Raw genomic sequence first — 59,689 nt, forward strand, 5'->3', positions numbered from 1 at the left:
ACTTTTTCGCCTAACAACTCAATCTAGCTTAATAATATATAAATCTATGTAGAATACCTTCCTATACAATCGGACAGGTTTCAGGGTCACGGCTGATACGTCCATCTGTTATTATGATTTACGTAAAACTAAAATTATAGCAAAAATACTTCTGCCGAATGTCATTTGAATGTTGACTAAAAAAATCAAAATGGAGATTTTATTTTCAATGTAACGGCGCGAAGTTGTGATTCTGATATTAGAATCCTTAGTTGTTTCGGTGTTTTTTTGGTTATTATTTATGTGTTTTGTTGTTGCTTGATTAAATATGAATTAGGTTCGGATTAATAACAACTTATAATTTACTTTTGTCTTTTCGGATTTCGGACGTTCTTTGTGCGAATTCGTGTTAGTGAATTTATTTACTAGGTACGCGAGATCCTGGTAAATTCGTGTACTTCAACTTCAAATATTCGTGTGTCCCGGCAACATTTTATGGCCGCTGTACACATATGGCCAACGGTTCCACCAGCCCTTTGTGAAACCCCTTGGCCAAGATAAGAGCCGCTGTTTACACATTGGCGAACCAATCACTTGGCATTGGCTCTTCATGAAAGATGGACGTGGAATGGAAAAGTCTAGGAAATTCTAGGTCATAGACGTTGTCAGAAAAAATTGATTAAAAAATAATAACCCCGTAGTAAAATTAAATTATTTGAAATATTAACAATTTTTTGAATATTCTGATAAGAACATTTATCTTTTTTAGGAAATACATTTAATATTTGCAAGGTTATTTTATTTCCTAAAATCTACACTATTATTGGCATAGATAAACTTATTATTTTCGTAAATATTTCACTACTGTCCTCTCTGACGGCTGACGACCAACTGAAGGCCTGTGTCAAGCTTTAAGAGCTCAAACAACGAGCTTTATAGGCAGATAGTATTTATTTTTAACCCTTAATTTGACGTGTCGGTTTGGTAGATTTTAGGGTTCCGTACACAATGGGTAAAAACGTAAGTCTATTACTAAGACTCAGATATCCGTCCGCCCGGTCACGTCACCACGCTGAATCTCATGTATCTCAGGATACTAAAAAGTACGGAGCTCTCAGTGGGCGAGTCCGACTCGCACTTGGCCTGTTTTTTTACTTCTGTTGACCTTAGGATCTAGTTTATTAAAAGCTCTTCTAAGACTTAAATGCTACAAACCTAATAGACTTAAACCTTCAAAGCTTAGGAGTCTTTAAAGCTTGAGGACTAACGACTCGAGGATTCTGTGCTCGTAAGCAGCAACACGAACTTATAAGGTTGAGGCTTATATGGTCGAGGCTTTAAGGTTCTAGGCTTTAAGACTCAGAAGTCGCGACTCGAGTTTTGTAGTTTACGCCTCAAAGCTTAAATTCACAACACTAGGTAGTGACCCTACCTACTATGCCGCGGTGTCGGGTTCGAATCCAGGTAAGTAAAGGTATTTTTTTTTGAAGAGCACAAATATTTGTTCCTGAGTCATGGATGTTTTCTATGTAAGGTACAGCGGGGCAACTCTCGACTGGGGGGCAAATGTAACTGGCCCATTTTTTCAATGTTTTACAATGTTTGCATTATTAAATAGTGTTCACCGGTTATATATATGGTAAGCGTGTTCAGTGGATACATGTAGAACTCAACATTATACAGTGTAGTGTAATAATGGAAAAAATGGATCAGTTACAATTGCCTTCAGTCGAGATTTGCCCCGCTGTACCTTATATAGTACGTATTTATATCTATATTTAGGTAAGTATATCGTCGCCTAGCACCCATAGTATATAAGCTTTGCTTAGTTTGGGGCTAGGTTGATCTGTGTAATTTATTTATAAATTTATCTAAAAGCATCACCCCGAGCTGAAGCTAGTTTTTGATCAAGTTTTGGACATTAACTAACTTAAAAGATTCACTCCAGATATTCGTAAAGGCACTGCTTACAAGGTCATTGATCATAGGCTTCACTAATCCGAACCCCGGTTTCCAAAACGTATTGATCACGCCATCAACTAGTTGTTCTGAAACAAATAGTATATCACAGAGTCATATACCACACAAGCAATTCAAAAATTTAGTACCTTTTCAGTACAGATGGTGTTTTTTTTACGCACTAGTGCGAGAAGTGGTTCATTATTTGTCAGGTCGAAACTTCGAAGGGCCATCTGTACCTACTGAAAAACGTCGTACGATACACGTGCGAAAAGGAAATTCGTAACTCGTGTCGATTTATCGCCACTGGTTTCGAACTTCCTTTTTTACGCACTTGTATCGTAATGTACTATTTCAGTGTGATGTAACGTAAATCATAACTATTCCAAACTACAACTAAACCAGATTTTTATAAATATTAAGACGATACAGGAGGGGTAAATTCTCCATACAAACGCTCTCGACTATTTCCTCCCTGGTTTTTGAATATAGAGCACTGATTTTTTCAACACAGATTATTATTATTTTCAGTACAGATAGTCGCTTTTTTACGCACTAGTTCGAAAAGTGGTTCATTATATGCCAGGTCGAAATTTCGGAGGCTCATCTGTACTGAAAAACGTCGTACGATACACGTGCGAAAAGGAAATTCGTAACTCGTGTCGATTTAAAACACTCCCTTCGGTCGTGTTTTCATTTATCGCCACTCGTTTCGTACTTCCTTTTTTACGCACTTGTATCGTAATGTACTATTTTATCTGTGTCGGACCGTTTTGATTTTATTGATATTCTTATTTTTAAAGACGCTAGAGCCCATGAAAATTTTCCAAAAACGGCCTTATTGATTGTGGCGCAAAAAAAGGTGTGGCATTCAAAATTGGTAACAATTAGCAAAAAAAACGAACGGTCCGATACACATAATTTCATTAGACTTATATTGACCGGGATATAGACCGTGATTACCTTTTTGCTTTTGTCGAGCTCCCGATATTTCGACGCAGTTGCATGCATCATGATCACGGAAAACATTTTCGTGATCATGATGAAAACATAATTTCATTGTTATTCAGATTCTCAAATTTCGTTACGATTGATTAAGTTTTGAAGGAGGAAACAGTAGAGAGTGGAAACTCGATTTAAAAATTTTTTTTCGCAATTATCTTTTAACTGAGTTGTTAGGAATGGACATTTTTTTTTCGACAAATCTAGTTAATAACACTAGTATATTTAACTAAAATTTCTAAATTGAAAAGGGGGCTCCTTTCCATTTTAGCATTTTCGCTCCTGTAGCGTCTTAAGTAATTAGTCGATCTTGTTTTGTAGTTGATATTTCCTAAAGAGAGAACATCATTATTATAAACTAAGGATATTAACACTTGTTACAATAGTTATACGGTTTAATTTAGGGTATACACTGCTTACAAATATTTGACACATTGAAAAAAGATGGATGCGTTTTGTTAGTTAAAGGAGTACAATATTAACCTACTCTGAAAACATTTTAAACTATAAACATTAATACAAAAATTAAGATCAAGTAATATTTTACCTAACATACATTTTCCATTCATTTTGATGGTATATAATTAATAATAACGTCGACTGTCGAGAGAAAAAAAGTATAGTATTTTTCCCCTCACTAGCTCGGAAACACGTGTTTTGTCCTTTAATACCAGCGGATAAAAACGCATTTTATCCACTAGTGGGTAAAGTAATTTGACCTTGAATAAAGTCAAATTAACTGCTTTAAAATTGATAAAAGTAGGTGAATCTAGTAATAATGATGATTTACCACCTGTGGAACTACTGGAAGCAGTGATAAACGCATTTTTTGCATTGTAGTTTCCTCGCTATAGTGAGGGGAAAAGTTTTGTGTTACACTCGGGTGCAAATGTATTTTACTTCCTATGTGTTAAAAAACTCGCAAGTTCAGGATTCTATTCTCGAACCACTCGCTTCGCTCGTGGTTCAACTATATAATCCTTTCACTTGCTCGTTTTTAATTCCACACTCAGCGTTAAAATACAATTTTGCCCCCTTGTATAACAAATAACTATTATGCAACTGGCGTTTAAGTGAGGTCAAAGACGAGTGGCGTGAGTAACAATTTGAGGCGAATCCGAAAATTGTTAATAAAGACGCCACGAGTACTTTTTGACTCAGTGCATATCCGTATATACCGTAACCAGAAAAATATATTATTTGCCTACCTTCAAAAAACTTTACCTACCAAATTTAATTAGGCATTAAATTACAACACTCGACACTCGTGTGATGGTATTATGAAACTCGCCTTCAGCTCGTTTCATAAACCCACACATGTGTTGTAATGCCCTTCATTACGCAGAGTCGCATAAACTACTAATATATATTTTTAACTTCTGGGTGCGTAGCCGAATGGCACAAACGCTCACGAAACGAAACGCTAGTAGATATCTATCCCTATCGCTCTTGCGTATTGGCGTGACAGAGCCGGACTACGTTTCGTTTTCGTTTGGCGTCGGAGAAATGCCATTCGGCTACGGGGCCTGATTAGCAGAAACGTCTGCAATCGATGCCACTAGGCTTAGAATAAATTTAAAAGTGGAAAATGTCTGCCCTGGGTGAGACGTAACGTACTTAACTGGTGAATTTCCAATATGACTTGGAACTCCGGTGGCCGTTTAAGAAGTTTAACACTCTTACGGTAGATGTCGCTACGGGTCCCATTGACCTTAGTAGTGGAAAATTTCGCTGGCTTGGTTGAAGTCTTGGTGGCTCAGTTGGCAGAGCGCTGGAGTAATGATCCAGAGGCCGTGAGTTCAAGTCTCACCCAGGGCAGACATTTTCCACTTTTAAATTTATACTAATATATAATCAACATTTAAAAGCCTGACAAGATTTTATTTGACCCTGAAAGAGTGTCGCTACAAACCGCTGTCATATGGCAATAATGCGCGCAAGCGCGGATCCAGCTTCGTGCCCAGGGGGGGGTCACGTGGTAAAGGCCCGGGGCCCCGGCGGGAGAGGGGGGTCATGACCCCCATGACCCCCCCCTGGATCCGCGGACGTCATATATAATGGGGACAGCGTGTACTGGTTTCATGTTAATATTTGTAGAAAAAAACAAACATGGTTTTGGAGAAACAAAATTTAATAAGCAAGGTTTTAATATTCGCTGCTTGTTTCCGCACAGCCAAAATACATGAATCTTGTGCCTTTATCGAAGTCGTCATTGTATATTTTCATTTATGTTTCTTTTCTTCTATACCTAAGCCTGAACCATCTCCTTCACGGGACAGGCATCTGCCTAGTGTGGAGATCAGTTTAATTGTATACTTGACTGTATTTTCTTGGAAATAAACAAATTTTATTTATTATTTATTTTACCGTGGGACCTTGTTTTGTACAATGGCAATGATGGAACGGCCTCTTATTTCTATAAATGTTTTTCACGGCAGAGCTACAGTATATACCTTAAATAAGAACAAATAAATATATAAGGTCCTAATTTATTAGTTGCAGATATTTTAACACATGATACTTTACATTAAAATAATGAACTTTAAATATAAATTAAGAAATCTTTTCATGTAACTTTTTTGATTTCATTTTCCTAACAAAAAAATTAATTATAATTTCGTCTAAAAAAATCATCATGGGCATTATCACATGTCACAATAACACTGTCTGTCATGTCAACAATTGTTTGTTGTAAATGTCGTAAAGGTTCGGCGGGAAAACTGTACATGTCATTGGGCCTGTCGAGTTAAAACTTGTCAAATAAAATTTACCCATATTTTTAAAAAGAAGCATGAACAAAAGAAAACATTTATTATCATAAAAAATTACAAAAATTGTTGGAAATGGCGACCCTCTCTATCAATACACAATTTTCAAACGACACAATCCAACGGAAAATAACATGACATTGACAATCAAGTATTTAATTTATCGACGTGAAGTGGCCAGTTACAGTTAAGTGGTACGTAAAAGAGGTACTAGAATCTGTTCAATGAGTTTTCATTTAATAATCACATAAACAGGGTGTTTTTACGTAGCAAATTTGTTTTTCCGTTTTCTCCACAAAAAACATCGTAAAAGCTATAATGTTTCACGGTTTAATATACTCCAGAGACCGAGTACTATCAGCTGTAAAAATATCTGCATCTAATAAATTAGGACCTGATATATATTAAGCTAAATCGAAACCAACTAATCAATACAGGAGAACCACACTATAAACTGTCAGTCCCGGGCATCTTACCACCGCTTTCGGAACATTGTTATCGAAATGTGAAATTCTTCATCCTTTTTTGTTGTAAGTAATTATAATTAACGTTAAGTATAATTATTTTCACTTTTTAAAATATTATTTTGGGCATATTTGCGATGAAACCGTTAGAAAATTTTAAATATTTACTTCTTGTTTACATCACTGACAATGTCAAATGTGAATCCTTGCCAGTAAAAGAAATTAGTTCAGCTGAAAATCCGCAGCGTGCCAGGGTTAAATAAAAACTTGTCAGGCTATACTTTCTTCATACCTACTTTGAGTTGAAGTTTTTTTAAAAGGCCTCTTATTTTATGACCTAAAAACGGTTCAGTAATATCCTTGTTACGTGCAAGTGTGTTGAAAATAAAATAGTTAGGATTGTATGTTTACCTAATCCGGTTCCAGAAAATAGGTTGGTGATATGCAGGTTCATGTCGCCTATGCGGTCGATCTCGACGCGGACGCGGACGGCCTCGCCGCGCCGCGCCACGCGCGTCGTCTGCGCGTAGGCTCTCAGCGTGAGGTTCCAATGTCCGCTGCGCGTGCGCGCCATCGCCAACCCACTCGCCCCGATCTATCAACCCGAAATGATAACAGCTAAGAAAGAGTGATTAGTATCATTTCGTTGACAAGTAAAAGTCACTAAATACCGTAAAACGGGGCTACTTTGCACCACCTTTAAATATGGTTTGATGACCGGTTTGGCCTAGTGCGTAGTGATCCTGCCTGCTACGCCATACGCCACGGTCCCGGGTTCGAACCCCAGTAAGGGCATTTATTTCTGTGATGAGTACAGATATTTGTTCCTGAGTCATGGATGTTTTCTATGTAGGTATATAAGTATTTGTATATCATATGTAGGTATATATCGTTGTCTGAGTACCTGCAACACAAGCCTTCTGAAACTTACCGTAGGACTCAGTCGATCTGTATAAGTGTGTCCTATAATACTTATTATTTATTATTGCCTCAAAAATCAGAATGTATGGTTAACTAGATGTTATACACATATCAAAAAAGTTACACTACAAGGAAAAACTTTTTTTGGCTTTCAGACGTCATACAAAAGATACTGTTATTTAACTACATACAAAATATTACGGAACAATCGAATCAGCGATAGATAGACATAGTTTTCTGTATTTTTAACCGACTTCAAAAAAGGAGGAGGTTCTCAATTCGACTGAATGTTTTTTTTTATTTGGTCTAACGTATAGTGAGCTAGTGCGTAATTAAAATGTTACAGCTTCTAAGGTTTAATGATTTATCGGATGCCGTTATTCGATTGAGCAGGGGGTAGAACTGATTTCTAAACTTCAAACTTCATTCTTTTTTATAAATTCAGTTCAGGAGCAATGCTACCCAGACACCGGGTAACAATCAAGCGCGGATCCAGTTTCGTGCCCAGGGGGGGGTCACGTGGTAAAGGCCCGGGGACCCAGGGGGGGGGTCACGGGGTCTATTTGTATGGCCAACTTAGGCTCCAGGAGGGGTCATGACCCCCATGACCCCCCCCTGGATCCGCGCATGGTAACAATGCTCCTAATTTATTTTTTGATATACTTAGGGCTGATACATACCACAATTTTAAACATTGTCAGTTGAAATTCGGGGAGGTCTTTTGTATAAACATAAGTATATAAATATATATATTGGGTTGGCACAAAAGTAATGAGACACTTGGTTTACGTTTTATATTTTTTATTATTATTACAATACAAAAAGCTTAGTCGATGATGTAATCACCATTAGCATCTATGACTTCTTGCCAACGATCCGGCAAAGTTTGGATGCCTTTTGCCCAGAACTCTGATGGCTGTGCCTCGAAAAAGTTGTTCAACTCCACCTGTACATCATGGAAATCATTGAATTGTTTACCCCGCAAATGTCGTTTCAGGGCTCTAAACAAATGAAAGTCTGATGGTGCGAGGTCTGGAGAATAAGGTGGGTGGGGTATCGTCTCCCAGCCCAAGTTCTGCAGCTGGTGGCGAACGGTAGATGCGACATGAGGTCGAGCGTTATCATGTAGTAAAATTACAGTGGCTCGTCTTCGTCGTTTTTTCTTGATAGCAGAAGATAGTTCGGTGTGCTGTGTTGAATATTTGTTAGCGTTTACAGTTTCATTGTGCAATTAGTTCATGAAACAGCATGCCTTGCGAGTCCCAGAAACAACAAAGCAAAACTTTTAAGCGGTTCATTTGACTCAGCTTGGGTTGAGTTGGTGGCGTTTCTTCTCGAGGCAGCCAAAAAGCACGACGTGTATCGTTCTCATAATAAATCCACGATTCATCTCCCGTAACCAGATCAGTCAAAAACTTTTTACGTCGGGGTCGCAGCAAAAATGATTGACAGATGGCGACACGGACTGCATGACTGGCGTGGGTAAGGATGTGCGGTACCCATCGAGCCAAAACTTTTCGATACCCAAGCTCATGCAGATGGTATTCCACAGCGTGGTGACTGCAGTTAAGTGCTTCCGCTAATTCACGAGTACTAGCATCAGGATTCGACTGTAGTTCGCGGCGTAAATCGTCATCATTGAATGCAGGTGGTCGCCCTGAGCGTGACTGACTTTCAAGGCTCCTGTCTCCTGATTTAAAACGGTCAAACTGTAAAGTAAGTGTTTAAGCATGATAATTAAATAAAACTGCAATGGTTATTGTGCTTAATAGAAAGTGTAATGGCAGTCTGGCGTACGACCACAGATAATATAAATGTAGACGTTGTACAGATATAGTCTATACTTTACATCTCCCTTTCTTTATAGAATAACTAAAAACTATTAAGTATGAAATCATAATAACTTCACTACCTATTGGACTTTAAATTATATAAACTTGTTCAAATATATAATGTCGATTTCTCTAATCAATATCTGGAGTGACATTGTTATTACACTGCTACCTTAGTAATTTTAAAGATTAAGTCTATTTATTGGTTTAATAACCCTGCCGCTTCTTGATGTTCGCGGAGCTGCTGGGGAAGTCACTGCTTCAATAGGTTTCAGGTTAGAATTGTCTGCCGATGGCGGGATTGATGGTGATGGTACTGTAGGCGATTTAGGGACCTCCGGTGACTGTTGCACTGTTGACAGCTCAAACTGTGGTGTGGTATTTATGTATTTGGTTTCTGGAATTACCACTGTTTCGCTAGTTATGTCTGCTTGTGTCTTGTGCAAGTGGCTGTAATTTCTCCTGAACTTTTGGCCTTTGGTTGTTTGTATGATAACTGATCTTTTCAGCTCTTTTGGGGTCTCTATTATTTTTGCTTCCTCCCAGCGTCGATGGCCAACCTTGTGTCTGACTTTATCATTAATGTTAAGTTTGCCAGGACTTTTTGTGTGTCTATTGCTGTATTTGACTTGTTTCTGTCTCAATAGCTGCAGTTCAGCAGAGACTCCTTGCACTATTTTAGGTTTTAATAGACTGTCAGTCACAGGGATTTGGGTTCTCACAACTCTGCTGAAAAGACGTTGACTTGGAGAGCCCAAAGTGTTATTTCTTGGTGTATTTCTCCAGTTCAGTAAAGCCAGTTGAATATCAGATTTGTCGATACTACATTTTCTTAGTATGTTCTTAGATGTTTGAACTGCTTTTTCTGCGAGGCCGTTGCCCTGATGATGATGTGGACTAGATGTAACATGGTTAAATCTCCACTCCTTTTGAAAGTTCTTAAATTCTCTAGACATATATTGTGTTCCATTGTCAGTTTGTAGCTCTTCAGGAACTCCGTGTACAGAAAACCATCTTTTCAGGTATTTAATTACTTCACAAGAAGACTGGTCTTTTAGGCGTTGAAAATCTAAATATCCAGAGTAACTGTCGCAGATTACCAGGTATACTTTGCCTTTAAATTCAAATAAATCTGATGCGACTATCTGCCATGGGAGTGTAGGAATCTTGTTAACAAGAACGGTATCTTTGATGTTTTCTCGTTGCGTTTGTTCACAGACAGAGCAGCCTCTGACTAGTTTTAAAATATCATCATATTGTCCTTTCCAGTAAAGAAATTGTCTAGCTCTTCTTAGACAACTTTGTATGCCTAGATGTCCTTGATGAATGATCTTAAGCATTTTGGGAATTTGTGATTTTGGCACTACTATTTTTTCACCTTTGAAAATAATTCCTCTGGAATAACTTAATTCTTCTTTAAAATTGAAATAATGTTGTAGTTCTTTAGGAAGTTCATGAACATTTTCAGGAAATCCTTTCATTATTGTTTTGAGGAGCACCTGGAGATGTGGATCGTCTTTTGTGTCTGTAATTAATTGTTCTTTGGCATCAAATGACATTGGTAGTATAGATGCAATTTTCAGATTTTCCTCAGGTTCATATTTTAGATTGGAAGCATCACAGTCTCTACTAAGGAAATCAGCCAAGGGTATTTCTGTACCTTTCTTAAAAATTACTTTTGGTGAGTATGGTGCTAGATTAAACAATATGCGTTGCAACCTTGCTGGAGCGGATTGTATGTTTTTCTTGAATATTGTCTCTAATGGTTTATGGTCCGATTCCACTATTAGTTCTTTTCCATAAACATATTCATGAAACTTTTTACAGGCAAATTGTATGGCAAGTGCTTCTTTTTCTATTTGTGGGTAGTTCTGTTCGGATTTTGACAAAGCCCTGGCTGCATAGGCTACTGGTTGTCCTTCTTGAAGAAGTGCCGCTCCAAGGTTTTTCGAACTTGCATCTACTGATAGTGTCACTGATTTATTTACATCATAGAGTCTAAGTACTGGAGGACTTTGAAGTACTTGTTTTATTTTCTTGAGAGCTTCATCATGATGTATTTCCCAGGTGAAACTTGCATCTTTGTGTAACAAGTCCCTTAGTGCATTTGTTAGTTCTGACATGTTAGGTATAAATTTATTTAAGTATGTGATCATCCCTAGTAGTCTCTGTAGCTCTGTTTTGTTTGTTGGTGTTTTCATTGCTTGTATGGCTTCTACTTTGTCCGGGTCTGCTTCTAGTCCGTTTGCTGAAACAATATGACCAAGGAATTTAATTCTCTCTGCTTCCAGAATGCACTTTTGTTTATTAAGTTTGAAGCCTGTTTTTTTCAGTATTTCAATGACGTCACTGACAGTTTTACGTAAATCTTCCCTGCTTTTTGCATGTATGAATATGTCATCAATGGATACCCTCACATTTTTGAATTTACTCAACAAGTTTGTTAATATTTCTTGAAATATTTCAGGTGCTGATGAAACCCCAAACGGAAGCCTCTTAAAGGAATATCTTCCCCATGGTGTAGCAAAAGTTAGAATTTTTTGAGTTCTTTCTGAAAGTTTGATTTGCCAGAATCCTTTTGTACAATCTAATAGTGCAAAGTACTTAGAACCTTTGATGTCAGCGGAGATCTCTTCTATAGTGGTGAGTGGAAAATGACGTCTCAGAATATTTTTGTTTACATCAGAAGGATCTATACATATTCTTATTTTGCCCTTCTGTTTAACAATTACCATAGGACTTACCGCAGGAGTTGGCTCAGTTTCTGGTTTTATGACGTCTAACTTCACCATTCTGTCCAGTTCTTGCTTTACCTCTTCTCTTATAGCATGTGGTATTCTTCTAGACGGTTTTATCTCCAACTTTGGGTTCTCTATCAGGTCTATGTCATACTCGTAGCCTTTATAACACCCTAAACCTTCAAATATGTCTTCGCGTGTTTTCAGGGACTTGATTCTAGCGACGAGTCCTAGTTGTTTGCAGGATTTACGTCCCAGAATTGGCTGGTGTCTTTCTTCGATGACTTTGAACAAGATTTTTACCCACTCGTCTCTCAGCTTGCACATCAATTCTACTTCTCCTAGGACGGTTATCTCATTTTCAGAATAGCATGTCAAGTTTCTTGTGCGGCTCTGTTTTAAAGTTGCTTTTGTTTGGTCCAATATATATTTTGGTAGGACATTACATTCCGCTCCGGTATCTAATTTCACTTTAAATTTTACACCATCAACTTCTAATTCTTCTTTCCAGCTTTTTTCTCCGTCAGCACTAATTGAACCAATATAAAACTCTTCTTCAGAATCTGAGCTTTCTTCTAATGCATGTACTTTATTTTTCTTTTTGGTATTTAGACTCTTCTTAGTTCTGCACATGTGAGCAAAATGACCATTTCTGTTACACTTTGTGCATGGTTTGTTGAAAGCAGGGCATTCTTTGCGGCCATGATTTGTACCACACCTTCTACAGTCGAATTTCTCGTTTTGCGCTTCTTTGGAGTTTTTACTTTTCACTGTGAAGACTTTTTCTGTTTTATTTTTGCCCTCAAATTCGTCCAATTGCTTAGAAGCTTGTTCACTTGTTTTGCATATATTGATAGCTTTTGTCAAGGTGAGTTCATCTTCTGTTAGCAATTTTTCTCTTATTTGAGTCGATTTAATTCCAAATACGATCTTGTCTTTTAACATTTCGTCAAGTAAAGAGCCGAAGTCACATTTAATTGCTTGTGTTTTTATTCGTGTCATGAAGTCATTAAATGGTTCATCTTCGTTTTGTTCTATTTTGTAGAATATATATCTCTCGAATGATATATTTGTTTTTGGCGCAAAGTATTCGGTGAACTTTTGTTTTATGATTTTGATGTTGACTTTGTCAGTTTCGTTGAGGTTAAACCCATCATATATTTCTATGGCGTCTGGGCCTATAACAGCCATGAATGTTGCTGCTTGGACCTCAGCTGGTTTTTTGTCCAATTGTATGGCTGTGGCAAACCATTCGAACTGTTGAGACCATTTTTTCCAGTTTGTAGATATCTCGGAGTTAATTTGGAGGTTAGCTGGCGGCTTGATTCCCGACACTGCGTCATTTGTAGGCGTAGTCATATTTTTATCAGTTTTATCACTACAGTCTTTTTGTTTACACTTTCACCACTTCTGACACCATGTAAAGTAAGTGTTTAAGCATGATAATTAAATAAAACTGCAATGGTTATTGTGCTTAATAGAAAGTGTAATGGCAGTCTGGCGTACGACCACAGATAATATAAATGTAGACGTTGTACAGATATAGTCTATACGACGTGTATCGTTCTCATAATAAATCCACGATTCATCTCCCGTAACCAGATCAGTCAAAAACTTTTTACGTCGGGGTCGCAGCAAAAATGATTGACAGATGGCGACACGGACTGCATGACTGGCGTGGGTAAGGATGTGCGGTACCCATCGAGCCAAAACTTTTCGATACCCAAGCTCATGCAGATGGTATTCCACAGCGTGGTGACTGCAGTTAAGTGCTTCCGCTAATTCACGAGTACTAGCATCAGGATTCGACTGTAGTTCGCGGCGTAAATCGTCATCATTGAATGCAGGTGGTCGCCCTGAGCGTGACTGACTTTCAAGGCTCCTGTCTCCTGATTTAAAACGGTCAAACCATCTGGACACCGTGGCATGGCTTTACTTCCAGCGCCCAATGCAGTGTTGTTGTCAGCCGCAGCCCGCGCACTGTGGCCTAACAAGTACTCGTATAAGTAAAGTGTTCGAACTTGTCGCTCGTCCATTTTATTTCAATCTAACTAAACCAATCACGAGGGCGGCTTTATATACCCTCACATTAGAAGTACCTAGAATGTTCTACAACATACTAGAATATTATCGAAAACAATTAACTTAAGAAAGGAAATGTATAGAGTTTTGTAGAGTGTGTCATTACTTTTGTGCCAACCCAATACTTCTGCATATTAAATTTTCTCAAAAATCAATGAGAAAAGTTTGGAGCAAATGTTGGTGCAAGGTAGCCCCGTTTTACGGTACTAAGTAAGTACTACCGTAAGTTCAGTTCAGAACCATTGAGAACCGAAGTAGTATTAAAACAATGTTAATTTTTGTTTAATTTTTTGTACCTGAGTGAATATCGCTTGTTACGCCAAAACCAAACTTGGGGGCTAAGTTTTTTACGTCATAGTATAGGTACATTAGGTATAGGTAGGTACCTATACTTGGCTAAGCTTACCATAAATTCATAACGTCCCTCTAAGTACTTTTCTGGGAAGTACTGCGAATAGATAATGGATGTGTTGGCCCAGTTAGTTCTGAAATAGACAAGTATATTTCTATAAGCATGGTTTACCTAATAAGCAAGGATGATTTATATAGGATTGATAATCTTCATACTAAGAATCGTACCTCAATTTATTAGCGCCACTTATTAAATGCTATCATAGGTAACTACACTGAAGATGTCTACAAATTACTTTTCAACACACCAACTGGTAACGGCTTACTTTGCTATTCGAAAACAGATAGCAAAATTGCATTTTATCCACAAGAATGCAAAGTAATTTCATACAAATTTTAACTTGATGTCTTAATACGATACGATAGGGGTCAATTCTCCATACAAACGCTCTCGACTATTTCCTCCCTAGTTTTTGAAGATAGAGCAATTATTTTTTCAACACAGATTGTTATTATTTTTATCTGTGTCGGACCGTTTTGATTTTTTTGATATTCTGCTTTTTGAAGACTCTAGAGCCAATCAAAAATTTCCAAAAACGGCCTTTTTCATTGTGGCGCAAAAAAAGATGTGATACTCAAGATTGGTAACAAATAACCAAAAAAGCTATAAACGGTCCGACATAGATTATTTCATTGTTATTCAGATTCTCAAATTTCGTTCCGATTGATTAAGTTTTGAAAGAGGAAGGAGTCGAGAGTGGAACCTTGATTTTAAAGATTTTTTTGAAATATCTTTTGACCGAGTTGTTCTTAATGGACAATTTTTTTTCGATAAATCTAGGTAATAACACTTGTATAAATATTTAACTAAAATCCCCAAGTTGAAAGGGGGGCTCCTTTCCATTTTAGCATTTTCGCTACCGTATCCTCTTAAGCTGGTTGGTAGAATTTACCTATAAATATTGATTTTGAATCATAAGTATTGAATAAATTGATGGATTTGATTTAGTTTGATGTTTAATAGTCAATATTTTGGTCGTATTGGTGTGGTGAAAAATTTTGTGTTTCACTCGGTGGCAAAGTTTGTTTAACCTTCGTGCCTTGAAACCCTCGCAACGCTCAAGATTCCACTTTTGAGAAATAAATAATTGAGTACTTATGTAATAAATAATTGTGTAGGGTTCTCTTATTTATCGGCGAATATCACTTCCCAACTCACGTTTCGCGGAATTTTATTCCGCCGCATGTTCGTTTCCCAAATTATCATATGTTTTTTTTATTTGCCAACCTTACATTTACCAACTTAACGTTTCAGCCTTTTTTTCATCATCATCATCATCATCATATCAGCCCTTTATCGCCCACTGCTGAGTATAGGCCTCTCTTCTAGTACGCCACTTCTCCCGGTCCTGGGCTAAACTCATCCAGTTGTGACCCGCAGTTTTTCGGATGTCGTCGACCCAACGAGCCAACGGATGCCAGGCACTTCTTACATTTGTTAGCGGCCACCATTCCGTTAACATTTTGGTCCAGGTGGATGGCAGGTGCCATCACTCTGCCTAGCAACATCTCCCGCCCAACTCCATTTTAGTTTAGTAATAACGAAACCTACGTCTTGCACCTTAGTGCGACGACGGTTTTCCGTATTCCTTACTCGATCTTGCATCTTAATACCGAGCATGGCGCGCTCTATGACTCTCTGTGCTACTCGTATCATATGCACAGCCTTCTTAGTGAGAGTCCATGTCTCGGCACCGTAGGTCAGCAATTCCCGTCAACTTTGTACAATGCCACGTCAGCAAATTTTAATTGATCCTATTTTGTTACCAACATTTAGTAATATAATTCGACTTTCGTAAGATATATACAGGATAATTGTTATAATTAAGAAAATATAGATACTAGAGAACCTTAATGACGAAATAAAACTTAATAAAATCTCAATTCATCAACAAAATCTTGGTAACAAAATAGGAATTAATAAAAACAAATTTAACTTTTCCCTTTATTTTTGTACAAAGTTGACGGGAATTGCTGAGGTCATGGTGGGCAGGACACATTGATTAAAGAGGCGAGTTTTCAAGCACTGTGGAATGTCAGCGAGCAGCCTTTTTTTAAAAACCAAACTTACTTCTTACTTGGCGTAATATGTATACAACTAGTTGTTTATTGTACCTATAAATACCAAATGTTTTATTGGCAACAATATCTATGGCGTATTTCAAAAAATATGCATTTTAAGTCTCCTATATGAACTTCTAAATTGATTGACAGGGATGCAATTTTTACTTACGTGTAAATATTTTTTTAAATAGTTACCTACTTACTGTTTTTACAAGAATATTGTTTAATTTACTTTTATTACATTTAAAAAGTTTTTTCCGGTTTGCTCACGGTCAACCTAACACGCTCTTCCTCGCTTCGCTCGTCGTCGCACCTAACTGGACTCTGTCATATATGATTATACTAGCAACATAGTCCTAGAACAGAAAAGTGCTACTTTACTCCCTCCTAACAGGGAAGAAAAGTACCTTTTCCAAATGGGTGGTGTTAAAAACGGCGAAATGTTGGTTGGCAAATGAAATTCGGCCAAAAATAGTTCGGCGAACAGAACATGGTACTAACAAGTTCTACTAGTATTTTTTAAATGGTCCGAAATAAACAATTTTAATTATTATAATACCTCTATAGCGAAGCCATTCCATTAGGAAATGTATACATACTTCTTTACGTAGTATCAAGATCATCAAATCAATATCAGAACGTGACGTGACGATGTTAGAGTCTTGCTAATAGTCATACTTGTTATGGAGAATTTTTGGCCAAAAGCTGCACTTTTGGATGGAAGCAAGCCGCTTTGCATGGTGATAGTAGACATCATAGTAAACGATTTTTTCCGAGGATATCGAAATTTCATCCCTTAGGAAGCCGAGCGTAGCGAGGTGTTTTATGAAAATTAAAAAAATTCTATCTTTTTATTGTATCGTCCGATTTTGACAAAACGTATCTCAAATGAAAGGTATTGATTTGTGTAATTAAAAAAAAAACAAAAAAAAATTGAAAGAAAAGTAAGAAAAAAATAAAAAATGTAAATTTACGTCTCGCACTGAATAACTTCAAAGAATGACAGACAAGATGTACAATGTCGATATACGAATTTTTTTTAATCGAAGACAGATAAATTTTTTGTTGAAAACTGAAGACCGCATCGAAATCAGATTAGCATTTTTTAAGTTGCCAAAGTTGGGAAAGATCGCTTTATATGGCCACTTTGAAATTCCTTTGCCAGAAAGTCAGAAATAATATGTTTTTCTGACACAGAAAAATACAGTAACAGTACACATCAAAAAAAAATTAAAAATTCGGAGGATATTATAATTTCATTTTTTGACAAAACATGTTTCATTTGAAAGGTATTGCTTTATGTAACTTAAAAAAAAATATTGAAATAAATTGGAAAAAAAATGTAAGATTTTTTAAAAAAAAACCTTAATTTTCGTATCACTCTGAATAACCGCAAAAAACGGTAGACACGGTGTATAATTTCGATATATCATTTTTAGGGTTCCGTAGTCAACTAGGAACCCTTATAGTTTCGCCATGTCTGTCTGTCCGTCCGTCCGTCCGTCCGTCCGTCCGTCCGTCCGTCCGTCCGTCCGCGGATAATCTCAGTAACTGTTAGCACTAGAAAGCTGAAATTTGGTACCAATATGTATATCAATCACGCCAACAAAGTGCAAAAATAAAAAATGGAAAAAAATGTTTTATTAGGGTACCCCCCCTACATGTAAAGTGGGGGCTGATATTTTTTTTCATTCCAACCCCAACATGTGATATATTGTTGGATAGGTATTTGAAAATGAATAAGGGTTTACTAAGATCGTTTTTTGATAATATTAATATTTTCGGAAATAATCGCTCCTAAAGGAAAAAAAAGTGCGTCCCCCCCCCTCTCTAACTTTTGAACCATATGTTTAAAAAATATGAAAAAAATCACAAAAGTAGAACTTTATAAAGACTTTCTAGGAAAATTGTTTTGAACTTGATTGGTTCAGTAGTTTTTGAGAAAAATACTGAAAACTACGGAACCCTACACTGAGCGTGGCCCGACACGCTCTTGGCCGGTTTTTTTTAAATTAAAGACAAATAAATGCATGATTATAAACTAAAAACCGAATCGAAATCGAATCAGTAGTTTTTAAGATGCAAGTTGTCAAAGTTGGCTTAGTTTGTTTATATGGTCGCTTATAAATTCCTTAGCCAGAAAGTCAGAAACATTATATTTTTCTTACAGTTAAAAGTATGCATAGGTAATAGACATCATTATAAACATTTTTTTACAAGGATATAAAAATTTCATTCCTTAGAAACCCTTAGAAAAACGATCCAATAAAAAAAAACTGCCTTTTTTTTTGTTTTTCGTAACAGACATCGCTACGCTCGGCTTTCCAAGGGATGAATTTTTTATATTCTCGTAAAAAATTGTTTATTATGATGTCTATTACCTATGCATACTTTTAACTGTAAGAAAAATATAATGTTTCTGACTTTCTGCCTAAGGAATTTATAAGCGACCATATAAACAAACTAAGCCAACTTTGACAACTTGCATCTTAAAAACTACTGATTCGATTTCGATTCGGTTTTTAGTTTATAATCATGCATTTATTTGTCTTTAATTTTAAAAAATGATATATCGAAATTATACACCGTGTCTACCGTTTTTTGCGGTTATTCAGAGTGATACGAAAATTAAGGTTTTTTTAAAAAAAATCTTACATTTTTTTTCCAATTTATTTCAATATTTTTTTTAAGTTACATAAAGCAATACCTTTCAAATGAAACATGTTTTGTCAAAATCGGACGACGTACAAAAAAATGAGATTTTTTTTTTCGGTTTTCGTAACCGATCTCGCTACGCTCGTCGTTCTAAGGGATGAAATTATAATATCCTCGGAATTTTTAATTTTATTTTGATGTGTACTGTTACTATGTATTTTTCTGTGTCAGAAAAACATATTATTTCTGACTTTCTGGCAAAGGAATTTCAAAGTGGCCATATAAAGCGATCTTTCCCAACTTTGGCAACTTGTATCTTAAAAAATGCTTATCCGATTTCGATGCGGTCTTCAGTTTTCAACTAAAAATTTATCTGTCTTCGATTAAAAAAAACTCGTATATCGACATTGTACATTTTGTCTGTCATTCTTTGATGTTATTCAGTGCGAGACGTAAATTTACTTCTTTTATTTTTTTCTTACTTTTCTTTAAAATTTTTTTTCTTTGTATTTTTTTTTGAGATACGTTTTGTCAAAATCGGACGATACAATAAAAAGATAGAATTTTTTTAATTTTCATAAAACACCTCGCTACGCTCGGCTTCCTAAGGGATGAAATTTCGATATCCTCGGAAAAAATCGTTTACTATGATGTCTACTATCACCATGCAAAGCGGCTTGCTTCCATCCAAAAGTGCAGCTTTTTTTTCATAACTAGTATGACTATAATGAAAGTTGATCCCAATATTTTTTTGATTTTAAACTGCAAGTCTGGATGTCATATCATCGATTGTCATCTGTCAGTGTGACTGTCACTGTAACGAATTTCGGTAAAAGTTAACAGCGTAATCTATATATATATATATATATCCATGAGGGGCAGTTCTCAGGGATGACGTTCGGTGCCTGATTTCGGTGCTGATTTTTATTTACTACTTTATTGATATGTCAGTCAATTTACTAAAATCTAGCCTAAATATAAAAAATATTGGTGGTGAAGGCCTCCATTAGAACCTTATAGTTTGTAAGAAATCTGACATTTTAAAATCACCGAAATTATGTATGGGCACTGTAATCAGTTTGCGCCACCGAATTCAATTTTTTAAATATTATTCCACATTTCAACTTAATATGTAACTTATTATTCAATTTATTGATATTTTTCATTTTAATTCGATGACAGGTCATGTAAAAAGGCTCATAATCGCGCAATTTTACTAAATTTAACATGGTAATATGCAGTAGAGAATTATCCAGTAGAGAATTTTGTACCCATAGAGCGGCTTAATTTGCTTAGAAACATAGTTCTATGTTTTTACAAGGTATATCCTACTATTTAAGTATGAAATATTAGCAAATAATGGACATTTAATCAGTTTACAACGTGGCAATCGAAGTCGGTGGTCACTTTTTTTGATATCGGTGGTCAAAAAATCCACCGAAACCACGGAAATCAACTCCACTGATATCAAATTATATAGCTTTTTTCGAGATAACTGCAATAGCATGCATGATACAGAGGAGATGTCATAATGGCGTAATAACATACTTTCAAGGATTTATTAGTACCTTACATAACGACAAATTAACCTAAACTGTGGGAGTAAATTGATCCACCGAATCTTGAAAAACATGGGACCAAACCCAGCGAACGACTGAGAAACTTTCAAAAAGTCCCCTTTATAAAACGGTACTTCATCTCCTCTACACTGAATGGATAAAACATAGCTAAAACTAACTAATTTGTGCTACTACGTCCCTGATCTATTAATTTGTAAGAGTACTGTCATGTTTAACAAATTACACCGAAATCAGTCACTAGCCCGGGACACATCGTAAATTTGTCTTTACTCGATGAGTTTAGCTAACATATTATTTTTATATAGAAAATATGATAGGTTAACTAACACCTTATACGTGAATATCTATATCAACTGCGATCAACAACTCCATCTTGAGTTATGATTTTTTGTTTTGCAAATTCTGGGTGCGGGACACGCCCACCGAAGGTCATTTTTCGCGTTTAATATTTTATTACTTATATTATACAGATAATAAATAAATAATTTTATATTGTATCAAGTAGTACAGAGGCTAATGATTGTGCCTGAATTAATTCAGATTTTTAGACCAGTCCGTTCTGACGTTTTTTGCCTCGGACACGTAAAAACGCGCCTCCTGAGAAATGCCCATGAAATCAATGTGTTGCCAGTTTAATTTTTTTTAATTTCCACTTTTTTGCGGGATCAACTTTCATTAGCTAGACTCTAAATAGGTACTCACTTGAATTTCGTAACAGTAGATTGAGTCCAACCGTATTCATAAACATCTCGTAGAATGATAGTGTATATGATTCCAAGTATTGTACGTGTTTGTTTCACTTCCTTCGCTGTATGGGGATCAAAAGGCGCGACGCCAATTTCCGGTATGCCTAAAATCAATGTGAAATAGTTTTTTTATCAACACCAACTGGTAAAGAGGCTCTTGGTTCTTTCAAAACGGATGAAAAAGTTGCATTTTATTCGCAATCACAAGAGTGCAAAGTAATTTGATGTTCGAAGCTGGCTGGTAGAAATGACTTGAAAAAAAAATTTGAATCATCCCTGTTCAATGGATTAGATTTGGGTTGATGTTTTAGTCCGTTTTCACATTATACGATCCGATATCGGATGTCGGAAGGATTGAAATGAAAATAAAAATAATTTTTAAGAAAAAAACAACCGCCGCCTTTGGGTTTCTGGCAAGCGCGGATCCAGCTTCTTGCCCAGGGGGGGGTCACGTGGTCTATTTGTATGGCCAACTTAGGCTCCAGGGGGGGGTCATGACCCCCATGACCCCCCCCCCCTGGATCCGCGCATGGTTTCTGGTGAAAGCTACTTGCGAATGTTGGATTATGTAGAAATGTGTAGGTATTTTTAAAACTTTTTTTGCTTTTAATGCTTTAATTATTTGATGGCAACAAAAATCAATATACGTATACCGTTAAGGTTTGAGGAGTTTCCTCAATTCCTCATGAATCCGATTATAATAAATCGAAGCTTGACAAAATTTGACTTCAAAACTCAATATGCTTAACAAACATAACTAAATAAATGTTACTGTTCTGAACTTAAATGCATGCTGTTCTTATAAAAATACCAAAGTCACTATAAGTGTGCCGTTCAGATTTGAGGAGTTCGGTTTTGACCATCATCAGCACTTCCACTGCACCAAATGTCACTGTTCTGGACGTAAGTGCATGCTGTTCTTATAAAAATACCAAAGTCACTATAAGCGTGCCGTTCAGATTTGAGGAGTTCCGTTTTGACCATCATCAGGAGTTCCACTGCACCAAATGTCACTGTTCTGAACGTAAGGGCATGCTGTTCTTATAAAAATATCAAAGTCACTGTAAGTGTGCCGTTCAGATTTGAGGAGTTCCGTTCTGACCATCATCAGCAGTTCCACTGCACCAAATGTCACTGTTCCGTACGTAAATGCATGCTGTTCCTTTAAAAACACAAAAATCACCATATGTTTGCCTTTCAGATTTGAGGAGTTCTCTCGATTTCTCCAGGATCCCATCATCAGAATTGGGTTCTGAGAAAAATGGGACCAATCTGTATGCATATACAATACATTCAATCAAAAAAAAAAATTCAAAATCGGTCCAGTTACGACGGAGATATCGAGGAACAAACATTTAAAAAAATATATATATACAGAGTGGGGCCTGTAACAAAGGCGAAAAATTGAACTGTAGGCTATTCTCCTTATACTGATCAACATTTGTTCAGTGACTTTTAAAAATTATGAAGTCTTTAAATTTTTAATTTTTCATACAAAATAAATATTAGCTTCAATGTACACCATTATTGTTGTCATTGACGTTGTCTGTCACACTTTAGACTTAACAGAATTCGCAATACATTACCTCTTAGAAAAAACTTTCAAGGGTGATAAAAATCAAAATACAAGTTATTTTTAAAAGTCGCCGAACAAATGTTGATCAGTATACGAGGGGCGTTTAATAAGTAATGATAATCAGTATTAAAACATAAGAATGTAAGTATCCTTATATTTTTATAATTAAAAGTAACTCTTTTGTTATTTATTTACATATTTAATTTTTTCAATTATTACTTTTTTGCCCCCTTTAAAAATTAAAATCTTAACGATAGTCTAAATACCATGTCAGTAAGCACTTCACTTCATTATACTTCAGAGTAGCGATTATATTACAATTTTATTTAAAGGTCGGGTATAAAATATTAATGATCCTTATATTACCTTCAATATTAGGTATGTCACTTGTAGCTTTAAATACACTAACTTGAGCAGAACCCTCGGCAATTTGAGGATTCGGCCCTGTCGACTGTCATTTTGAAGGCCAAAAACATTATTATTTGTTTATTTAAAATGTTCTTATTGTAACTAATCATTTTTTTAATATTAAAATGAAAGTATGTTCTTCTTTAATACTAACGTAATTTTGTTTCCAATCTATATTCTCAATTTTCGTGATAATCTGTAAAAATCTTGAACATGACCCAAAACAGCACCTAGATTTTTTTGGATACCATACCGTTTGAAAATGTTTCTATACGAACTTTTTTATTGCTGTTACTAACAAAGGATAAACCCAGCTTTAATTTAAAGTATGATGATTTTTGATATTCATGTCAGAAATGAACTCACGACATGTCAAATATTCATGAAAACATGCTCTTATTTTACTGAAAATTTTCATCCCCCACCTTGTGTCAATTATTTACATATCAAAGAAAAACAAATGAAAGTAGTAAAAATTTGAATTATGCAATTTCACTTTAATGAGTACTGCTACATGGACAAGTTCAGAAAAATTAAATCAAGATACAGGAACATATCCATTCTCATTACTTTTTGAACGTCCCTCGTAAGGAGAATAGCCTAGAGTTCAATTCTTCGCCTTTGTTACAGGCCTCACTCTGTATATATATACAGACGAATTGAGAACCACCTTCCTTTGAGAGATTTGACGAGGCGGTTAAAAAAAAGCAAAATGGCGCCTTTAATGTATGAGATATCCGTCCTACATGCGATATCGAATCGGATAATGTGAAAATGCACTTAAATTAATGGCACTATTCATAAAAATCATAAACGCTTTACAAAACTGAATTAGCTAATAATTGTGTCTTATCTGTCATGTTGACTTAATGTTTTGTTGGATAGGGACAAAACACTTTTTATGAATAAGGGGTACCTACCTACCTATAGTATTTTCCTTGTGTTGGTGTGGTGCAAAATTTTGTTTCATTGGTGGCTAAATATTAAGAAAGGTTAAACAAAACCTTCGTCACTAAAACCCCTCACAACGCTTAAATTTCATGTTTAGAGTCATTGGCTACGCTTGCGGATTAAGATTGAAATCTTTCGCTTGCTTCGGTATGAATAATGGCACGTGCGGTTAAATAACAACATCACCCCCCTTTAAAATAAATGTGTAACCTAATGTATGTCGTGATGGTACAAAAACTCAAACTACCTGACTAAATAATCATATAATTATGTCTAAATGAATGTTAGTTTCATAAATTAAATCATTTTCACTCACCTCGCTTAAAATAAGGTCTGAGATCGTTTAAAGCCTGTTTCATACAATCATCGAATTCTGCCGAATGTTTCTTGCACTTTGAAAATATATTTTCTGAAATTAATAGTCATGATCATGAATCAGTGTGTGTCTTTTTATCCGCAGGTAGCGGAAAAAAATCTATCATAGGTACTGGTAATATCGAAAACAATAAGTCGAAAATTCTTAATATTAGACTTTTATATCAAGTGAACAACTATTGGATCATCATTACAAATATGTATTGGAATACTTACTTTTATATTCATTGTAATAGGTACTTATATTTGTAAGTTACCAAACCAAACTTCGAACCAAATTTTAAGATATTATGGTTCGGCTTGCCGGGAAATAAACCTAGAAACGGTTTATGTCTATTTTCTGGCTTACTAACTATATGCGAATGATGGATCAATTCTCCAAGGCCTGATCCCTGTTTGCCATGTCCATCAACACCAAGATTAATTAAGAAGTTAGCGCAAGGTATTACTGTAGCCCCACAAATTTCACTCAATGGCACGCTGTTAGAGGTGGTTGATCGGTTTTGCTACCTAGATTCGACAATAACCGACAATCTCTCGCTCGAGCTACTTTACTACTTTCGGGAAGCTTCGTGCTCGATGGCAAAACAGATTCCTGACTACCAAGACCAAGGTACTGGTTTTTCAGGCTTCTGTATTGAGCATACTCTTGTACGAAGCCGAGACCTGGACGACGTGTGCCAAAGTCGAACGCCGTGTCAACTCCTTCTATATGTATGCGCTGCCTGCGTAAGATTGGGCATATCATGGCAAGACAGGGTGACAAACCATAGGGTTCTAGAAATCTTACAGCTGCCCAGTCTGACCACGCTTCTCAAACAGAGGCGACTGCGTTGGCAGGGGCATTGCACAGGATGTTGGGAGACCATTGCTTCGCTTCAAAGATTGCGCTGAGAGGGGCATGACAGCCTTAAAGATCGACTACCAAAACTGGAAGAAATTTGCGGAGAAGCGGACGGAGTGGCGTTTGCGGCACTTGCTGACAAAAGGGAAAAAAAGACACCATAGCGAAACGTCGCAATCGGTTGCAAGCTTCCCTTGTCAGCTATGTGGCAAAATATGTCGCTCTCGCATAGGTCTCTTTAGCCATCAAAACCGATGTCTCTCGGACATTGCACCATAAATCGTCTGAAATAGACGCTAAAGCCAGTAGGTAGTAGGTACTAACTATGAGTATGTAGTAATGTTCGACGAGTGTACTTTGTACGTGTCGATGGCCTATGCTGACATGAATGAAAGTGCATAGCCTTGCTAGGAATGTGCCTAGTTAGGTATGTAAGAGTACCTAACTTAATGGTGGAGATTTTACCTACTTAGATCTTTGTTTTACTGCATAATATAAACTGACCTACTGGATACACACTACCTTCATGTTTAGATACTACCTAGTTATTAAACTTTGCACCAGAATGCGATTTGGTTAGTGATAGTTTCAGACAACTTCGCTCTTGTTTTAAACACCGTTGCATACAGTACTTTTTCTACGACCATGCACTTATTTTTTAATAGTTTTCTTGAATAACTTTCGTGAAATTCACAATGATTCCTGTATTTTGACGCAAAGGTTTGCACTGTCAGCTCAGCTGCCCAAAGCCTTCCCGCGCACGCGCGCAGTATCGTTATAACAATGCGTTGCCATGGTTACAAAGCCAAACAATGCGTTTTCAGTTTTTTCCATACTGCGCGCATGCGCGGAAAGCCGGCGGACGCAGGCTTTGGGGAATAGACTTTTATGTAGGGTTTTAAAGATCTATACACGACCCTGTAAATGACGATGTAACTAAACCTCCGCTCACCTTACTTACTTACTTACTTACTTGACTAACCAACAGCACAGCTAACCCCCCTTTAAATATATCCCGTAAATTTGGCCTTGTGATCGTCTAGCGTGAATAAATAGAACCCTTCGATGTGAACCGCGATAACCTAGATCCTTTAATGAGTATCAGCTGTATTTTTGACTAATATTTAAATTTTTAATTATTTATATTTTAAAGAAGAATAAAGGTTATTGTAGCATAATAATATAGTGTTATAGAAGAGTATTTTATCAGATTTAGGCCTAGAAAGTTATATGTGAGAAAATTAATGACGTGATGAAGAAATTTTAGAATAAAAGTTAGTGAGTGAAACATACATGAAATAAATATATAAAAATATTTTGGTAATCATCCGCTACGCCTTATTAGTGGTCCCGGCTTGGGCAAGGGCTTGCGATACGGTATGGGACCCCTGACCTGATCAAACCACTTATCAGGATCCTAAGCAAGTAAGCCTGAAGGGCTATCTATCTACGAACTAACCCCCTTTTTGTTTTGTTCCTTTTTCCCTAGCTAAACCCCCCGTTCCCCAATACTGCTAATAGACCATAACTTCTCGATCTTTCTAATGTTTTATCGAAACACCGAGCAGTTGCTAACTTTTATAAAAACTAAGTAAGTCAAACTTTTCTAAGCTTTTGACTTTCCATCAGTGGACGGCGCTCGCATGCCACTGGGCCCTATAACAAACCTATACTTTTTATTCCAAAGAATAGTTTGTTTCCCTAACCAACTTGATAGAATTTACCTTGAAAAACCAGTTAGCAACACTAAGTGTCCCGCAGCCACACCGAAAGATCAGAAATTGCTACCGCAATTATTAATTTCACTCAAATAAATTAAGTAATAACAGTTTTTATAAATTACCAGTTTTACCACATATTTTAAGATAGTAAACACCACATTTGAAGTCCATTAAAACCATATAAATAGTAGTAATTAAATTATTTCTCCACAATACACGTTGACCAATTATAATTTAAGACCAATCATAATAGAACTCTACTTTCATAGAAATAGTGTGTGACTCTACCCTACTCCTATTGTTTTTCCTACTCTAACATATCTGAAACACAGACCCTCACTTACCATAGATCTTGTGTTCAGAATATGTACAAGTGTATCCCTACTAGAACTGTACAGTTCAGCCAGCGAAGCTGAGATAGGCAACCTATAGGCTTGAGTTCTGATCCCCCCTCTGCTCTTGCCCGCGGGCTAGGGTAGCAGAGAGTAGATCGCCCTATCCGTGTATATATCCAGTATTCTAGGACATACCAGTACCAGCCACATGGGAAACCCAGCTGCGATCAAACTTTACTTAGATATGGATCAATCACAACCGAAATCCCCAGCGACCAACTATATATATTTATATTTATTTACTCGGTGCTCTGGTCCATGCTGGCGACCAGAGCACCGAGTAAATAAATATAAATATATATAGGACCCCAGCCTCAAATACTGCCGACTTCAGTGAGCAAGGATTACTCCTAATGTCTTTCGTCAATCGTGAAAGTCCTCACTTCCATCTAACAGTTGGACTCTTTGAGACCGGTGAGAAAGTACGCTTTTGTAAATATAAAAAAGCGCCCAAGCCTCCACTTGGAACAAAAAGACCCCTAAACGCCTTATGTTTAACAGCCGCAAGGTATAAAGCGCTTAGCCGGACAACAGTCTGTCACAAACAATGATCTGGCTTATAACTTTCACAAAATAACCCCATAGAAAATTACTAAATTCAATTTTACTGACCAACTAAACAAACGAGTGAAGTTTTTATAATCTAAGCTTAGTTTTGCAAGAATTACTCCCTACAAAACCAAACACAGACTTATCTCCAAGCACCAGCCATACATCGACCCAGTCTTTGTATTGCTTGACGGCACTCATGAAACAAAGCACAGAAAACTTCACTATACACAACAATTTAAATGTAACACTACACTATAAATAGAACACTAAATTAACCCCACAACTGACGGTAAAGCAATTCCACCACAGGTCCAAGTTCAACTGTACGACGATATTGTCCCCGCACAATCAAACAAAGACACAATTTCAAAGTTTACAATCACTTAGAATAATTTCCAAGTAAAAACAAACAGAGAAACGATAGCAGAACAACTTCACTCACCAGTATAACACACGAAAGCCAGAGACACTGTTAGTCTTGTGGATATTGTAAGAATGACGCGCGTCGGCCCGCTCCGACCCTTTTATAGATTCTCTATAAGAGACATACCAGAGACTTAACAGAGACGTAATGGATACATAACAGAGACATAATGGATACATAACAGAGACATAATGGATACATGAGACATACTGGAGACTAGAGACATACTGGAGACATAATGGAGACTGGAGACCTACTGGAGACATGGAACAATGGATAGCCACTAAATTACGCGCATAAGAAAAAGATCATAACTGTTTTGTTTACTAAGCCGTAGTGTTGAGTTCCTCACTCGTGAGGCACCTCATTTGTACCACTCATATTGTTAATTTGTCGCAGTACTTCACACGGCAAAAATGTATTGCATCACACTTCAACTCACCGCACCTCATTTTACTCGCTTGTGACAGTCGCAACACAAACACCTCACGCCTCACAAAGCATTCACGTACTTCAAATGTCACAAAAACGTCAAAACTCATCATCCACACGCGCGCCTCGCGGCCCTCAAATACTCGCTCGCAACAGTAGCAACACAAACACCTCATTCCTCACAGATCATGCACATACTTCAAATGTCACAAAACGTCAAAAACTCATCATCCACTCGCGCGCCTCGCGGCAGACGCGGCCCTCAAACTCCGTCGCGAGAGTCGACACCTCAAATGAAGTGATCAACCACACGTTCAGTTATCGAACTACAGACCTTATGGCCGGGACAAAAGGTCCACCGATAAAATAAAATGTATCGTTTGACTCGTTTGTACCGGAAATCGCTTTGTACCGGAAAGACAGAAGAGGCACTGTGACAACAACACTTCAAAAATCCTTTCAAAGTGAAACAGATAGTTACGTTTACCATAAGAGGGAGTGAGACAGACACACGCGGGCTTCAAATTTGCCTCACCACAAAAACGTTACACATGACTCGAAAAAAAACAATCTTATGCGCCGCAAGTTTTCATACATTTTACGCCTTTTTGATCCCAGGATAGTTAACTTGCTCGCAAAAATCGCGCGAAAAATCAGACGATTTCGCGTGAACCACATCTTTTGTCTCTGTCGCATTTGTGAAGTCATGAATAAATGCAGCTGAGATGCAAAATGTTGTTTTTCGCGGCAGGTCTTCATTTTTGAATTTTTTGATAGCTATTATTGTGCTAACACATTGACCAGTATAACGTGATCTACCGCAGCAATAGAGTTTGTATGGCTATTGTTATGTGTAATCAGGGAGCTCTCTTAGACTGGACGTTGAAATGGTAACTCAAGTGTTTTGAATATTCGGAATACCAAGCATACCAACACAGAGGGCCAACCACTGAGAAGATGCGTTTACGAAGCTTGCTTAAAAACAATTACAAGATTACTGACCGAAATATAATATAAATTATGTGAAGCATGGTAGTTTAATTAAGTATTTAATCAGTAATAGAAAGAATAATTCATTTCTTAATTCAATAGAATGATAAATAAATCCGACACGAAACGTAATTCACAGGCGGTTGACGTTGACAGTAATGACAGTTTACAGAAGAAAAGTTAGTTTGTACGTACTTAGTTGCATTAGCAATATTTGCATAAAGTTTAGTTTTGTCCTACAGTGATAATACTAATAAATGAGCCAAAATGTAATAATGGTGACAACTTTTACACAATCAAATATACCTGTGATTCTGCCTTAGTGTCATTTGTGTTGTGTGCAAAAAAATAGTGAAACTGAACTGAAAAGACTTACCGGCGTCGCGAATGTTGATGGTGTTTTTAATTACTATCATATTGCTTTTAAAACACATGGAGTGGTAGGTTTGTTATTTTTATGTAAAAGTGGTACTAATTATAAAACAATACGAACTTTAGTTTGTTTTAAAACATGCAGTTTTATGGTAACTATGCTAATCAAAGTATGTTATTATTAAGCTGTTAATAATATGAAACCACTGTAATTTGTAGCAGTAATTTAAATGGAACAAACTGTAAATAATATTATTCAATGGCAAAATTAGACCCAGTTCCATAAAAACATCAAATTAAGTTGTTATGCAGGCCTCTATGACAGTCCTTGAAATATTTTTTAATTTTATCTATTTTCTCTTGTTAAATGTTCAAGTACTCATTATGACTAATGAAATTTAGTATGTATAAAGGATATTTACCTAGTACACAACTACACATACTAGTTTTTGTTGCCGATGGATTTTGTCAAACAGCCGATGCTAGAAATTATATATATATACAGATCAGTACCTCACCTCATTTGAAGTAAGACATTGTAACACCTCATTTTTGGAAATGAGGTACTCATACAAACTCATTTGAAATTGATGTCCTACCCATCACTACTAAGCCGTACGCCCTACGTAATAAAGTTCACGATCATCACGCGGATGTTTGCCTATTAACACGTGCAGATTGCAGCTGTTTTAGAAAGAGACAGAGCTATTGGAATTGATACCTATGTAGTCCAATAATGGAGCGTTAAGTAAATCGATAAATACTTTTACGTTAATATTATTTTGAAAAAGATTTATAAGATAGAAGTAATTCGCAATGAAATATCTCATTTGTTACTTAATATTACGTTAAATGATATACTCAAGGAGTATAATAATCAATATAAGTGATTATTACCTCTGACTTGTAATTGGAACCAAGACGCAATATCGGAACGCCATTCGTTTGACAGATCAGATTGTTAGTGTCAACAATCCATCCATGTGAATATAGTTTGTAAATAAGCTTTTTCCAATAAGTTGTGCATCGAATTATAGTGATTTCTATGACTGATGACATAACTAAACATGTGATTAACCATCACAGATATTATTTGTTAAAATATTCAATGAAATCCCGAAGGAAATATGCACCAAAAAGTTGGTCAAGGACAAATTGATTCGCCGTAAGTTTTATATGTAATAACGAGTCAATTTCCTCGTCATAGACGCTTGTTCTGTTACAACTCGCCCCCGATTGGAATTCTTTTACAAAATACAAAGTAGTTTGTAAAAAATTTCAATCTTATTTAGCAAAAGAAGCAATAAAACTGAAGAAAAGAAAAATATCTCTAGATCAGTCGGAAATATCCCCCCATTTCTAATCGTGTGGTGTGTATTCCAATACTATGCAACTGCTAGCGACTCAGTTTTGAAATCAGCTCATTAGAATCTCGACAATGAACCATGATAACTCCTTCCTCAGAGTCCACGCACCGCCAGGGATATCAGGTTGTGAATCTGATAGGTCCTACTAACCCGTTCTTGCTAGCTCGTTCCCCGGTCGCGGCGAATATTCATTCCATCCACACTGTTGGACCGGAATAATTACCGTAATAATTTCAACGAGTTCACAATAACTTCCCACGCAATTACGAAGAAACCTTTAGAGCTCTCATTATAAGTCCAGAGCCTTCAATCTCCATTGTCGGAACTCAAACCAATTTCTCTACCTAATCACTCCAGCCACAGGTTTTGGCGCATGTCTCATACTTGAATAAAATATACCGACTTAAGGGTTGTTTGGGTGTTTTTTTTTTTTTTTTATAAAACAAACCTTAAATGACATAGGCATGTACCTCAACTCGGTACCATATCATTATTTGATCAAATGTAGAAATTATTTGATGATACTAAACTTCACATATTTGAACACATAACAAGGAAACAATTATTGAAAAGAGCCTCGTTCTCACTAGACGATATCGGCCCTTAAATATGTCGATTGTCAAATACATCCCATTCAAGATGAGGTGTGTGGTTTTCGTATGGGTCTTATTACCTTGTGTAGTAGTAATCATAAAAAACTACCCTTGAAATGGGTCGAATCCATTGGATTTTAACCTAACCAATAAGAATTTTATGATTAATGTGTTCCCAAAATTCCCACCTTGTTTGTTCCCGCAAATTCCGACCAAACTAGTTTTGACCACCTTCCAGCGCTGTCTGTCTGTATCAATCCACTCATTCCATAAAATAAAACATTCGAGACACACTTTCATATCTTACATCCGTCATATCCAGCCATTCAATCTATCAAACATACATCTATAAGCATTCATCACCTCTAACTTATACACATACACTCGTTCATTCCTCCTCAATTACGCTTTCACTCGATTGTTTACAGAAAGCCAACGCTTTTAAAAGTAATCAAAATAAAGAATAAAAATGGAAATAAAATAACATAACTTCAAAAATTCACGTATCCCATAATTTACCCCACTCTACCCTGACTCGAAGGCAAAGAAAATTTCAATTTATTTATGATAGGTTTCATGTTATACATCTATATTTCATTTTATAAAGTAATTACTAACCGCAAGAAATTTGACAATGTGTGAAAATTGTTTGATGCACATACTAAAAATAAAATGTTCGTACGAAACAAAATATTATATTTTATGGTCACATTTTAACTAGAGTCAATTACTGTAAGGACACTACCCTACTTTCACTTTCCTTGTCTTTGTTTTTTTTTTTCTACAGTTCATAGCGCAAGATTGATAGCATAAAATGCAAAAATTTAATAAAAGTAAATATAGTCAGCAAAAAAAAAATAGTGGCCCTCCCTACTCCGATCTTTGTAGGATAAAATACTGACCAACTTATGCTTAGAAACGAGGATTTGCACTGATGCCTACCGACATCGTACAGTATACCACCCTATATAATGTAAAACCGATAACGCATAAATAATAAATATCACTGCTAACTGTTCTAAAATGAAAATTTGTTTGTCAACCGCTCTTAATTTTTCTGATGTCCAGGTAGACTAGATACATTTATGATGTTCAGTTATTGTTATATTAAAAGAATCTAAGCATACAATGCATGTTCAATACATTCTTCCTACAAAATAAAGATTAAAAAAAAATTCTTGTCCATATAATGAACCGACTTCTTTATCTAGATAATAAAAAATCCGTATTATAGATTTACATCCACCATACACCATTTTATAATCCTAGGAATGAAACTACTAAGTGACAGCAAAACTATATGATGGGCTAGCTAATAAGGCCCTTTACCGCCCAGACCACTATATTAATAAAATTAATTTCAGACAAAATTTGTCTACTACCACCCTGATAATAATAACACTGCATCTCAATAAAATTTTGAAGAACTCATGACGCATTTAAAATAATGATAATGATGATGATGATAAGAAAGAAAAATAATAATGTACCACATAAATATGTCGCAATAAATAAACATTCTTTACTAAGAAGTCATTGACTTGTAACCAATGTACTCATAGAATTTACATTACACATCATGTAATGTTCATAATAAACGCATAATACAATTTTGCAAAAAAAAAAAGTAATTGCAGTTTTGAAGTGGTTTTCATGTTTTCAATTTTTTCCCGCAAAATATGATGTATCCTTAATTTTGATATGGTTTTGATATTTTTTGTAAAATATAATGTAACATCAAATTTGATGTGGTTTTGATAAAATATATTCCTTTTTTTTTTTTCAAACTATCTGCAAAATTTTATTTTGGTTTTAATTGCCTTATGATAAAATACAAAATGATGTCATAAGTAGGTTCAAAATACTTTTATTTGATTGAATAATAATGTAACAAAATAATAAATTTCTTAAAGCGAGCTTAAACTTGCATTGTCCTCTTCTATGTTTGTGTCCTCAATATTGTAAAACATGCCCCGACAGTCCTTTGCAACCTCAGCAGGGTTAGCACATGATTGCCACGAGAATATGTCGCCGCGAGATAGACTACCCGTCCTTATGTCATTAATACAGTTAGAAGAAGACGTGTCATCTATCTCGCGGCGACATACTCTCGCGGCCATTATGTGCTAGGCCTACTGACAATCCATTCCTTCTTCATGGCATTCGCAGCTGCAACAAACTTAGAAAATTGTTAACAAACACGACAATGGGCTGAGGAACTTGATCATGGTGTCTCTCCTCCTTTTTTCTCCCTCATACTTGGCCAGTTCCATGATGAGTTCTTGAGCAGCTAATGATGATGGTTAAATCCCGCCGGCCCTCCTCAGAGGCATTTCCACCGGCCCTGGCCCGACGCAAATAGATAACATTTCAATATCCTCCTAACCATTCTCTTCTCAGTCGGTGTAATTGCCCAGGACACCATGAAATCTCTTCCGAAAACACGCTGCAGACCCGATCACAATCAGCATAATCACAGAAGACTCAGTCATTTGAACACAGCAAAACTAATCAATATTTTCTTCATCTCCAAAGTCGACTCCTTATTTGTACAATCAATGGCAAGTTTTTGAGGATTACAACCTACTTCCAGTTTTCCAAAAATATCTCTCACTCGAATTGTAAATAATGAAATACCACATTAGTAACATTAACTACTCTCTAAAACTTGTTGTAAAAACCACCTTCATTCAATTTTTAAAAAAAATTACAAAAAAAAATAAAATATTTTTATTTTTTGAAAAAAAAAAAAAAACAAAGTCGTAAATATGAAAACAAAATAAAATGGTATTTTAAAATAAAATTACAAAAAGTGAAGCAAAAGTAAGATTCGAACCCACCGTCGCATGTACCGTCCCATACATTAGTCCACCCCTATACTGCCTGAGCTACGAACGAATTAAGGATCCGGTCGAATTTAGCCATCAAATAACTAACGGACGAAGGTATTTTATAAATTCCCAATTATTTTATGTAAAGTTTAAGTTTACTTGAAACATTTTGTTTTACTTAATTCACGAACATGAAATAATATGTAATGAATACTCTTATCACAAATTAAAACTTTTCTAAGATACAAATCACATTTGAAATCTAAAATAATCAATATTGTTGAAATTTGAAGTGTTTTCAGCGCACTATTTCCGTAAAATTGTATGTAATAAGAAGGAATAATATGTAATAAAATGTCATATACAATCAGTTTCTAAAAACCATACCAAATCAATCACTGGTTCGACTAAATACTAGGTAATATTTGTTTGTATCTGTACTCACTTGCTTTGTGCATTTTTCTTGCAGAATTTTAAACACTGATCACCACTATTCACCATTGCACTTCACTGATGCTATATAATAATTATTTTAAACACTTCTTTCTGACACACAAACTGCATTTTTCTTTTGAACAATCGTAAACACAATTTTCGATTATAACCAATACGTTAAAGCGACACTCACTTTTGTCCCTTGCGACGGCGAGATAACGCTACAAACCACTTGTACGGATAAAACAAATGTATATTCACTGAATTTGAACTAACTTACATTATTTTCTTTTCACAAATCCGTAATGTATCCAACCTAACCTCAAATTAGCCGGCTTTTGTTTCGCACCGTAGTTAACCCTCACATTTCTCTTCGTGTGATAATAAGACGTCACTAAAAATCACACGTGCTCCTACACTATCAATTACACTAATTATTTGAAGCTACATAACACTATAATTTCAGTGAAATCGTTTTCTAAAAAAAAAATAATAATCTCGCGCTTCAAGTTTTGTAAAGAACTGTCATCCTTCATCCTTAACCGTTTTTTTTTCTTTTACAAATTGTCCTCATGGGCGTATTTTCATTGTAAACACACTAATGTGTTTTGAGTAGTCACAAACATTAAATGTAGATAAATTTGAACCAGGTTTGATTTGTGCATATTTCATTATCAACAAAACAATTATTTGATATCATAAATTTAGCCTATCATAATGTTCAAATATTTGACTAGTTATTAGAAATATATAATTGTTTTTTTTTTTTTCATAATTTAATGAAATCGAACGAAAACTGTCGTGTAAATTTGCCTTAATGCGTAGGAAATTGCGTGTACGCAACTTAGATTATAGTGTGACCAGGTTTTAAAAAAATATATTGTGAGATTTTTTAAGGAGCTACCAGACGGTCGGACCGCACTTGTAAGGGGACATGTGTTAGGCCCTATTTACAAAATACCGTTCAGAATCTACACAACTTGAATAGTTTGATGTGATTTAAGCAATAGAAAATTAAATTAACAAAATCTTTTGTATTTAAATACATCTATTGTATTAATTTTACTATAATGAAGTAGAGAAAAGTGAAGTAAAGTTTTGTAAATGACAACACCGGACAATAAATTACTGAATTACTGAATATCTTTTGTCAAAAATGGTATGACCATCAAGCGTACCAACTTAAAAACAATGATAGTTTGTGTAATGTCACCGATAGAACACCTTTTGGCGGAGATATATGTTATCTGTGGTTAAATTATTTTCTCTAATCTATGTCATGTTTACCGCTAAACCGCTCTGTTCGCGAAAGAATGGTAGATCCGTTTTTGTTTTCTATAAGCTCGTCATTAATTACGCGATCTACAATTAGAATTATTTAAATATTTGCTTTATTTTAATCGGCTTAAACAAACGACAGGCAATTCGGCGCCGACGCCGGTCATGTGCCGTCCATATTCGCCATTTTGTCATTTGTCCTTTAAGTAAGAAAATGCAAACAAAACATTATTTGCCCTAAACATGCGTTACTCTCAAATAATATTGCCGAATGCCGACAAAGTGATCTTGTTTTATCAAACTGAACTCCGAACTGCAATTGCAATGTAATTTTCCGATAGCGAAAGTGAGGTTATGAAATTGACATGACATTTAGTGAATGCAATGCAATGGACATGTGTTTTGTTGTGTTTCTCATCAAGATAATAGAAGAATCTAGTGCTCATACTCATGATCTAATGAGCAAACAGTCCATGCAAAGGATGTCTTAACGGGCCATGTCTCCCCTGATAAAATTATTAAGTTACCTACTTCAACGCAGCTTTTCAAGAAAGGTAAGTCCTTGTTTTATTATTTGATGTGTTTTCAAACAAGTCGTTGTTTTCGAAACCCAGCAGAACATACTTGCGAACTACAATAAATAGACCAAATATATATGGTGAAATGTTGCTTATTTCGTTGTTTTATCGTCAGATAAATTAATGATTAGTAAATTTCCCACGTTACTTTCTGACTTTCACATTCCCTAAGAGGATCTTAAATATTCTAAATGTACGTGAAATAGTCCTAACTATCAAAATATATTTGCTACTTTCAATGAGGTTTATATGGTTGTTTGATTTTTCAGTCAACATCTAATTGGAATTTACAATGCCCGATATTTCTACACATCTGCCACAAATTTTATGGAAAACAATATTTATAGAAACTGAACATACCTTGGTTAAACGGTAAGCATTAAAATTATATCTTTGACTAATTTATTTGATCTAGGCTACCTAACTGTACTTGGAACTTGTAATGTTGTTTCCGTTCCAACCAATAAAATTTCTCAAGCTTATGGATTATGGAAAGCAATATTTGTAGGACCTCAAATGAATGTTATGGCATTTAATAATAGGCATTGAAACTTGTCCAAACTTTAATTTTGTATTTTTGTATACTTAAATAAAATTATGTAGATTAAAAATCCAGACTTAGCATAAATTTTGTTTGTGTTACAATGAGTTTAAATAGTGTATGTATCAATTTTCAGTATATGAAATGGATTATCATCACTGAAGAACATCAACCAGCTGTCGGCAATGTGCAGGTGGACTGAGGAATTTTCCGGTGTGTCTTTTTATGGACTGTACTCCGTCTTAGCACTATCCTCAAGTAAGTACAAAAAATCATTGCCACTAAACAGCTACTTTTTAACTTAATTAACTCTACTTAGTGAGTAAAACGACTCGGCAGGAAATTTTACATAGAAACATGGATATGGTTGTTCTTCTTTTTTTTTTCTTAACCATGAATGGCCCAGATAAATATAAACAATCTTAATGATACATATTTATAAATAAGATTCCTTAAACATACATACACCCTATTTTAACAAATTTTTCATATATACAATTTCAGGTTTTACCCGAGAGGCCATGCTTCAGGTTGGACCGTCTTCCATATATCTACTGACTTCATATAAATGAAAGGTACTTCTTTTTTTTTTTTTATTATAATAGCTCGTTCTAATTATTAAATTTAAAGGAGAACAGCTCATGGCATTAATATTATATTTAGATAATTTAGGCGAAGTATAGCGATGGCAATAAGCTATGAAGTGAAAATTGAACTTAAATGAACTTATCCTAATTCTATTGGCTAAGCAAACTTATTACTAACTCATTTATGTCCTAGCTCATGTAGATATGAACTGCACGGCAGAGGTTCTCAAACTTTTTAATATTTTTTTTTCCTTTTGTAAATTTTGTAGTATGCGTTGTTTTTTCTGACACAATATTTCTCACGGGCGTGTCTTAGTTCCAAAATTAAGCGACGCGCCCCCGTGAGTAGATAAGTGAAATAATATTGTTCCTATTTGGCAGAACCCCACTCTAAAACTAAACCCTTTTCTTACGCTATCTACATGAACATTTCTAATCTCTGACGTTTCCTTTCAGTGTACTAAAGGCTCACTGATCTACACTACCAGCTCATGCTCAACGTTACTGAACAACAAAGTAATCCGACAATCAGACTGGACCCGGTCATGTTAGGTAAGTTTACATACTTAATGCGTACCACATACTACATACTTTTTCTGAACCTCAGTAAAATATGGTTTTATAATGATAATAGTGCTTATTATCTATGCCTGCTTAACAGGAATATTACAAATTTCAATCAATTTTCCTGAAATTCATTAAGCAATTGTGACAACGATCAAGCAGTGGTGGAGTTAGGGTATGGCGAGGTACGACCTCCCAGATGCTGGTAATTCTAATATTTCGTAGGATATGTTTGACATGGTTGTAATGAAGTACAGTATGTTGGCATACTTCTGACTTGTGAAATATTGTATAAAAGCTGTGTACACAATCTACCGAACATAATAATTGTATGGTTTTACACTTACTATTTTAGACTAGCCTACAGCTTATCATGTGAGGTAACGAACTCATGTCATATGGAGCTATTAAAAATCTTATTTATACATACATACCTATTTGTATTACTACAGTAAAAATATATACGTATAGAAAGTTGAAATTCGTACAGTGGATTTAATTTATTGAAATAATTGGCAGATATAGGCTATGGTGACCTCTCACCATCAAGAGGGACGTATGCTTGTTTACTACGGATGTAATATGAAAATATATGATGATTTATAAGCTAATGAACTAAATTAGTCCTAACATGATTTTTACGTATAACCTAAAAGACAGACATCTGTTCTTCTCACGGCTGCATTACAGTGACAATATTTGGTACAAACAATTTGCCAAATTATTGTATGATGTATGAAATACTGTGAGCCAATTTGTAGATTATAGAGTTACAACTGAAATGCAAACAAACCATCCATCGAAGGATGTACTTGTCATAATACCACATGCGTGTAGCTATTCAGCATTCATAGAAAAATGGCGGGACGCCCCATATAATATTGTACTTCAGCGCGACAATGAATAATCGCGCCCCCATAACAATTAGACTAAAGCCTATCTTCTTGTATTACTAGGTCTTAAATCTAGGGTTTAAGTATCCTAGGATTATTTTAGGAAAATCATCTTACATCTAGACTAGTAGTTATCCTGCCTATGAATGAAATTCTGTATAACAGGCGCCTACTAAGAATATACATATCAGAGTGTTCATGGACTATATAAGACAGCATCGAAGCTGCCAGACGCTGCGATGTGAAGCGCAAATGTGATGTAAAGCTTTCAAAATAGCCCTGAAGATGGCAGAGCCTGTTAAGAAAATATACTGGGCCTATAGAGAACTATTTGTTTTAACATGAAATTCTATTACTATTGTACATTGTGTACACACTTATGTTTCCAATTCCGGTCACGAGGTGGCAAACTCTTCTAAAGTGCTTAGCTCCGCGCCTCCGGCCTTTTATTTTAGGTACATGGGTATTTTTTCTATAAGTACCTAGTATTTTACGTACTAGCCCCGCCTATCCCACAGCTAGAAAAACATACATTAAGGCACAGAATAAATAATAGTACTGCGCATAGGCGCAAAGGAACGTCAAGATGTGCCAATGCCAACAATTGCTACGTAGCAATGCAACCCGAATGGTGCTAAAATTGCCTAATCGGGACAATATTTAGTTCAACCACTGCGATTATGAGCTAATTTCCTAGAAATATATTTTGTCATAGTTTACTATGCTAATTTAATTTTATTATTTTATGTTTCAGAAGATACCAAAGATAGGGGATGAACATACAATCGATTCTGCATCGATGCATGACTTCGCTCGGAACGCGGCAAGAATTAACAATGGAATAAAATACTACAGACGTGTTTATTAACAATAAAGTTATTTTTGTTTTTATGAAATAGTGATTGAATAAAAATATTAGGTATATGAGTTTTATTTAGAGATGAAATAAGTCAGAAATACAGCACACCCACTCGTCTTCACAGCAACAAATGCAGCCTGGCAAGGCTATAAAATAAGGTTATTAAAATTCTGGTTGCTCGGCACCAAAAGTAACCTTGCAACGGCTACTTCCTATTATTTATTTGTAAACCTTGGTATCCAAGATGTGTTCTACAGAGCACATCTTAGATCCCTTGGTCACGTCACCAAATGTAACTAAACCTCCGCTCACCTTACTTACTTACTTACTTACTTGACTAACCAACAGCACAGCTAACCCCCCTTTAAATATATCCCGTAAATTTGGCCTTGTGATCGTCTAGCGTGAATAAATAGAACCCTTCGATGTGAACCGCGATAACCTAGATCCTTTAATGAGTATCAGCTGTATTTTTGACTAATATTTAAATTTTTAATTATTTATATTTTAAAGAAGAATAAAGGTTATTGTAGCATAATAATATAGTGTTATAGAAGAGTATTTTATCAGATTTAGGCCTAGAAAGTTATATGTGAGAAAATTAATGACGTGATGAAGAAATTTTAGAATAAAAGTTAGTGAGTGAAACATACATGAAATAAATATATAAAAATATTTTGGTAATCATCCGCTACGCCTTATTAGTGGTCCCGGCTTGGGCAAGGGCTTGCGATACGGTATGGGACCCCTGACCTGATCAAACCACTTATCAGGATCCTAAGCAAGTAAGCCTGAAGGGCTATCTATCTACGAACTAACCCCCTTTTTGTTTTGTTCCTTTTTCCCTAGCTAAACCCCCCGTTCCCCAATACTGCTAATAGACCATAACTTCTCGATCTTTCTAATGTTTTATCGAAACACCGAGCAGTTGCTAACTTTTATAAAAACTAAGTAAGTCAAACTTTTCTAAGCTTTTGACTTTCCATCAGTGGACGGCGCTCGCATGCCACTGGGCCCTATAACAAACCTATACTTTTTATTCCAAAGAATAGTTTGTTTCCCTAACCAACTTGATAGAATTTACCTTGAAAAACCAGTTAGCAACACTAAGTGTCCCGCAGCCACACCGAAAGATCAGAAATTGCTACCGCAATTATTAATTTCACTCAAATAAATTAAGTAATAACAGTTTTTATAAATTACCAGTTTTACCACATATTTTAAGATAGTAAACACCACATTTGAAGTCCATTAAAACCATATAAATAGTAGTAATTAAATTATTTCTCCACAATACACGTTGACCAATTATAATTTAAGACCAATCATAATAGAACTCTACTTTCATAGAAATAGTGTGTGACTCTACCCTACTCCTATTGTTTTTCCTACTCTAACATATCTGAAACACAGACCCTCACTTACCATAGATCTTGTGTTCAGAGTATGTACAAGTGTATCCCTACTAGAACTGTACAGTTCAGCCAGCGAAGCTGAGATAGGCAACCTATAGGCTTGAGTTCTGATCCCCCCCTCTGCTCTTGCCCGCGGGCTAGGGTAGCAGAGAGTAGATCGCCCTATCCGTGTATATATCCAGTATTCTAGGACATACCAGTACCAGCCACATGGGAAACCCAGCTGCGATCAAACTTTACTTAGATATGGATCAATCACAACCGAAATCCCCAGCGACCAACGCCAGCATGGACCAGAGCACCGAGTAAATAAATATAAATATATATAGGACCCCAGCCTCAAATACTGCCGACTTCAGTGAGCAAGGATTACTCCTAATGTCTTTCGTCAATCGTGAAAGTCCTCACTTCCATCTAACAGTTGGACTCTTTGAGACCGGTGAGAAAGTACGCTTTTGTAAATATAAAAAAGCGCCCAAGCCTCCACTTGGAACAAAAAGACCCCTAAACGCCTTATGTTTAACAGCCGCAAGGTATAAAGCGCTTAGCCGGACAACAGTCTGTTACAAACAATGATCTGGCTTATAACTTTCATAAAATAACCCCATAGAAAATTACTAAATTCAATTTTACTGACCAACTAAACAAACGAGTGAAGTTTTCTTTACGTGCTATAATCTAAGCTTAGTTTTGCAAGAATTACTCCCTACAAAACCAAACACAGACTTATCTCCAAGCACCAGCCATACATCGACCCAGTCTTTGTATTGCTTGACGGCACTCATGAAACAAAGCACAGAAAACTTCACTATACACAACAATTTAAATGTAACACTACACTATAAATAGAACACTAAATTAACCCCACAACTGACGGTAAAGCAATTCCACCACAGGTCCAAGTTCAACTGTACGACGATATTGTCCCCGCACAATCAAACAAAGACACAATTTCAAAGTTTACAATCACTTAGAATAATTTCCAAGTAAAAACAAACAGAGAAACGATAGCAGAACAACTTCACTCACCAGTATAACACACGAAAGCCAGAGACACTGTTAGTCTTGTGGATATTGTAAGAATGACGCGCGTCGGCCCGCTCCGACCCTTTTATAGATTCTCTATAAGAGACATACCAGAGACTTAACAGAGACGTAATGGATACATAACAGAGACATAATGGATACATAACAGAGACATAATGGATACATGAGACATACTGGAGACTAGAGACATACTGGAGACATAATGGAGACTGGAGACCTACTGAAGACATGGAACAATGGATAGCCACTAAATTACGCGCATAAGAAAAAGATCATAACTGTTTTGTTTACTAAGCCGTACGCCCTACGTAATAAAGTTCACGATCATCACGCGGATGTTTGCCTATTAACACGTGCAGATTGCAGCTATTTTAGAAAGAGACAGAGCTATTGGAATTGATACCTATGTAGTCCAATAATGGAGCGTTAAGTAAATCGATAAATACTTTTACGTAAATATTATTTTGAAAAAGATTTATAAGATAGAAGTAATTCGCAATGAAATATCTCATTTGTTACTTAATATTACGTTAAATGATATACTCAAGGAGTATAATAATCAATATAAGTGATTATTACCTCTGACTTGTAATTGGAACCAAGACGCAATATCGGAACGCCATTCGTTTGACAGATCAGATTGTTAGTGTCAACAATCCATCCATGTGAATATAGTTTGTAAATAAGCTTTTTCCAATAAGTTGTGCATCGAATTATAGTGATTTCTATGACTGATGACATAACTAAACATGTGATTAACCATCACAGATATTATTTGTTAAAATATTCAATGAAATCCCGAAGGAAATATGCACCAAAAAGTTGGTCAAGGAAAAATTGATTCGCCGTAAGTTTTATATGTAATAACGAGTCAATTTCCTCGTCATAGACGCTTGTTCTGTTACAACGACTTACAGTTCGGGAGTAGAAAAAATAATAAATAATTATTCTCTACATGGTGGGGCTTTATTAAATTAATAATATAAAAATATTCGTAATATCCGGACAGTCAAATTCCAAGTAGGTATTAGAATTATCCTGGTACAAAAGCACGTCATGATATCACGTCAATACACATTTTGAAAATCAGTGTAGTTATGATAGTATTTAATAGGCGGCGCTAAAAAAATGAGGTACGATTCTTAGTATGAACATTGTAAATCCTATATAAATCATCCTTGGTATGTAGGTAAGCATGTATGTATGTTCGGGTGAAATCTCGCGACTCGCCAAGGTGACCATAATGGCGTAAGGGGGTTTTTAGCAACGTCTCGGAGAGCAGTAGATGACTGTTGAAAGAAAAGTACAGTCGGCGATAAAAGCTTGTGCCAAAAATGAAATTGCAAAAAAACTTATTTTTGACCTAGGAGCGCTAATGGTATATTTCATTTCGATATGTTATTACTCGTCATAGGTTTATTGTTTGAAATACAAAAATATGTATGTATCAACTATCACTTATCAGCCAAGTTTTACTCTAGGTGTGTCTCCAGTAGAATCAGGATATATGACGCTTTCCGAGAACAAATAGTTGCGTCAGGTTATAAGGACTGAGTCGTACCAAATTTACCAAATTCAGAGTGCTTTTTCTTGGATAATTTCTAGCTTACTTTGTATAAACATTCCACCACTCAAATTGCCAGAATCACAAAATTATTATGTTAAAGTCATGTTTAAAAGCAATTCTCAACTAACTACATAGATAAAATTAAAGTGATCGCTGCACATACCTATCATTTCGCTTACGGTTAAAGACTGCTGAAGTGTGCAAAAGAAAAGCTGTCACGTATATGATCATCCTATAAGTGGAAAAGAGGCAGACTACAAATGAATAAACGTGACCATTTTTGATGACAGGCAGCGGCCGCTAGCGGCCTACTCAATTTAAGTTAACGGAATTAGTCGGACCTTTCAGTACAAACAGCTGTATTTAGAGGAACAGTGGGTGATTTCCGTTTCGATTAAACAGTTAGAAAAGCAAATTATTCATGTTATTACACATAATTTCTGAATTTAATACTCCCAATGACACTTGACATTGGTCCAGTTTTGGTCTCACTTTTGATATTCGACAGTTTTTTTCTTTGTCATCCTACTTCTATGGATCGATGAAAATAATTAGCCGACAAACTGCTGTCAAAAACTTGATTCCTGTTGACAAAACTTGCATTGAAATCATTTTCAACAGTACCTGGCAACCAAAATTAATACCATATCTGAAAGGCAATTTCTTTACGATTCCTATGAAACAATGTTAATGTACACGAGTCTCCAAATATCTACTTTACCAGGAATTCAGTCGATGCGGTATCAGTTACCAGACATTGGTTACTTTTCGATAGAAAAATCTACAACAAAAACAGTTGAAAGAAGCTGTTCGCAGATTTTGTTTAACACGTTCGACGCCGGCAGCGTTTCAGTAAGCCCTTTAGCTATGCCGGGCGTAATTATCGTAGTCACATATTTGTGTTACTGGCATAGGAATAACATGGTCACAAGGTATGTGTCAACTGGCATAGTTCAGAGGTAAATTACTAAAATGCGATTATTTTTATTTCGCGGCGTCAGTCATCTCTCTGACGTGCTGTGGGATGGTGCTAATGCTCGAAAAATACGGAAAAATAGTTTAAAACTCACAAAATGGAAGAAAACCGTAAGTAATTACTTTATCACTCAGTGTTTCTCAAACTTTAGCACTAATGAACTCAACATAGATTATTATACACATAGATACTTAAGAGGCGGCCGAAAAGGTCCATTTAAAAATTGTGTTTACTGATATATTGATTATTTTTATCTATAAAGACTGTATCGTTAAATATGGAGACAACTTTGAGTAGCCGTATTTATTTGCCATTATATTTTTTTCTTATAACAAGACATGGGCTTAATAAGGCACATAATAAGGTACGCATTTTGTCCTAGAAACTCGACGTAAAGCATGTGGTTTAGACAGCATTGACCTAATCCTCCCGAGTACCAATTACGATTTCGGACAAATGCTACTAGAAAATTCACAAAGTGCGTACAAGGCGACACAATTGCGAAAAAAAATTGTACAGTGCGAACCTCAACGACACATGATCCACAAAGCAGAATATCTAGACATAGTCTAGCCACTGTTATTTTTAAAAAATAAAGTTCATGATCTGTGTATGGCGGCCATTTAGAGAATGTGGCATGGCGCTTACGCTAACTCCGAATTTGATGTCGAATTTAACTATCATACACTGTTTATATCGATCTGGTTTAGGCACTGTTCAAACACCATGAATGTCTATTAGACATTGGCCTATGCCTAATTTTTTTTATCTATTTCTCTCATCCTGCTTGTATCAAAAATTTACGGCAATCCGGAACGTTACTCAAAAATGCGTTTTTTTTTATTATATAAATTCACCGCATTTATTCTGCAAGTACCCAATTGAACAACCATGAGGAGGACTATCAAAAAATATATTTTGGCAGCATATTAACCTTTGTTTGTCGAAATCGTACAAAGAGTCTTTGAGATATTCTCAAATTAAGCAAGATTAGGGGTTGTCCGAAATTTATTCGCTAGACCTTAATGAAAGTACCATAAAGTCCCTAAAATAAAAAAAATATCAGACCTTCTTATATCAAATAGTACTTACCAATACCTTCAGATCATACTTTCGGAACATAATAATATAAAATTATGCACATGTCAACATTTAGACCAGGTTTTTTTTGTCCCTATAATTAACGATACACTTAATAGGGAATAATACTGCTATTATGATTTAAGTTATTATATAACATTTGTCAAAATTTCGGGATCCCTTTCTTTCCCATAAACTTATTGTTCATAATTTCGTAAGTCAGAAGTTGTTATTCATATATTGGGCCCACTGTGAATATCTGATGATTTTAGGGGACCGTAGTCAACTGGGAACCCTTATAGTTTCGTCATGTCTGTCAATTAATTAATAACATAATACCGCTGACAGACATCAAATCAAATTGACATAATTTTTAAGAAAAACAAACCGCCTTCCTTTGGGGTTCTGGTGATAAATACTTTCAAATGTTGGATTATGTTACCAATTCGTCTGTATATTTTTTAATGTTTGTTATTCGATATCTCCGTTTCTGAACCAATTTTGAAATCTGGATGATTCTGAAGTACTTACAGATGAGAATGATTATCAGAACGGAACTCTAACCAGGGGCGGCTCACTCTTCATCAGCAGTTCCACTGCACCAAATGTCACTGTTCTGGACGTAAGTGCATGCTGTTCTTATAAAAATAGCAAAGTCACTATAAGTGTGCCGTTCAGATTTGAGGAGTTCCGTTCTGACCATCATCAGCAGTTCCACTGCACCAAATGTCACTGTTCTGGACGTAAGTGCATGCTGTTCTTACAAAAATACCAAAGTCACTATAAGTGTGCCGTTCAGATTTGAGGAGTTCCATTCTGACCATCATCAGGAGTTCCACTGCACCAAATGTCACTGTTCCGTACGTAAATGCATACTGTTCTTTTAAAAACTCAAAAATCACCATATGTATGCCTTTCAGATTTGAGGAGTTCCCTCGATTTCTCCAGGATCCCATCATCAGAACTGGGTTCTGAGAAAAATGGGACCAATCTGTATGCATATACATTCAATAAAAAAAAAATTTCAAAATCGGTCCAGTAACGACGGAGATATCGAGGAACAAACATAACACATTGGACACCGCGTACCCGACAATCGGGTACTCGTAAACTTTACTCAGATGCCGGCATACCCGATAGTCGAGCAAGAGCTATAAACCTTCACGCGACGCCAATGTACCCGATAGTCGGGCAAGCTTTGCATCTTCGCTACCTCAGGGCTGCCACTGACTGTCTTCTGATTATAATGTACTTATGTGGTCGAAAAGTTGGTACAGTTGATTATTATATTTATTAATTCACTTTGTATTTTTATTTACTTTACCTAATGCGATTACAAAATAATAATTCTTATTAGTTGGTTACGTTAAATCGCATAGGTACACGGGTATGTATCAATAGGAGTTAGAATTTCCGTAAATCGTACAACCTAATTTGTGTTTACGAATATTTAAGAGTGATAGAGTAGGTACTCATAGGATGATTTTAGTGAAACAAAATTCGGAGAAAAATAAACCAAGAAATTCAACTAAGAAGTAAGAACCTAACAACATTCTAATTTCTAAGCGGCAGTTCTCAGAAAAAGACAATAGGTCAGTCATAAAACAGCACTGCACTGCAACTGCGTGGAAGCAAAACGTAACAAGTAGCTTTGAATACTTACGATAATTAGTACGCTAGTACACATACCATAAGGTCGCAATTTCTTTGACAAAAGAATGTAGTTACTGTGATCATACACTTAACCCTGGAGATGTTGTTTACCATCCCTTATCTATTTGAAGTTAGCGACTCGGGTTTTTCACACCGGTCACGGTGTAAAATTTGCAATTCGAGCCATTCCGTAATGGTTTGTGATGTGCTTTGGACGTTGTTGTGTTATGTTAATTTTTATTTTGACGACTATCGGCTTGTTTCTGGACAACTGTGACTTCTGCTTTCTTACTGGACTTTGTGGTTTTGCCTCTGATTGGAATTGATAATTAATTTGGTTGTTTCTACTACGACGATGGCGAATGCTCGTGGTCCTGATGGCATTGAGCGAGACTTAATAAATATATTCGGCGAGGATGCAGTAGTTGATGAGCACAACTCTCAGCCACAATTACGCGAAGAGGAGTTAACTTCACTGTTGAATTTAGGAATTTCGTACATTAGCAATTTTGATTTTCGATGTCATGTCTTTCGGAATTTCGTACTTAGAACATTTGATTTTCGACATTGTGCTACGCACTCTTTCATTTTATGCACGTATACGAAAGTTACTTGGCACAGCCCTGAGCGTCCGCCGCTTGCCCGACTATCGGGTTCGCGGCGTCCGGCATTGAGTTGCACGTCGTTGCCCGACTATCGGGTACTGTCGGTTTCTGGGGTATTGTTCGAAATTTAGCCTGGTTGCGAAAGTGTTAAAAAAAAATACATACGAATTGAAAACCCCTTCCTTTGAGATTTGGAAGGCGGTTAAAAACGGCACGGAGTTAAAAAAATACTAAAGAAATATGCTACTTCCCGGGTTAGCTTACCGGGGTATAAAAATTAGTACTAAATTGTTAACTTATTTCATATTGGTTGTGCAATCTATAGTAAGTTCCAATGAAAATTTTGAGAACCGCTGAAATCTGTCTTAAAAATGACAAATATTTGTGCCACCCGGCACTGTATAAAGATAATCTTGTGCAATATCAAAAACTTACCAATTTTGAAACCAAAGCGTATTTAGATTTAATTTTGAATAACATAAGTGTACGTTCAATCATTTTTTATTAAATTTGAAATTTGGCAACAAAAAGGCTTAAAACACATATGTGTCACTGGCATAGGAGTAAGGATTTTTTGATCACAGACGCTGTGTCACCGGCGTCGAACGTGCATATACGAGCAATTCCCGTTAAGTTTGTACATTTTGATCACATCTCCGATTTTGATAAAAATTGGTAGGCTGATAAGTCCATGATGCTGAGCAAGATCTACTAGGTTTCCCAAAATGTCCTATGTAGTTTGTATGAAACCTTCCTTTTTTGTTACCAGATTTCTATACATTTTCGGTAACAACAAGGAAAATTTCATACAATCAACCTAGGACATTTTGGGAAACCTAGTGGATCTTGCTCAGCATCATGGACTCTATCAGCCTACCAATTTTTATCCAAATCGGAGACGTGATCCAAATGTACAAATTTAACGGGAATTGCTGATACGATCTTTCAACTTTATTCTGATAATAGCTGGATATCATCCATCACAGTTATGAAGTCAGCAGCTTGCTAAAGCCAATGCTCTTGAAATTGGGTGAGAAACTTGATTTAACGAAATCCCCCATTCACCTATTAACCGGTATAGGATGGAGTGTCTAAGAAATTCATTCATTTAAATGACACCAACGATAAGCAACCAAAATATTTAAAATAATTTTTAAGAAAAAAAACCGTCGCCTTTCGGGTTCTGGTGAAAGCTACTTGCGAATGTTGGATTATGTAGAAATGTGTTACAAGTATTTTTTAAAACTGCTTTTAATGCTTTAATTATTAGATTTAGATGGCAACACAAATGAATATACGTATAACGTTAAGGTTTGAGGAGTTTCCTCAATTCCTCATGAATCCGTATAAGAAATCGAAGCTTGACAAACTTTGACTTGAAAACTCAATATGCTTAACAAACATAACTAAATAAATGTCACTGTTCTGAACTTAAATGCATGCTTTTCTTACAAAAATACCAAAGTCACTATGAGTGTGCCGTTCAGATTTGAGGAGTTCGGTTCTGACTATCATCAGCAGTTCCACTGCACCAAATGTCACTGTTCTGGACGTAAGTGCATGCTGTTCTTATAAAAATACCAAAGTCACTATAAGCGTGCCGTTCAGATTTGAGGAGTTCGGTTCTGACCATCATCAGCAGTTCCACTGTACCAAATGTCACTGTTCTAGACGTAAGCGCATGCTGTTCTTATAAAAATGGCAAAGTCACTATAAGCGTGCCGTTCAGATTTGAGGAGTTTGGTTCTGGCCATCATCAGCAGTTCCACTGCACCAAATGTAACTGTTCTGGACGAAAGTGCATGCTGTTCTTATAAAAATACCAAAGTCACTATAAGCGTGCCGTTCAGATTTGAGGAGTTCGGTTCTGACCATCATCAGCAGTTCCACTGTACCAAATGTCACTGTTCTAGACGTAAGCGCATGCTGTTCTTATAAAAATGGCAAAGTCACTATAAGCGTGCCGTTCAGATTTGAGGAGTTTGGTTCTGGCCATTATCAGCAGTTCCACTGCACCAAATGTAACTGTTCTGGACGAAAGTGCATGCTGTTCTTATAAAAATACCAAAATCACTATAAGCGTGCCGTTCAGATTTGAGGAGTTCGGTTCTGACACCATCATCAGCAATTCCACTGCACCAAATGTCACTGTTCTGGACGAAAGTGCATGCTGTTCTTATAAAAATACCAAAGTCACTATAAGCGTGCCGTTCAGATTTGAAGAGTTCCGTTCTGGCCATCATCAGCAGTTCCGCTGCACCAAATGTCACTGTTCCGTACCTAAATGCATGGTGTTCCTTTAAAAACACAAAAATCATCATATGTATGCCTTTCAGATTCGAGGAGTTCCCTCGATTTCTCCAGGATCCCGTCATCAGAACTGGTGTCTGAGAAAAATGGGACCAATCTGTATGCATATACATTCAATCAAAAACAAAAATTTTCAAAATCGGTCCAGTAACGACGGAGATATCGAGGAACAAACATTAAAAAAAAAAAAAAAAAAAAAAAAAAAACATACAGACGACTTGATAACCGTAGGGTGTGCAAACCGGTTAACCGGTTAACCGAAAAACCGGTTAACCGAGACTTTTTGGCCTCTGTTAAAAACCGGTTTTTATAGTCACTAACCGGTTAATAACCGAAACTGTATTTATTTCTCAAAATTTGGAAAATTAGGCATTAAAAGGTTCAAAAATACGTAATTATTTAATGTTTTGTTATAATAAAGATTTATTCATTACTTTTCATTGACAACATTATTATCTGTAATGATTTTATTTTAAAAATTAGTCCGAGTCTACTCAATTATACATTTTATACAATACAATAGAGTCCGGTTAGTATATTACGACTCCGCATATAGACCTAACGTCCAACCTCTTACAACGACATAAGCACAGGTATTTATTTGGTTTTCGTATGTGATAGTATGAAAGTACATCCGTTTATTACGACTCCGATTTTAACGATCAGCCGCTTTTTACGACACATTTTACACAGAATCCGTCCGTCAAGTCCGGTTGCAACGACAAGCGACAAAGTTTTTAGTTTTACTAGTAAATTGAGGAACCAAAGCTACTTCCACCCGAGCACGGTCCCCTGTCTTGCCTACAACAAGTAGCAAGATTACATTGTGGCCATGTAACTTTTTGGAGCATTGCTTTTAAAATTTTAACAATTTTTTCGCCTCGGGTCTAATCTTATAAGCTAAATAGAACCCAATTTGTATTCTTCGATTGCGTATAAACTAGCTTTACTTACAAATGATGAGCAGCACGCATACTAAAAAGGACTTTTCTAACTAAACAAGTCACAATAAAATAAGGTATTAATACTATGATAATAATACCCTGTAAATAAAACCTATTGATTGAAATGTTTTAGTAATAGAGATGTAGATATTACTTTTAATTAAAAGAAATGAAATACGTTTTGTACGACATCCGATTAGTACGACGTAATATCAGCGGTCCCTTGAGCGTCGTTGTAACCGGAGTCTACCGTATATTTCAAACTATATTTTTTAAAAGAAAGGTAAAATGGAGATCTTAGTTTTCTTACATCAATTGCTTGTATTACTAGGGGCTCTGGGAGCTGTAGACCTTGCGACATGCCTAGAAAACGCAAAACTGACGAATCACATTCAAACCACACAATCCTTTTTTAGCAATTTCCGCATTTACCAAATTTCCAAAAACTGGACAAAAATGATCTTCATCGTGCAAGTAATACCTGCTACGATATCATCAACATCAGAATTCTTAAAGGTAATGGTAATTATTGCGTAGTACGGCCATTTACTAAAAATCCTCAAAACCGGTTAATAACCGGTTAACCGGTTTTGAAGAAAAAGTCTCGGTTATTAACCGGTTTTTTAAGTTAACCGGTTTTTGCATACCCTATAACCTTCTTGAGATATGAGGCGACGGTTAATAAAAAGGACTAAAACTAAGAATGTGTCAATAATCACTGTCCGATGTATGACGGAGGGCATACAACAAAATTTACAACATGAGTAAAGAGAAATAGAGAATGATGAATTTACTTAATTAATTAATTCACCAGCAGCATGCTCTTCAATACGGCCTTGTGGACCGCGAAGTACCGTACTACAGGTACATACCTGCGCCAGTTCTCGAAAATGGTCGTGCCACGCTCTATTGGGATCGATCTATTATCATTGACAGGACTATTGTAGCCAATAAGCCTGACATTGTCATAATAGATCGATCGCAACGCCGGGCCGTGCTCGTCGACATCACCATCCCCCATGATGAGAATCTCGTGAAAGCCGAGAAGGACAAGTCCAGTAAGTACCTAGACTTGGCTTACGAGATAACCGCCATGTGGGATGTTGATTCGACGATCATTGTCCCGATAGTCGTTTCAGCGAACGGTCTCATAGCGAAGAGTCTCGACCAACATCTCGAGAGACTCTCGCTAGGTGGTTGGATCAAGGGTCAGATGCAGAAGGCGGTGATCTTGGACACGGCGCGGATAGTCCGACGGTTCCTCTCTCTGCAGCCCTAACCACCGGCAGCTTGGGCCCTGCCCCGCTGCTGGCGGCACCCTAGGTTAGGTTTTTTATAATGAAAATGAAAATGAAAAAATGAAAAAATATTTATTAAGTAAAGAGTACATTACAAGTTGATTAACATTGGTAACCGCACTAGGCATGCCTGTATCGCGGCAACCAATAACATACGTTGTGCCAAAGTACGATTCAACCGGTTGACAGATTTGAATGTTTGGTCAATGTGACTACGCCTACAACTAAGTATAATACTTACAAAATAATAAAAGAAACAAAACAACATACATCAACTATCCTTATGAAATTTCAACTATTTCGAGTTTGGACAATTCTTTCAGTCTCATCGTAATTTAATTTGGCTAGCCATTCCCTTAAAAGCTGCTTGGTTTTAAAAACTGGTTTATCTTTAATATCTACGTGTTTAGTGATTGAATTGTATGCGAAACTGGATATGTAAGGATCAAATCGTTTTGCGAACGCAGTACGTAACGTTGGAACCTGAGTTCGGTACACTCTCCTTTTCAACATATCTTTGTATTCGTCGCTTCCAAGAATCTATTTATGTTTGGAGACCACAATTTTGAGAATATATAGTTGGCGTACCGTTAGCACTTCGGATTTTTGATAAAGTAATGATGTTGAGTACCTGAAGGGTTTATTTAACATGGTTTTAAGGACTGCACGCTGATGCGTTTGCTAATGTGTTTATATATATTGTATTTTGTATGTGGTTTTGTATTTTACTTTATAATCATATCATATTATAAAAATCCTAGCCTAAGAATTAAAATGAATAAAGGAAATAATTTTTAAATACATTTTAACCCATTATTGGGAAAACAGACTTTGATTCGGCCGGCTTCGGTACCGTTAAGACAGTTTTGAATTTGGCAAATTCGTTACTAATCAGTCCTTATACTTATTACATTGCAGAACGTAAGATTAAACCTACAATCTACAATCACAGTATAATAAAGAGTAAACTAAGAGCCCAGAGCCACCAGACCTTCCTAATTTTAACAAGTAGTTTTTTAGTAGAGTATCGACGTTTAATGTCTGCATATTAGCTAGTTCGGCCCGACGGGCATTTTTTTGCTACAAGGTTTTTATAATTAAACTAACTTTCCTGGAATTATCAAGGCTGACATTCATTTTTATATGTATATGTATGTGTCAGAAAATACTGTGAGGAATTGATAATCATCATTTCCTGACCATTTCGGCCGGCAGTAGATTGAGAAATTAAAGTACCTAAGTTGGAGAGACTTTGAATGAAGACGCATATACGCCGCTAGTGTCGTCGTCGCTGAAAGCATGCGTATTTTTTGCAATTATTATAAATGGGCTTACTCTTGGCCACAGACTTAGCCAGAGGCATTAGACGTGGCGTACGATGGCGTGCGCATACTACGCATGTTTATACTAACGAGTGAGTTTTGGTCGGCGAAAGCCGATTCCGCGATCGATTTGGGGAGACCCTTACGTTTATATATCTTAATAGATTGGACCACGAGCAGTCACTTTCAGAGAGAGCTGACACCCACTGCAAACATATCTCTCTGTAGTTGACTGTACATGTGGGAATACAAATTCCTATTACCAACTAAGAAAGAGGCGAGAACTACTAAGTATGATTTGTATTCACTTCAGTTTTTGTTTCAAGTTAGGTACCTCCTAACACATTACACTGACGCAAAAGAGTAGAAATTAAAAAGTGGCAACATTGAAGTTATTCTTTTCAAACCAACATGTGTGAGAAAAAGTGGCAACATTGAAGTTATTCTTTTCAAACCAACATGTCTGAGAAAAAGTGGCAACATTGAAGTTATTCTTTTCAAACCAACATGTCTGAGAAAAAGTGGCAACATTGAAGTTATTCTTTTTCAACCAACATGTGTGAGAAAAAGGGACGACCCTACGTTGTTGCCACTTTTTAATTTCTACTCTTTTACGTCAGACTGTACAAGTGTACATACCTACATAATTATTTACTTATTAGCTAACACATTTTATCCAAGTGCGTTAAAAAATCCTAATGTTGAAACATGAGAACATGCCATACTATAAAATAAGTTTAATGCAAATGTGACTTAGACGCTTTTAAGAAGTTACTTACCGACATCTCGCAGTTCGTGGTTACTTTCCGTCGTCCTCATAAGCCAACAGAAAAACATTAATACTGCTTGAACTAGTACCGTATTGTCGCCCATGTTTATTTGAAATACTATATATTTATTAAATATGTGATATAAGTCCACAAGAAACAATAAGTGAACAAGTTGTGTTTATTGGGAGTATACGTGCACTGCTCCTTGTAGCGCAAGTAAAGTGCACCGCGGAGGAGGCGAGGGCCGGCGAGGCGAGGCGAGGCGTTGCGAAAGTGCCAGCGGCGCGGCGGCGGCGGCGGCGGCGGCGGCGGCGGCAGATGTGCGGACGCGGACGGCAAGCTGACCTCTACCTGCGACAAAGCTAGTTCCTTAGAAGGTCCAGCCAGGTAGGTACATATTCTTATCTGATACTTAGACAAATTTATACTTACATCGTAGAAATTCCTGGTAAAGTTTTTAAAATTAGGTGTGTAAGTTTATATTATCATCGGTGAGGCTCATGGCATATTTTGACCGAGCAAAAGCGAAAGTCTCAATTTCAGCTTGGGCATAATAGTACATTACGATACAAGTGCGGAAAAAAGAAAGTCAGAAACGAGTTGCGATAAATTAAAACACCACCGAAGGGAGTGTTTTAAATTGACACGAGTTACGAATTTCCTATTCGCACGTGTATCGTACGACGTTTTTCAGTAGGTACAGATGGCCCTCCGAAGTCTCGACCTGACAAGGAATGAACCACTTCTCGCTCTAGTGCGCATTAGCACCATCTGTTCTGAAATAGTACATTACGAAATAGAAGGTACTATTTTTCAGGTCAGGTCGGAGGGCCGGCCCTCCGACCTGACCTGAAAATGACCCACTTCTCGTCCTAGTGTGATAAAAAAGCACCATCTGTACTTACTGAAATAGCACTATTTCGTAATGTAGGTACTATTTACCTGCTGAAAAACGTCGTACGACACACGTCCGAAAAGGAAATTCGGTGTCGATTTAAAACAGTCCCTTCGGTCGTGTTTTAATTTATCGCATCGCCACTCGTTTCGAATTTCCTCTTTACCGGACTTGTATCGTAATGTAGGTAAGGTACTATTGTATCGGGATCTTTCGTAGTCACATTTCCCAGTCGACTTCCGTGAACAGGATTGATAATTACGTAATAATAATAATATGAGGTCGACATAATTTTTATACTTTTTCAAAATACTTAACAACAGATTCTTTAGGGTTGGCGAAGGCTTCAAGTCACGGAGCAACTACTTAGTACACATATATAGTGGTCTAATCAAGTCTATATACTTGACTAAACCGATATTTCCCGTTAGTAATACAACATACGGCACGGCATCGCGCAAGATTGCGTGATTTATTTACCTACGTCATTCGGTTATGACATCTATAACGCTACAAAACAAAATAGGTTGTAGGTACAGGTACCCACAACACAAGTGCAATTGCGCTCCGCAGTACTTCGCTCCTTACTCGGAGTGAAACCGTGCAACATAAACGTGACCACAGTATAAGGATAAATCAGTAGTTAATCTCCGGCAGCGGCGACGCGGTCGTTACTACTGCGCAAGGTCACGCAGGGTTGTACCTGTGCTACTGTCCTACTCGTAGTAACTGTGTATGGCGCTATGCTAGTACCAACGCTCTTTCTACCTTTGTATCTAATAAAGATTCAAGTACGTGTTTGCTGACGAAATCGTATTTACATAAAATGTTTGAATAGATGTTTGCACAATATTTAAGTAGGTACCAAACTTTCGAGCTAGATAGATCGCAGCATCTACCTAAATGTCGTTACAGATAAATCCTTATTGATTTTAATGTGTCATTCTAGCTTAAAATCTCACTTTTACGCCATTTACGTAAGCAATAATGTACCTAACACTGCAAAAATATAACAACCACTTACTTTTCTGGGTGTCTAGGAATTCTAAAGAACATTCTGACATTTCCGCATTTTGAGAACTGTTCTCCATACACCCATAAGCACTACAGTAACGAAAATATGTCTTCGGTGCTGACGTCATTTTCTCCCGAACTCAACACGTCAACACAGCGCGCGAACGCGGCCCCGACTGTCCAGCCCAATACTTACCAGTTTCGCATGTATTCGGTGCATATGGAGAGTAGTTTTCGACACACCGCGCGGAGTGAAGTTTGTTAGAAGAGTTATTACTGCTTTATACTGTGACGTGACCGAAGCTCAAACGACGTCGCTGATGGCCCCGGGGTCCGGGGTGCTGGTGGCTTGTTCGTGTGCGTGTGGATTGAGTGAGCACCCTCCGAAAATATTAAAAAAACATGTTGATAAAATTTACTAATAATAACATTAATTAAAATTAGTTAAAATTAACTGCGTTCGATTAAAATGAACTCAGTAACGATGTGACAGTATGTATAAATATTTATATTTATATGACATCATACTGTCAGATGGAATAATTTCGAGCTTTGCGAGCTTCTTACAGGCGACGATAACATCTGTGAACGCTGGAAAGAGTACTATGCCGACCTCCTAAACGAGGAGTTCCCTAGCGAAGAACTCTCGTATACCGCCCCAGCCCTTGGCCCAACCGACTGTATAACCTGAAGAGGTCAATAGAGTGATCAGTAAAATGAAAAACAATAAGGCCATGGGACCCTATAACATCCCAGTTGACCTTTGGAAACTGGACTGGACTGGGTAGTACTGGAGTAGCATAGCTCACGCGCCTGTTCAATGACGTCGCTGCCGAAGGTAGAACCCCGAATGCTTGGAGAGCTAGTTTCCTAACACCAATATATAAGAGTAAGGGTGACAATTGCTCAGTGCAACAACTCAACTACCGCGGCATAAAACTGACGTCAGACGTCACATACCCTTAAAATTTGGGAGAGAGTTTTACGAACCCGCATCACTCACCTCGCTGAGATAAGCGAAAACCAGTTTGGTTTCACTGCCGGAAAATCTACCAATGATGCTGACCGACACCCTGCGACTACTTACAGAAAAATATCGACTTATGAAGGAGAACCTGTACTGCCTATTCATTGACCTTGAAAAGGCCTCTGATAGAGCGCCTCGTAAATTGGTATGGCAATCACGAGAGCACAGAAAATACAAATACCCGAAGCGTTATGTCGCCATAGTCCAGGATATGTACCAAGGTGTTACGACACAAATCAAGAGCCCAGCAGGCCTAAGCAAGCCTTTTGAAGTAAAGGTTAGAGTGCATCAGGGTTCAGCATTGAGTCCTCTGCTCTTCAACCTAACGATGGACAGAGAAAGAGAGAGATGACATCATACTGTTGGACTTTAACTTTTACTTCGAAAAATTTTCATATGGCGAATCCACGGATTTTAGAACCACGGTATGCTAAAAAAAGTCCTAAGTCTACTAATTACATTTATTTTGTTTTATTTTATTGAGAAATGTGAACAGCATTTGTTGAAAACCGACCACCTTTTTCGCGGATTTCGTAGGACCCGCTCTTAAGTTATTGCATTACAAGAATTTCCCTCAAAGTTTAGGTTAAAAACATCTTAATGCCGGACTTTGAAGTTGGATTACCAAGACATTAGCAAAATAAGTTGTATAGTTATTTTATTTGTAACAAAGGGGAAAAGTTGTTGTTCAAGCGCTCGTGCCATTATTGATACCCGAGAAAGCGAAAGATTCCAATATTGAACTGCGAGCGCAGCGAGTGGTTCAAAAAGTGCAATCTTGTATTGTAATGCAGTACGTGAAAACCTAAAAACACACTGTTACAAATGAGTTTGTGGCTATACCTTGTTTTTTTTTTAGAATTAGAAATTTGGTAAACAAAGAAGCAGTCGTCGTCAACCTATCTTCTTAGTCCGTTTTCACATTATTCGATCCGATATCGGATGTCGGAAGGATTTCAATTGAAAGATTCCAAGATGGCGCCTGTAATGTATGGGATA

At 36.5% G+C, this 59,689-nt stretch overlaps 2 protein-coding genes, 1 long non-coding RNA gene and 1 other non-coding gene across 4 annotated transcripts; 2 read left to right on the forward strand and 2 right to left on the reverse strand.

Annotated features, from left to right (window-relative positions):
* Window positions 1–1,703: 1,703 nt before the first annotated feature.
* LOC125240945 lies at window positions 1,704–55,929 on the reverse strand. The gene is made up of 6 exons (XM_048149149.1): window positions 55,764–55,929; window positions 24,453–24,545; window positions 21,158–21,305; window positions 14,152–14,230; window positions 6,584–6,767; window positions 1,704–2,027 (listed from the first exon to the last, which is right to left on the reverse strand). Exons 1-6 carry the CDS (start codon window positions 55,855–55,857, stop codon window positions 1,876–1,878), a joined length of 750 nt encoding a protein of 249 aa, XP_048005106.1. The 5' UTR covers window positions 55,858–55,929; the 3' UTR covers window positions 1,704–1,875.
* On the forward strand, window positions 4,686–4,758 carry Trnai-aau. Its single transcript has one exon. It is a non-coding gene; the product is annotated as a tRNA-Ile (tRNA).
* Window positions 11,035–13,197, reverse strand: LOC125240944 (uncharacterized protein K02A2.6-like). The gene is made up of 2 exons (XM_048149148.1): window positions 11,670–13,197; window positions 11,035–11,173 (listed from the first exon to the last, which is right to left on the reverse strand). The coding sequence occupies exons 1-2, from the start codon at window positions 13,020–13,022 to the stop codon at window positions 11,162–11,164; spliced, it is 1,365 nt and encodes a 454-aa protein (XP_048005105.1). The 5' UTR covers window positions 13,023–13,197; the 3' UTR covers window positions 11,035–11,161.
* LOC125240946 lies at window positions 36,789–41,061 on the forward strand. Its single transcript, XR_007178697.1, has 6 exons — window positions 36,789–37,299; window positions 37,593–37,695; window positions 38,001–38,122; window positions 38,369–38,439; window positions 38,908–39,003; window positions 40,663–41,061. It is a non-coding gene; the product is annotated as an uncharacterized LOC125240946 (long non-coding RNA).
* Window positions 55,930–59,689: the final 3,760 nt, after the last annotated feature.

The sequence above is a fragment of the Leguminivora glycinivorella genome, chromosome Z (assembly GCF_023078275.1).
Source record: "Leguminivora glycinivorella isolate SPB_JAAS2020 chromosome Z, LegGlyc_1.1, whole genome shotgun sequence".
Lineage (NCBI taxonomy): Eukaryota > Metazoa > Arthropoda > Insecta > Lepidoptera > Tortricidae > Leguminivora > Leguminivora glycinivorella.

Excerpts from the sequence above, each read along its gene's own strand:
- LOC125240945 (XM_048149149.1), bottom strand. The coding sequence starts at position 55,857 with ATGGGCGACAATACGGTACTAGTTCAAGCAGTATTAATGTTTTTCTGT. Across the intron at positions 21,306-24,452 it reads CAGACCTTATTTTAAGCGAG|GCATACCGGAAATTGGCGTC; the intron begins GTGAGTGAAAAT and ends CATTGATTTTAG. Across the intron at positions 2,028-6,583 it reads ATTTTCTGGAACCGGATTAG|AACAACTAGTTGATGGCGTG; the intron begins GTAAACATACAA and ends TATTTGTTTCAG.
- LOC125240944 (XM_048149148.1), bottom strand. The coding sequence starts at position 13,022 with ATGACTACGCCTACAAATGACGCAGTGTCGGGAATCAAGCCGCCAGCT.